This window comes from Bactrocera neohumeralis, chromosome 6 (genome assembly GCF_024586455.1).
Source record: "Bactrocera neohumeralis isolate Rockhampton chromosome 6, APGP_CSIRO_Bneo_wtdbg2-racon-allhic-juicebox.fasta_v2, whole genome shotgun sequence".
In the NCBI taxonomy this organism is placed as follows: domain Eukaryota; kingdom Metazoa; phylum Arthropoda; class Insecta; order Diptera; family Tephritidae; genus Bactrocera; species Bactrocera neohumeralis.
In genome coordinates, this window is record NC_065923.1 from 1,197,869 (window position 1) to 1,268,393 (window position 70,525).

General features: G+C 34.4%; 9 protein-coding genes and 1 non-coding gene across 21 annotated transcripts; 5 read left to right on the forward strand and 5 right to left on the reverse strand.

Annotated features, from left to right (window-relative positions):
* Positions 1–2,561: 2,561 nt before the first annotated feature.
* Positions 2,562–4,227, forward strand: LOC126761570 (PR domain zinc finger protein 13). The gene is made up of 2 exons (XM_050477873.1): positions 2,562–3,237; positions 3,329–4,227. Exons 1-2 carry the CDS (start codon positions 2,562–2,564, stop codon positions 4,225–4,227), a joined length of 1,575 nt encoding a protein of 524 aa, XP_050333830.1.
* A 15,621-nt stretch (positions 4,228–19,848) lies between these two features.
* On the reverse strand, positions 19,849–30,741 carry LOC126761060 (serine/threonine-protein phosphatase 6 regulatory subunit 3). Of its 7 annotated transcripts, none has more exons than XM_050476971.1 (14): positions 30,590–30,741; positions 29,481–29,689; positions 29,202–29,281; positions 29,010–29,129; positions 28,609–28,930; positions 28,233–28,546; positions 28,028–28,166; positions 27,827–27,945; positions 27,193–27,763; positions 27,044–27,108; positions 26,664–26,972; positions 26,560–26,590; positions 24,957–25,855; positions 19,849–23,509 (listed from the first exon to the last, which is right to left on the reverse strand). In XM_050476971.1, the coding sequence occupies exons 2-14, from the start codon at positions 29,538–29,540 to the stop codon at positions 23,287–23,289; spliced, it is 3,252 nt and encodes a 1,083-aa protein (XP_050332928.1). In that variant the 5' UTR covers positions 29,541–29,689; positions 30,590–30,741; the 3' UTR covers positions 19,849–23,286. The 7 variants fall into 7 exon arrangements, with proteins under 7 accessions (XP_050332928.1, XP_050332930.1, XP_050332929.1 ...); XM_050476973.1 differs by having other exon boundaries at positions 24,957–25,765; positions 30,590–30,740; XM_050476972.1 differs by having other exon boundaries at positions 24,957–25,765; positions 26,560–26,593; positions 30,590–30,740.
* Positions 30,742–30,976: 235 nt separating this feature from the next.
* Positions 30,977–32,100, forward strand: LOC126761746 (methyltransferase-like protein 22). Its single transcript, XM_050478123.1, has one exon. It carries the CDS (start codon positions 31,218–31,220, stop codon positions 32,076–32,078), a length of 861 nt encoding a protein of 286 aa, XP_050334080.1. The 5' UTR covers positions 30,977–31,217; the 3' UTR covers positions 32,079–32,100.
* LOC126761745 (all trans-polyprenyl-diphosphate synthase PDSS2) lies at positions 32,076–34,125 on the reverse strand. 2 transcript variants are annotated; one of them, XM_050478121.1, is made up of 5 exons: positions 34,010–34,125; positions 33,441–33,955; positions 33,191–33,380; positions 32,589–33,135; positions 32,076–32,527 (listed from the first exon to the last, which is right to left on the reverse strand). In XM_050478121.1, exons 2-5 carry the CDS (start codon positions 33,761–33,763, stop codon positions 32,256–32,258), a joined length of 1,332 nt encoding a protein of 443 aa, XP_050334078.1. In that variant the 5' UTR covers positions 33,764–33,955; positions 34,010–34,125; the 3' UTR covers positions 32,076–32,255. The 2 variants fall into 2 exon arrangements, with proteins under 2 accessions (XP_050334078.1, XP_050334079.1); XM_050478122.1 differs by having other exon boundaries at positions 33,441–33,853; positions 34,010–34,120.
* A 9,269-nt stretch (positions 34,126–43,394) lies between these two features.
* On the forward strand, positions 43,395–45,440 carry LOC126762042 (uncharacterized). The gene has a single exon (XM_050478521.1). The coding sequence runs from the start codon at positions 43,500–43,502 to the stop codon at positions 45,171–45,173; it is 1,674 nt and encodes a 557-aa protein (XP_050334478.1). The 5' UTR covers positions 43,395–43,499; the 3' UTR covers positions 45,174–45,440.
* Positions 45,441–47,342: 1,902 nt separating this feature from the next.
* LOC126763523 (CLIP-associating protein) lies at positions 47,343–56,863 on the forward strand. 5 transcript variants are annotated; one of them, XM_050481087.1, is made up of 2 exons: positions 47,343–47,900; positions 50,156–56,863. In XM_050481087.1, the coding sequence occupies exon 2, from the start codon at positions 50,246–50,248 to the stop codon at positions 54,725–54,727; it is 4,482 nt and encodes a 1,493-aa protein (XP_050337044.1). In that variant the 5' UTR covers positions 47,343–47,900; positions 50,156–50,245; the 3' UTR covers positions 54,728–56,863. The 5 variants fall into 5 exon arrangements, with proteins under 5 accessions (XP_050337044.1, XP_050337046.1, XP_050337047.1 ...); XM_050481089.1 differs by having other exon boundaries at positions 47,343–47,678; XM_050481090.1 differs by lacking the exon at positions 47,343–47,900 and adding an exon at positions 47,944–48,366.
* An 872-nt stretch (positions 56,864–57,735) lies between these two features.
* Positions 57,736–59,406, reverse strand: LOC126763524 (hsp90 co-chaperone Cdc37). Its single transcript, XM_050481093.1, has 4 exons — positions 59,259–59,406; positions 58,980–59,183; positions 58,255–58,914; positions 57,736–58,195 (listed from the first exon to the last, which is right to left on the reverse strand). The coding sequence occupies exons 1-4, from the start codon at positions 59,289–59,291 to the stop codon at positions 57,908–57,910; spliced, it is 1,185 nt and encodes a 394-aa protein (XP_050337050.1). The 5' UTR covers positions 59,292–59,406; the 3' UTR covers positions 57,736–57,907.
* Positions 59,407–60,336: 930 nt separating this feature from the next.
* LOC126762175 (gustatory and odorant receptor 63a) lies at positions 60,337–63,052 on the forward strand. The gene is made up of 7 exons (XM_050478719.1): positions 60,337–60,642; positions 60,795–60,944; positions 61,008–61,190; positions 61,267–61,410; positions 62,008–62,121; positions 62,204–62,644; positions 62,704–63,052. Exons 1-7 carry the CDS (start codon positions 60,436–60,438, stop codon positions 62,920–62,922), a joined length of 1,458 nt encoding a protein of 485 aa, XP_050334676.1. The 5' UTR covers positions 60,337–60,435; the 3' UTR covers positions 62,923–63,052.
* An 81-nt stretch (positions 63,053–63,133) lies between these two features.
* Positions 63,134–63,205, reverse strand: Trnaq-cug (transfer RNA glutamine (anticodon CUG)). Its single transcript has one exon. It is a non-coding gene; the product is annotated as a tRNA-Gln (tRNA).
* A 1,168-nt stretch (positions 63,206–64,373) lies between these two features.
* On the reverse strand, positions 64,374–69,942 carry LOC126761496 (uncharacterized). The gene is made up of 4 exons (XM_050477748.1): positions 69,069–69,942; positions 66,339–66,720; positions 66,130–66,266; positions 64,374–65,432 (listed from the first exon to the last, which is right to left on the reverse strand). The coding sequence occupies exons 1-4, from the start codon at positions 69,186–69,188 to the stop codon at positions 65,343–65,345; spliced, it is 729 nt and encodes a 242-aa protein (XP_050333705.1). The 5' UTR covers positions 69,189–69,942; the 3' UTR covers positions 64,374–65,342.
* Between the last annotated feature and the right edge of the window lie 583 nt (positions 69,943–70,525).

Consider the following 70,525-nt stretch of genomic DNA (forward strand, 5'->3'; position numbering starts at 1 on the left):
ATAGATAAACTGATGCTAAATGAGTTCACCAGCGCCACCAATGATGCGCACCACACAATCTTCCACCTGCAAACCATCAAAACCCTTTAAGTACTTAATTAAAAACCTAAATAACGCAACCAGATGTACTCGTAATGCTAAAATAATTTTTAACCCAACAAAAATATTATAAAACAAGCAAACACCAAAACAATCACAACCAACCCAATCCACCACATACCAACCCTACAAGCATGCTTACGAGTATTATATCAAAGCGCGGGCTACACACAAAAGTGATAGGCATTTTTGGAAAGCGAGTGGCGCGTGCGGTGTGACCTGAAACACATGTTTTTCGGGATTTGCAGATTTACGCACAGCAACAACACAACTTGAATGACAACGAAAAGGGCACGAGCCATCGACGATACAGTGATTTGAATGGAAATGAATTTTGTTGCTGTCTCCCTGCTTGGTTGATGGCCGTTGCGTGGCCTTCAAAACGATATGTCACTTATGACTATTGCGGTCGCAGTGGTTGCAATAGCGCCGGCTCGATTGACTTCGGCTGCATGAAAAGTTTTGCGAGACTAGTAGATAGTTCGTGCGTACAACAACACAATGATAGAGGAGGCGGTTCATTATTAGATGTGTTATGAAAACGTGCTTGCAATGAGGTGAAGCCAAGGCTTGTTTACAATACAGGGGCGGTCGATATCACTGACGGGCATAGGCGGTAGAAAATAGCGCCTTCCACAACATATCGAACTTTTTTAAAGAAATATATTCCTTCAATTACAATATCCTTCCTCATAATAACTTAATTTTTTTTTGCGTACATCACATCCTCCCAAGAAAAGCTAATTTAATACAGAGTCATATAATCAATTTCGACAGGAAGAAATCGTATACTTTAAGACTTCCGTTTATCGATAGGTTTTTAGTTGTTTTGCGTTTATGGGTATTATTCAGAAATTTATTTTCCCGATGTATAACTGTTGCGGTATATAGACTTTCGGCTATCGTAAGCTGACTGTCGATTTTTAAAGTAAATCCACAGTTCGGGCATTCGAAAATATTAAGAATTTAGTTATCACAAAAATTTGCCCAGTTTCTAGTCAAAGTCTCTTCCTCACCAGACTACCACAAACTCCTTTGCGTTGCTCTTCAGTAAAAATTCTTCTCCTACAACCCAATATTATTTCGAAGATACATACCATTTTAGTCTTATAGAATAAGTCATTACTCATAGAATATAAGGAAAGTAAAAGGGAACCGAATATAAAATCGAAAATTCTAGTGAACAATTTGAGAGCCAGAGGAATACTCTTCTATCTAAAAATATGAAACTGGATGAATGTGAAGTGACTTACCCCCGGTACCGGTTATCTTGGCTCCGTTCCTGGAAATCACGACCAACCCTAAACTCAACCGCAAACAAATGCGAAAATAAAGGCATTAGATTGATTATGTATGCGGGGAGGGGTTGTAGTGTAGACTCATGTATGAAAGTATGTGCAGTGGATGCGATTTGTACAGCATAGCTAAGCATATTATGAAAACAACAAAACCCATGCATTGTACACACACACACACACGTTAAAATGAAAGCAAAACATTGCAATAACATTGACACTCGATCGTTTAATTTCAATTAAAAACCTCTTTACGCTCGAAACAAAGCGCTTCGCAAAATGATAAGCAGGGGAGGAACGGCCGGGATAACACCAATTGCGAAAAGCCAAAATGCTCAACCTTCCAAGTACGTGGCGCAAGAACAACAAGAGTGGCAAGCAAGAACAACAACAAAACTACGTGCATACATACATAAGTAGCGACAAATGATTGTGTGTTGCAGATAGTGAACGCGTGAATGAATGGGTGAGTGGACATTGTTGAGTAGAGGCGTGCAACACTTGCTCTATGGCTTAGCGCGTGGCACGACATGATGTTGCACTTGCTGCTTGCTGCCAAACAACCACCGCCGAACCATGTTTCGGTGCGGATGAAACCGTTTGACTGACTGTTGGCAGTCAGTGTTTGGTGTTGTTTGATTCTGCGGATTTTGTTGTTGTTGCGCATGTAGTTGTTGTGCGACTTGAATTCGGATGTTGGCTGTTAGGGCATGCCGTAGCAAGCAGTCAAATGTTGGGAATTCTTGCACTTGTCACCAACTGCGGAACTAAAGTGATGCGCAGACCGCTAGCCGCGGCAGAACGGAGCGCCGCAAAGCGAACACGAAACATCCTAATATCGTAATTCTAAGCAAGAAACTTTGATAGCTATGGTGCATAGGATAAGGGCAATTGCCGGGCATTTAGTGATTCTGCAAGCTGCCAAGGGTCGCGCAAATGTGTTGTCGAACACGTGGTCGGCAGGAGAAATGAGCAGCTAGCAGCGCAGCGGAAACGCATTGATATAAAAGCCAAGGACATTCCCAATTGGAACGCAGAATCAAATCAGAACGCAAACAGCATGCACGATAGTCCTTCTCGGATCTCTTATAAAGTTTAGAAATTTTTGATTTCATTTATTTTCGCGTTTCGAAAAAAATATTCTTAACTAAAATTTTCGTGAGAAAAATGTTGCCAGCGTTATCGAGCAATAGTGCACATCAACTACATTTGGATAACAACAACAGCGCATCACATCAACAGCAGCAACAACAAGCATTGGAGCACTCTCAACAGCAGCAGCAACAGCAACGCTCCAACAAACGCAGCGCCAGCATGATATTTCGCATCGAACACCTGCTGCCAAGCACCAGTCGCGGACCACCACCCAATGTACCTATTTCAAGCGAACATCTAATGAGTGATCGACAGTCACCGACATACACGATATCCACTGGCGCTACCAGCAGCACTTCCACCACAACTACCGCCAAGCGTGCCAAGCAACGAGCTACTTGTAACGGTGTGCTCCTGTCACTATTCACGCCGAAGGATACGTTATCCGAGGCCATACCAACATATGCGCTGATGAGCGCTGGTAACATGACGGGCAGTGAGCAGCCCGTTATGGCATATTGCACGCTCTCTGAAGGTGTGTTGCGCATGAGTCCGGAACTCTTGCGACGCATAAAGCTCTCGGAGGACATACATAGTTATAATGCGCTGTTCGAATTGCAACCGGGTGGTGCGGTGCATGTGCGTACCGTGCGCGATGTGGCGCGTGATGAGGAACTCGTGGCGTGGTTTGGCGAAGAGATTGCTCTGCTGATGTCCATACCATTTCTGACGCCGCTAAATATTCAAGGTAGGTGTTGCTGCAACATATTCTCTTTAGAAAAACAAAATTGAAAAAGTATCAAAAAGGCTAACTTAAACTTGTTCATAACCTCTTTAAGGCAATAAACGCTACACTTGTCATCTCTGTCAACTAACTTTTGAAACACCCAATCCGTTAAAGATTCATTTGGCTCTCGGCTGCGGTCGCCACTCCATGGACATACTCTGGATACGCTTACACTACGCGCTGAAAGCAACTAGCTATACACAACATCATCGACAGTTATTCGCAACCTCGACGACACTAAGTGCAACCCAAACGCCGCTCTTAAAGCACTCGCCAAGTGCCGCTCCTTCGAGCACTTCGTCAATCTCACCCGCGTCATCGCCACAACCCGCATCGCTGGCACAGCCAACCACAGCGCAGCCCCAGCCACAACATCAACCACAAGTACAACGTTTGTCTGCCTTTAAACCCGTCCCTCCATCCATAGCATTCACCGCCGCCGTATCGACGAGCTCCTTTAGCAACCCACACTCACACACCAGCACTGCTGTGAGCCCCAGCACAGCACTGTCGTACCTGCCACCGATCGCCTCTGTTGGTGGTACTTTGTCCCATATGCGCCTACTACAGCCGAGTAGCAGTATAGGCATGGGCCCCACAAATTCTCTAAATGCTGCTGCACAAATCGAAGCGATCGTTAGCAATATGGGCGCCTCGAAACAGGGTCATCTCTGCATCTACTGCGGCAAAGTATATTCTCGGAAGTATGGTCTGAAAATTCATATTCGCACACATACAGGCTTCAAGCCGCTCAAGTGTAAGTTCTGTCTGCGCCCCTTCGGTGATCCAAGTAACTTGAATAAACACGTTCGCTTACATCTGCAATCCAACGTAAGCAATGCGCCAGTTGAGGGGTACAAATGCACGCTGTGCAACAAAACATTGGCAAGAAGGCGCGATCTCCAGCGTCATATTGAATCGCGGCACTCCGGCGATGGGGGCAGCTCCTGATATAGCAATTCAATGCACAGTCTTTGGGGTTGGCTTAGAAAGCTTAAAAAATTTGTGATAGTAGTAATAAATTGTTTAAGAAATATTGAAATACTATACTCTTATGAAGATAATTGTTTCCGAATTTTCACTTATATGTTTTAATGTTTACTGTTTTGGTAATGGTGTCCCTTGGAAGAAGAGCCAGTTGTATTTCATCACTTAGGGTTTTCTTCTTCATACCTTCTCTCTGCCAAACCATTCTTCTGTCATTTGAAGCGTTATATTTAGCTGCTTGATTGACTGCTACGTATAACGGTGTGAGATCCAGCACCTTCCAGTGCTGCTGTCGGGGAGGAACGCATTGCGTCCGATGCGCAGATGCAGGCAAATCGTTGGAGCATCGAGTTTAAGTCCTATCAAAGTTTGCGAAGCTTTTGAGGCCCATGCTACTGGATCATAAGTAATAATCGGCATTACGATCATGGTGTACATTCAGCTGACTATCCTTGGGTTGCAGCACTACGATTTCCCGGCAAGTCGATTGACTATGATCAAGTCCGAAATGAGTCCTAGCATCCGCTAGTGAGCATGAGTAGTATTTCCTTCTTCGAGCACTAGGTTATCTATCATCAGCCGAACAAGGGGGGTCGTGTTGCAGAAGTGCTGGAAAGATGCCATCTCCACCAGGAGATTTAAATTTCGCTAACGAGGCCATAACCGACCTAGTCGAGCCCACATTAACAGTTCTATTGCGACAATCCAATCAGAGCTAGATGGCTTGTATTCGATAACCGATTGACACAAGTCTACCGGAATTGTTTCCAGGAAATACGTAAGCAAAAGTGTCATAGCTCTTTCTTCTGCACTGGTCGTATATGTCACGTCACATTTTTCTATTGCTAATGCTGTGTTAGTCTTGCCTAAGCTGCTTCCGGTGTAGAGGTGACGTTTTCGCAGCAGTTTCTAAAGCTATTCTGTTTTGCAGCCCTAATATCCTTGTTATAGAAGGTTAGGTTATATTTGTATTCCTCCCTTCCCTTTACGTTTTTTCCTTATTGAAAAACCTTCGTATCTTTTTCCTGAAATCTGAGAGTTTGCTTGACCACTAAAGACAGTTGCACCTGATGCTGATTGAGGGGGCAGCTGTAGTATTACGCCTCTATGAAGAACTGGTTCAACGCAGACAGCCCTGAAGATGTAACACTTCTATCTGGCTGACCATTCTATTCCTAATCCACTTGTTCTACATTTAATTTACCGTTGCTAATGAATGAGATCATTCACTTCAACAGCACAGCGGCAATACTCGCGTTGACCTCACTAACTGTGCGCTCAACGTAAGTCAAGTAGTGTCTGTCCTCACTATAAATAGCATCAAGCTAATTCATTATCAAACTTCTTTGGGTCACTGATCAAAGCGGAATCGCTGGAATCTAAAAAGCCGATGAGCTATCAGTAGGATCTTGGTTGTCATCTTGCGTTCTAACACTGACCCTTAAGACCTCTGGTGCGCTTAGCAGGCGGTGGTCCACGACCAGTGCCGGATTAAGCTAGAGCGGGTCCTGTAGCAAATTCTGTCAAGGGGCCCTTGGTTCTCAAGTTTAGGGTATTAACTAAATAAAACAAAATTGTTACAAATAAAGTTTTCTGGATTTATTATGCGCAAATTTAGATATAATATTTTCAATATCGACTTCTTTAAGCAAGTCATACTCTTTATTCAACAAAGTGATGTGATTCAGACGTTCTTTGCCTATCGTGTTCCTCAATTCATTTTCAATACGTTGTAATGTTGAAAAAGAACGTTCGCCACTGCAGTTAGTGATCACGAGAGGTAAGTAAATTCGCAAATCAATTTCTAAGTTTCGGAAACACGATAATAAAGAATTATTTAATAAAAGTGTATAATACTGCTGTTCCAGAGGCCCCTGTTTCTTGCTGTCAATAACAGTAGCCACATCTCTTTTCAGCAGCTCTGCGAACTGCACTAATTCGCCGCTTAGCTGTTGTCCAAATCATCTTCGTAAGCATTGACCATACTAGAGGATTTTTCCAAAATACCTTCTGTTGTAAGAGATTTCAGCTGTCGAAATGTCGAAAAACACTAGTACTTTTATGATATGCTTTCATACGTTTAGTTAAACAAGACAGACGTTAGCAATAATGACAATAAACAGCTCAAATTCGAAACGTTGTTCAGGTGTTTGATTTTCAACAAAGTCGTCGAGTGTAGTAGAGCCGATGAAATGGTCGTACTTTGCATTTCGCTTGATTCGTCGTGATGTCTGTTGCTTATATTCTTCACAGTAGGTCAGATCTTTGTCTCTTGCCTCAATATCTGAAAAAGTAGATCGCATTGCTTGGACGTAGCCATATAATGATTCATAAAGGGCGTATCCTGAATTAACTCTTGATCAGACGACTGCAGCGAAGCACTAGGATCCCGTTCCACGTAATTGTCATTATTCCCGTTTCTAACTTATTCATCGTTGAAAGTAGTCCGTAAACTTTATTACGGCACTCCGCTTTTTGATCCACGTTATTGAAAATGTCTTCCAATACTTGCTTAATAGTGATAAAACCACATAAAAGTGCCTTCGTAACATCAGCTCGAACTGACGACCTAGTGTCCGATAACCGTTTCAAAATCGGAATTTTTGAATTAGAATCTTTAAGTGCATTCGTAAGACGACCCCATCGATAAGTAGAAAAATGTATAGGCTGGGCTGAACTAAAAATTTTTGCGCTGTTAAGAGGTCAGCGTCGGCGTGGAAAAAGAAATAACTACATAGAACATTTTAGTTACCGTGTTTTATGATACAAAATAATGTTTTTTTTATAATATGGAAGTTCACAAGAATATCGCTAAACAATTATTTTCAATAAAAATATTGTAAAGATATTGTAAAAATTTAATAACTATACTTATTTTCTTTTGACGGCTATGAAGCATAAAAAATCTAGTGATATTAAGATATAGCATTTGCTACTCTTGCTATGTGGCTAATCCGGCACTGTTCACGACCAACTTCTCTGAGACTGCGAGATCCTTTTGACATAAAGTAGAGCGCAGGAAATCTACTGAACTACTTACTATTAGCATGGTTCAACTTGCCGCAATCGAATCAGTTATTACTGGAGATTGTCCCATTCATGCGGTAAGGCTGAAGATCTTGTTGAACACAAATTGTATAGAAGATGATGAAATGGAAAGAGAAAATTTGTATGGTTAAAGAACAAAAAACAGGATTCACATAATTTGGTGTAATAAAGCTATTCTCTTTTGACTTCATGACCATATTGGTAAGAAATATGTTTGACAACGTACTACAATATTAAAGCTCCTTCAACAATACTTGATGGCTTTAGAAATAGATCATAAAGCAAATAATAAGCGCTATATAACCGCCGCCTAATTTAGTCAATTAACACATCACATAATTTAATCATTAGTACGGAATTAGTACGTCATTTAATTTACTAAACTTAGAGTATCTCTAAAACAACTTCAAGTGATTTTTATTAATTGAATTCATGTTTATTAATAGTAATATGTATGAAGGTATGTAATTTACATTAGATTATAATAATTTCTAATACAAATTCCACATTCATTTTATAAGTAATAATATCTCATTTTATATTGTTGTTCTGTTTTTGTTTTTTTCTTGAACATATGTATCTAAGTAATTATGGGTGTATAATTTATTTTTATTTTTTTTAGTTTAAACCACCATTCGTTTCGAGCATCGCCGCCTTTTCTTGTAACAATGATTTCATGAAAATTAAACACAGACAATAAGTTTGTTGAAGAAAAACACTGTAAATAATCACATTTATTTTTTTTTAATTTTAATTTTTAATATTTATTAGCTTTATGGAATCATGTGTAGGTGTGTTTTTCACTTTTATTACTAGTAGCCACTGCCCGCTACAGAAAAATGGACAACTTGTCTGTTTCGTTTTCAATTGCTTCAAGTATATACATATACATATGTGCATATATATTATGAATATTAATGTGAGTATGTTTGTGTGTATTTGAGACCGTCTTGGCATGTTCATCTGCATATGGTATTTAGTCATATTTATATAATTATAGTACGTACTCATACCTATCTATTTTGCTGGCTGCAGAATGTGTAATGTCTCAGCAATATATGGCACAACTATGTGTAGATATATAATTACACTTTCATTGACAATTTATTTTGCGTTGTACGGTTTTAACTACTTAGTCAAGTAAGTTTTAGGTAGTTAAGGTGTTCTTTTCACTTATTACTTGCTTATGTAGTTAGTTTGATATATCTTTATATTTGTATACTATTCTGTTTTTAATAAATAGTAGGAGAGTTTCAATAGAGATTGAGCAAAAATATTTGAAACACTGACATTTAGAAGTAAGTTAAGTATGTACAAATAGTATATGTTGCTTGTAATTGTATCCGCTTGCTGGCTTTAAGTTGTGCCTACCAGCTATTAAAAAGGAAACGTTTCTTAAAATATTAAACTCAATGTAGTCTGTGTATGTATGTAAAGTAATCTAGATTGTAAAATAATTCATCAGATCAAATTTGACTCGGACTGTCATAAAAACATTTTCACATATTTTATTAAAAATGCCTAAAGTATGCAAAGGATCAATCAATTTTTCTATATCCTTGCTATTAGCTTCGGCAGAAATGACCTAGAGTGTCTTCAGCGTTTTTTGGTTTTATCCGTTTCGTTTAATTTTTGAAGCGCCATTCGCTAGATTGTTGAACAGTTTCGATGTCATATTCAGAAATCTAAGTCTCATCACCTGATTTCTTAAGCATCTGTTTTGCGACCTCTACTCGATGTCGTTTTTGCAAAAGATTCAGGTCTTTTGGAACAAGTCCAGTATCACCACACTTTTACCCAAAACATTAATCAAAATGTGTAAAACAAAAGTTGTAACAATTTGGGAAAAAATTTATCGGTTTCCGGGGGCAGTTTAGATGGGCCTGTCCGGTTCAGATTTGCTCAAATGATATAACAAAAACCTTTTGAAAAAATACTCAATAAAATAGTTAATTTTTCTGATTAAATATTATTACTACACAAATATTTAAAAAAATATACTCAGTTCAAAATTCGAAATTTGAGCAGATTTAAACATATTTTAAGCAATGTACATATATCGGTATGTATAATTATTATCATATTTATAAAATTGTTAATAAGTGTTTGCAAAATTAATAATAAAAGTTTTTTGTATTAAATATTATATTATATCTTTTTTAAATATTATAACGTTGTTTTATCATAATTTGATTTTATATTCTTTGTATCTTTGCTCTCATTGCTCAGTACATTATAAAAATGTACTTCATGTTATTTAGTATATTTTTCATTAAAATGAATTCATCATTTGCTTGTGACTTATTCTGAATTTCTGTCCGCTTCACAAAAATGTATATATATGTATGTATATTTAAGCATATAAAACTTTTTTCGATATTACTTCAATTATTTTATTGAATTTATTTTTTAACGAAGAACTTTAGTAGACGGTAGTTTAGTTTGTTTCAGCTTCAAGGCTGAGTAACTGTTGTATCAAGTAGCTATGTGTTTGATTTGTTTGAATGAGCATATTGTTTGTGTGTATTTGCATATTTACACATACATGAACATGTGCATGTAGATGTGTCTCTGTATGTGTAGTAGTATGTATTATTTATAGGAAATTGAAATTTAGATTGCGGTTTTTTGTATTGCAGAATAAGGCACTTCATCCAGAAAATTTGTTTCACATACATCTTAATATGAATTTTATGACTACATATGCTTATAATTATGTACTTAAATATGTGTGCTTGTACCAAAATAAATATGTAACTGCAGAAAACCAGGTTACTCAAGTACCAATATGACTTCACTTAAGGGGCTATACCAGTGTGACACTTTCAAAAAAAATTCTTTTTTTGCTTTTTCGATAGTTTATATATTCAAAAATATCCTGTGAAATCGGCAAGGTCGTATCTTGAATAGTTTTTGAATGGCAGCGTTCTAAACAGCGACCGCTCAGAGGTGCAAACATATATAAGTGAAACTTTAAACGCGTTTTTCTCGAAACGACATAGTTGAATACATTTGCTATACAATGTGCTACGATCTTTTTGATTGGTTGAAAATTGCCAATTTGGCATTAAAAAAACTACCATTTTTTCGTTAAACGATTTTTTTTTTTCAAAATTACGCCATTTTCTTAATTTTTGATATTTTTCAAAGATTGTAGTTCACTGTATGTTAAGTTTAATAAACATTTTGAATTTTTTTTGTTTCAGCTACTCATTCGACCGGAATCATGCCAGCAGATGAGGGACTTTTTTTCGGCACTTCCGCAGACAGCACATAACTCCGTTATTTTTCAATTGTTCAATTCACAACCTGTCGTATAGCATCGTAAAATCGTAAAATTATAAATTTTTACACTTGTTTTTTTTTTTTAAATTTTACGATTTTACGATGCTTTACGACAGGTTGTGAATTGCTCAAATATTTTTGTAAAAAAAAATTTTAAATATAGCTAAAAATATACTTTAGTACGTCCGTAGAACGTCGAAACATTCAATCTAGTACTTTCTTTTAAAAAAATTCACGAAAATCGCCTAATTTTTCATGCGTCACACTGGTATAGCCCCTTAAGGCCGTGATTTTCAATACGAAATGAAGATTTCATGATAATTTTCAAAACTACCGAAATAAATTAATGACAATGAGATATCAACCACAATCAAAGAACTAATATAGAAATCAATTTATAGTACCCTCAAGTTCGCCCACAAGCTCGAGATTTATATTAATCGCTACTTACACAACACAACTTTTTAGATATACGAGTATGAAGAAGAATAATAGTTGATCATAAACTTGAATATATTCTTCATTTAATGTTAAACACTACTTACAAACACTGAGCTTGTCGATCGGATACAAACGAAAAAATTTGACTGATGTAGAAGTTTGTTGTACTACAATACTGTTATAACTTCCAAATATAGAAAAAATATTATTTCATTTATATAACGGGTATAATAAAAAATTGAGAATTATTATCTTCACTCGCACAGATACATAAGCACATAATTATTTGCACATTTGCAGAACTCATAGTTATATTATATATTTTACGAAAATATTCCCTAAAAGCTTAACACACACAGTTCTTTAATCTTAGTGTTACAGTACGTATATATGTTTGTGTATGAATATGTATGTATGTAGGTAATTGATTTATGTGACTGCGTATGATGATGGTGATGCTCAAGATTCTGTCTAAAAAAAGGCGGCTAAATATGCATTCGTTTAAAGCTAATTCTCACTTGACACTCCCGATAATGCTAAACAACTTTTATATTCCCATTAAATACTTGTATTAATTGCAGGTAATATTTAGACTTAAGTATATGCTTACAAATTTTCAGATCTGTCTATAGTTGCGTGAATTAAAATAATTATTACAGTTTTATATTTAACATTACTTTTTTTTGTTTTATTCGAAGAAAATATGTATTCGTGGATATTAGTGTTTTCTTTGCGAAAGTCTTTCAAATTTGTTACCAAGTTGTCTGTATGTATGTAAGTAATTACTACATTTAGGCGTTTAATCAAGTATACGTTTGAGCTGCAACTATGTATGTATGTGTGACCTCTATTACATTTGATCGGGTCTTCAAGTAACACATTGGTTGTACATACATATGTATGAATAAGTATGTATGTTTGTACGCAATTATGCTTATATATGTATATTCTGTATGTATGTATATTATCTAAAAATTGGTACACATATAAATTGTTTAAAGGTAGTTATTAGGGAAAAATTTTAGATTTTCTAATTTTTGTTTATTTTTTGTTTTTTTCTTTGTTTCATTCACGTAGATGTTTAAATAGACACCAATAATAAAGTTAACATTGTTGATTGTTGTTCAAATTTTCATTTTAACATTTATACTCATATGTTGATCTGTGAAAAGCTTAAATCTAGTTTAGTTCATTTCATAACTTCTGTGACTGCTTAATATTTTTATTTCGATTTTCATATGTAATATGCACGCACATGCGTATCTTATTTTTTTTTTATATTTTATATAACATAAATTCCACTTGAAGCACACTTGGGTTGGTTTACTACTACATTTATTTAATAGTTTTCAGGATTTATTAACTTTCATTTTTATTTTTTTCATTTTGGTCTTATATCCTTTGCTTAGAACAAAATATGTATGTATGTCTCTTTTTTTTTGTTTTTTAGCAATGGTTTTTAATTAGGATTTTATACTTTTATACTATTTTACGTTTTTATTTTTCAAAAAGTGTACATCTCATATTACAGTTTTAATTATTACAATCGTTGTTTCTCCCAATAAGGTAGTTTTCAGTTTCTTTTCAATGGTTTTGAAGTACTTTTTTACATATTAGCACTTTGCACAGATATGCGCAGTTTTTAACAAATAATTAAAAAAAAACACCAATATGCCATGTTTAAGTTGATTTTTATTAGAAAATTTATTAAAGTAAAAGCAATTAAACCTTTTTAGACAGTAATATATGTATGCTTGAAATAATATTTTTAACTCACGAAACTCTTACGATACCTCTCAGGGTACCGAGCTACTAAAATATCTATCAAATATGATTATTTTGGTGGATAATCTATATAAGTATGACAATGCCTCTGATTTGTTGAGTTCAGCACCGCCCCGAATAGCAGAATAACTATTAAAATATCGAATCCAGTGAATAGCGTCGCTGTAATGTAATTGTTCTCCTTAGAATTTTACCAATGTCTCAACCAGTTTTTCGCCAGTTCAGTCCTAACATCAGTCAATATTCTAAATTTTCCCTCGAATAAGCCTATGATTGTACATACGAAAAAATGATACTTAAATGCCTAGAAAGCTTGGTGCAACCTAGTGGCTAATGGAAAAATTTAAGACTTATGTATATAACTGGAAAAAATGGCGTAGAAGAATTTATAAGCGAAAAATTGGAGATTTGATTTTTCATTAAATTTATAATCATTATTTCTGAATTTAAATAACTTAAGCGCAGAAATACCCAAAAATAAAAATAAATCATTTTTATTATTTTCCTAATCATTTCGAACCCCGATCTTAAAAATAGTGGAAGATATAACACTTGAATATTATTGGCGCCAAGCCGACCGACTTTTAAAATCAATCGAATTTTTTGTAAAAAGTCAAATTTTTTTTGAAAAATCAATTTCAATGAAAATGTTTGATCGTTAATAATATCTTTAACCGCTGGACTTTTTTTTGCCGACCCAACCGGTTTTCGTAGGCGAGGGAACGACGAGGAAAGTCGAAGAGACTATGCCGCTGGTTCTCGGTTGGCACGCTTTGTATTCTTTTCCATAACAACTCGCTGCTACGTGATGCGGCATTCCTTTCCATTTTGAAATTCTTTCATGGTTGCATAGGCAGAATTTAGAATTTGGCCCTTAAAGTCAAAATAAATTATTTTCTTATTTTCCACAATGTAATTTTATTTATTAAAATTAAATTTTAATTTTATTTATTAAAAATAAATATTTGATATCAATCACAATTGATTACACCTTTTTCATTTTCCCAAAAATAAATCCCAAAAAATATATTCGAATTTTACTATTTCTTTGTCACGTCGAAGAAAAACGAAATATAGCCAACGACGAATTTTAAATAGAGACTGCAACGTCTAGTCCTTATAAGAATAAAAAATTATTAAATAATTGTAGACCCTTGATATTAAAAACATAAGTTGAGCAGAGCTTATACGGATACTTCATTAATTTAAGCGGTTTAGAAAACTTTACACTTTTAACACATCTGTTGGTATTTGCTACTGGTGTGGTTGTAAGCGCACTAAAGATTTTATTAAATTTTGAAGCGTCTCTGCTTGTTGCAATTAAGTGTTTTTGACAATTTGAAGATTTCCACTCATTTTAGCGTTTAATATATGTATATATATTTTTAATTTTTGGCTTCATTGGAATACTGTAATTGAACACTGTCTGTTTTGAACTCATGTATAATAATTGTACATACATTGACAAACATTCTAACAAATAGTTTCTGATGTGCTTGTGTTTATTATGTTTACTGAACTTAATTTATAATTTTAGACTTTTTGTATTTTTCTTTTTTATTTTTAAGAAATTAAACGCGCAAATCTTTCTGCTTCTACATAAGTATGTATGTATACAACCTCCAAGAAAAATATATTTGTTATTACCTTACTACATACATAAAGCACTTATGCTAAAATCATTGTTATTTAAGTTTAATTCAATTTGTACAGCGCGCTTTAAAGCAGAATTTTCTCTCAAATTTTATTATCAACTCCAAAACAAAGTAAAACAATAACAACAAATACAACATACACTTATATTTGCTCATTTTTATTTAAATTTTATTTAATTTTTGTAATTACATACAGACGTTTTACTGCTTTAAATTACGATGTAAAAAATATCTTGAATTTATTATACTAAATCTCACTTATGATTTTCAATGTAATGCAAACAAATTGGACGTTTCAGGTTTTACATTATTTCATGCTTATTATAAGTATTATTAATGGTTTTTGTTCTCTTTTTTTCATGGTAGTATTACACTTGTCAATTGAACAATAATTCAATTCAACTAAACTGTATTTTACTTTCGCTTAGAAATAAAGTTTAAAGCTTAAACATCTTTCATTTTTCTCTTAATATTCTCTTTTTATAATATTTAAATTTAATTTTATTTATTTATTTTAATTCAATGCTAGTAAACTGCGAACAAGGTATTATGCCGAACGTGTTTTCACTGTTTTTGATTAACACATACGCTTTTAATTACACTTTAATACATCCTTTCGTTTGCGTTAACAGTTCGCCAAACAATATTGTGGCGAATGAATTTTCATTAATGCAAATTTGATTATAGGTATTCTTTTTCAATTTTTCATTTTTCATTTATCAGTTATTCGTTTTTTTTTTATTGAATATGCTGAATTTCTCTTATGATTACTACAGCCGAATGTACAGGAGCACACATGTGCATTGACTGTGCCAAGGAAGGTTATGTTGTAGGGAGGGAGCACTGTATTCGTGTACTTAGGAGCTTATTAATTACAAGACACACGTGTAATCATACTTATTTAATTACCACTATAACAGTAAGACTCCGATTGTTTATTTATGGGCGCTTAAATTAAAGCTGTATCTTTGCTTAAACTCATGTACTTTTCTCTGTTTTTGTTCTTAACTTATATAACATTTTATGCCGTAATTATAACTACTTTTCACATATTTTCAATTTATATACTATATAATATATAATATGTTTGTGTTAAGTGTAGAGTTTTCACATAATAGTAAATTGGCTAGGAGTTGATGAGCATTAGAATTGAAAATCCGCTAAACCGAAACTCAGTAGGGAAGACTTTTTTGGGGGGTTGGTGTTTGAAAGTTTCATAAGACGCCTATAAATGTGTCCCTATGTAAATTGTGATATGGTGAGGTGTGTGTTTATTGTAAGAAAAACATTTTTATATATAAATTGATATAAATTTATATGTAAGAAGCAGAACGGATATATTGTGCGCTTTTATGCCATGTGAGTTGCCAATGGTTTTGAAAACGGATCTGTCTTTTGCTTATTATGCAGAAATTCAGTTTCAAACATTGCACCTTAATTTGTATAAACGCAAGGTTACGAAGTTGTTAAATAATAATAATGTGCAATAATTGAAAATTTAATTTTTAATTAAAAATTTTCGGATATAAAAAAAGAAATACGGAATTGCAAAAAATTTAAGTTCTAAAACCTTTTTTTTTTTAATTTTTAATTATAAACAGAAGTAATATTTTTTTTAATTTTGAAATGTGGTATTTGGAATTAAAAATTAATTAATTAAGATTTTCGATAAAACAAAATATTTAAATTTTAGATTATTTTTTAAGTGGGTATTCTAGTCCATAAACATGTTTTCTACCCATTTTATTATTAATTATTTATTAATATTGCAAAAATTCGGTAAAACATTAAAAATTTCAAAAATTAGCAGCTGATGAAGCGTGGAATCCAAAAAAATTAGCACGTGACCATATCCACGATTTCAGCCCTTCTAGTAATCTGAACCCCAAAAACAAAAAAATTATTAATCTAGAATAATATCGAAATGTCTAGAACAATGGTAAAATTAGAAAAAAAATTTTAACGAAATGGCGACTGCCTGAAAAAAAAATAAATTTCGTAATATCTCTAGTTCCGAACATTGACAAGTCTATAAAGAAGACTCACTTAAAATGTCGGCTAAGTCGGTCAAGTTGAATCTGAGAAATCGTAGTTATCGTTTTGGAAAGACAGTTTGGCGAAAATCGTAAGAAAAATTTTAGATTTTTAAAATTTATCCCACGTGATGGCCTCAAAAAATTTATTTCTTATTTTTATAAATTGCTTTCTTAACATGTCTCCTTGCATGTCTGGAATTTTTAAAAATTCGAAGTCGGCTAATAGATACAGCAATTAGAAGAAGGAGCTGTTAAGCTGTTGTTTAAGCGGACTGGAAACTTTAAATGCGATTTTTATAAATCAGTGTTTTTCAAACTTTGTTCCATGGTATCTCAAAAACGGCTTGAACGAATGAACTCAAATGGGTGGGGTACACTCAGCACATGTAAACGCATTAAATTTCGATTTTTTATCGCGAAAAAAAAGTAAAACACCACTAATTTTTTTGCTTCAAATAAGCCAAACAGCCGGAATCGTGGAGGAAGTGCGTGACCATTTTTTTTTAAGTTGTAAAACGTTACAATACAATAATTACAGCGCATTTCAAAGCTACGCAAATAAATATTTGAATGATTTTGAAATTAATTAAGTTCTATTTTTGAGACCGAAATCATTTGGCTTGAATATGTGTGATTTGAAGTCTGCAAAAAGTACGCAGGCAATAATTTAGGGAAACCTTTGTTAGAGAACTGTTTGATTTGAAACTGGAGACCTGCTTACATTGTGTCAGCTTTAATTGAGTTTCGAACTATGTACAAGCTAATTACATCCTATTTTTAAATGTGTGGGTACATAATTATTTTGGTTTAAAACTTGTGCATGTTTTACTATTTAGAGCTTATAAGTTGCATATTGTAAAGTTTTAAGACAATTATGTAAGTATGTAAGTGCTTTTTTTCGAAAAATCGTTCGATTTTCAGCTTTCGTTAGTTTCTTCATTGCATTGCATTTATATTGCTTCTGATTATTATTCATATTACTAATTGCACATATGTAAGAACGCTTGGTAAACATATCTACGTATATGCTCATATACGTAAGTACGTATGTATGAATGTGTGAATATTTACAAATGTACTCTGTATACATTAAGTGTATTTTAAAATTGTAACCTGTTTTCTATGCGATGTTTGCGTTTATGTGCCATATACATATGTATGTATGTATACTAATGATTTTTAAAATTTTTCTGTTTTTGTTGTTTTTAGTTGTCACATTAGTAACTCGGCGTTGGTTCCCCATTGGAAGTGCCATCTGCATTGGTTGCTTGGCTACGTATCGGTAGATATTTCAAATGCTCTTCTGTGCAAATCGGTTTTTTGCCCATCTGGTATGTAAGACTGTAGTTTATGCCTTTCATTACAAGCTTCAATTGAAGGCAGAAAGGTAGAATAGCGTGTGACACATACTATACATATGTATGTGTGTATGTATGTCTTGCCGCATTGTTCTTTTTGCTGTTTTGGGTGGGTATCCAGTGAGCTCATGCTTTTCCTTGGCAAAATTACTTCCCAGTTCAATTCATATAACGGTATGTGTGTTTCATACTTATGCAAGTATCTACATATATGAGATGTAATGTAATTCAAACTTTTGTGTTTTTGCTGTTGTAATGCACTTGTTTATATTGAAAAAATATTTATCTCGCAATTTCATTAATTTTTTTGCTTTTGTTTTCATCACCTTATTTTGGTTTACTTTAATTTATTTATGAAATACCCTGCAACTTCAGTTAATATCACAGATTTAATAGATAATTTTTTTTTAATTTGAATGAGGCAAAAATCGAAAATTATTATATTTTTCATATGTACATACATACATACACACATAGTGAACTAAAATATTATTGCTGATTTATACTTAGTTGTATGTAATTGTGTCAGCATTTTTGTTTAATACATTTTTAGAAAAAACTTTCCTTTTGTATTTTTAATTAATTTTTAATAAAAAATGTAACTGTGTAAAAGCATTTCCATAAGTAGTAAAATGAAATAATAAAAAAAATGTTAAATATTAACACAAAATAAAAATAAAAAAATAAGAAAGTTACGAGTTAAAAAATTTAAAGCAAAAAATAAAAGATTAAAGCAATAACAAAAAATTAAAAATTACATAATAAGAAAATTTAAAATCATAAATAACAAATTTTAGAAACGAAATAAAAGAGATAAGAAATAGACATACAAAACTAAATAAAAATATTTATTGTCGAAAGTATTTATAAAGAAAAGTGCAAATTATTATTTTTTTTTTTATTTATTTATTAACTTTAATTTTGATTATTTAAAGTTTCAGTATTTTTGTGCTTAGTAAATATTTAATAACAACATATTTGGAATTAAAAGTCAGAGTTATTTAATTAATTTTTTGAAGAAGAATTTTCAATCGGCACTTTTTCCAATACACTGTTGAATTGTTACTAATTATTTTTTGAAACGCTTAGGAAACCTCAGAACTTTAGTTTAAGTCACTTTAACAATTTAATAAAATAAAAATAAAATCTGTATAAAAAGTTGTATCGTTAACTAGAAATATTTATTTAATTTACAAAAACAATAAATCATAAAAATTTGCAAGACAAAGTTTTGAAGCTTCAAGTATAAAATTTAACATCGGTTATTCTTAAAAAAAAATTGCCATTCATTTAAATTTTGTTCATAACATTAAATTCATATTCTACCGTTAATAATACCGGAATACAACAGCAAAATCCTTATTGATCAAAATTTTTATTTAAACAAAATCTGCACATAAAAAACTAAGAAGTAAAAAATTTAATTAATAATCAAAGCTTCTGCACCTGTAAACTAAGAGTGGAATGAAAATAAAACAATTTTTTTTTAATTTTTTTGTTTATGTTATAAAATTTTTTGATTGAACATCTTTACAAACTCATTAGATTGTGTTTCACAAGTTCATACAATTCTTTAGAATTGATTTGGAGGCTAAAATTTACAGTTTATTATTTTTTTGTTTTTTTGCTTTGAGTCGCTAATACTAAAGCTAACAATTGAATGAAATAATCGTCATTTAACACGCTTATAAGTAGAAACTATTGCCAAAAACCATTTTTGAAAATCGAAAAACATGTATTCACAAACCATTGTAATTATAATCTGACTGTGTTAATAAAGTTTTAACATGTTTTCATATTATTTATGTATTTATATTTATATTTTTATTTTCATTTTATTTCCTTTTATATTTACTTGTTATGTGATGTTCTACGCTTCAGTATTACTTGAGGGGAAGAAATTTTCAAATAGTTATACCGTTTTACATTTATTTCAATGCGTACAAGCAATTCTTGAATATTCAACGCATAAATATATAAACATAGTTTAATTTATTTTTATTTCTTTTTTTTTTGTCTAGAGTACAAACAAATAATACATAGTTATATATTGAGTATAAGAGTATAACACATTGCATATAGGGCATCATGGCATTTCATGCATGTATGTATGTATGTATGTATTTACATAAGTATGTATCTATTTATAATTACGAAAAATACATACGTATTTATTTGGAACACTTTGCGTTTACAGCAGGAATTAGCGAAGAGAATGATGAGTAAGAAGGAAAAAACTACACATAATTACACGCACCTCCATAAAACACATTTATAAATATATATAAATTTAACTTAAAAAAAAGTTAGTTGCCAGTGAAAAATATACGCTAGCATTAGCACTTAAGGGCAAGTAAATAACGAAAGAAAATGTCTTCTGCGGAAGGTCTTTCAGTGAGCCTTTATGATTACTTTAAATTTAATATTATACATTTTTGCATTTAATATTATTTTAATCTTTTGTGTTAAATAAATTCTAAAATAGTATTAACTGATTTGTATTATTACTTAAATTGCATTTGAATGTGGTGATTTTGTACTTTTTGACAAACTTTATTTCGTTTCATATAAACATTCTCGTAATTCATAAGCATATACATAAATGATTACAAATTCGTTTAGAAAAGTCAATGCTTCCATTTGGCGATAGGGAAAATGCACGCAGATTTGGTTTGGCTGTCACTAAGGGTAAATATTAGGTAAATATATACAAAAAATTGTGCAAAGAATCCAAGCCATGAAATAAAATTATTTAGACTCGCTTGCAAGCGATAGCGGCTGTTGGAAACAAAAATCACCGATTAAAAATTACACATACATATGTAAACTATATGTGCACTTGTATGTGCTTGAATATGATTGGTAAGATATTGTTTTGATTGACTGTAAATAATTTTTTAAAGTTATACATTTTTGATTTACAAATTTGATATGGCTTACAAATCGACGAATCGCACTTTCTTGTAGTCAGTGTGCGATATGTATGCGTTTATATAAGGTTGCTTCTCTGTCACAGACAGTTCATATTCCCTACACAGCACTCGTTATATAAATGAATCAAACAATATTAAGTGAATTGCCAAATAAGTTATGTGCACACTTTAGAGCTGGCTGCTTAAAAAGAATTGCGTCAACTCTCCAATTTTTTTTTTTTATGTAAACTATTATAACTTTTAATCTCAATGTGAATTTTACTTTGCGATTTGAGGCAAAAACAGCTTACCGCAAAGACATATGTCATAATTTTCAAGCAAATTGGAATACATTATTTGGCATTTAAGTATTTTCGTGACCCTTATATTTGTTTCAATGCCTTAGTTTTCGTTTTCGATTTTCATATTTTTATATTTTTTAAGTTTTTTTTTTATATATGTATATAATTGTTTTTTTTTTTTTGTTTGTATTTGAAAAACTAATTTAACATTGTTTTTTATTTTTTGTTCTATAAAATAGCTTTTGTTTTTCTTTACTTAATTTTTGCACTTGGTTCATTTGCTTTAAAGTATAGAAATAGTGAATAGCATGTATGCATGTACTATGTATGATAAAAGCATAAGATATATAAGATTTAGTAAAATAGCACATTTGAAAGAATACAATTCTTGTTAAAATAGTGGTAGTGTAGATAATAAAATGTAAGAACATAACTATATAATTGGCATAACGAGCGAGGGTGTTTGGTCTCAGCATGTGTGTGTGTTTGTATGTTTTGTATAAGTGTGCTAGGCGTGAGTTGCTCAGATAATTTTTTTTTAAATTTTCTTATATTCATAGGCTTTTCTTAAGCACTTTTCATATGTGTTTCTTTGAAGTTTATTTCATAAATTGTATTATAAATATGTATGCATTTATCATATGGTAGTCTGTACGTTTTGAGCAGTCCGTTCGTTGTTTGTCCTTTATTGTTTTATATTTCTTAAGTAACTAGATTTTGCTGCAGTAATAGTACATACATACATTGATTTATTTGGGCGGGTAAGTTTTTTTGTGTTTTTTTTTCTTCTTTCTTTTAATTTGGTGTTAATTCTACTATACTAATAATAGTAACGACACAACAACATTATTCAAGTGCACTGAAGGTGTATGCAGTAGTCATAAAGCGCGACCATACTAAATTCTCTTAGCATATATGAGCTAGCTATTAGTTGTGACGAAAAATTAAAACAAAAATAAAAAATAAAAACAAAATTTGGTACAACTTTACTCAAGTCAGTTTCCCATTACAATTTGGCCTAAAGCTCTTTTTTTTTTTAAGAAAATACAAACCAGTCTATATATCTTATTATTTTTATGGCCAATTTTTATCATTGTTACTTTTTAATGCTTTTAATATACTTAATTTTGTACGCCTAATCATTATTTATTGCATCATGCAACCAATATTATTTGCACATATAGCTGTTAGTAACATTGTTTGTGTCATTTACCGTTTGCGCATTACTACGTAGCTCGTTATTTAGTTAACTAGTTTTTAGGTTATGTTTTGAGCTATTTTGCCAGCACAATGTTTAGAAAAATTATTATTGATTTACAATGCTTATTAATATTTATTACTACTGCACACAACCTCAACTTTTACTTGAATGTGCATACATACTATCGTTAGTCTGATCTTATGCAGAAAAAAATTAAGTAATATTTAGGTAAACAATACCATTACTAACCATAATTGCACTAATGTACATATAATCGTTTATGTTTAGGTAAAAGTTTGTAAGTTCGTTATGATTTTTCGTTTTCATTACTGCTCTTTTTCATAATTATGTACATTACAATATTTTTTTTTTTTGTTTTTGTAAATATTATAAAGTTTTTAGATCACCACAGTGGATAATTTCAGACGAACTCGATGCGAAATGTACTGTGTTCAGTTTTTTTTTGATGAAACTTGGTTCATCTCCGCATAGTCGTTGCACAAGCGCTCTACCATGGACTTTGACAGTGTTGCTGTTTTTCTTCGATTTTACTTTCACTACTACATATTTCAGTTTACAGGTGTTTGGGTTAGTGTTTTTTTTTTTTTTTTGTTTCTTACATATGACTATTTGTTTTTACTATTTTAAGAATACCTTTGTGCAGCGTCAATGTAGACATATGCACATTTGCGTGCATGGTTTTTGAGTATGTTTATTTGTATGTATGTATGTACGTTGATATAATTAGTAAGTTTTAAGTTTATACATGGGCGGTACCTCAACCTTTGGCGTGAAGCGTCATTGGACGCATCAAAAGTTTATCAATTTGCTGCAGTGTATTTGCATGTCTTTGAGCGATTTTTGTTATTTTTTATAATATATATAGTATATCTGCATATGTATAAGTTCATATATGTAAGTGGCTGCGTATGCCACACACACATATATACGCATGTACATTTTTCTCTTTATATATGTTTGCGTGCCAGCACAATTTCATTTATGTTGTTGTTGGAGCAATTTCAACAGCATTACTAGTCGATGATGCCTTAGCCACGGCAGTGGCATTGCAACCCACATCTGCGATGGTGTCTAGAGATATGGAACTGCTTGTGCGTTTCGCATCGCTAATTGTAGCGGCAACTTGAACGTTTTCACTGCCTGCATTCTCATTTATGTGCGCCGCTGCAATTGTGCTGGAGTCATCATCATCAGTTTTGTTTCTGAAAACAGCGAATGCAAATAGTTTATGTTAGACACCTTTGAAAACCAGCCGAGAGACAAAGCAGTAGTTCCAATTATCTTTCTCAAATTAATTTTAGCTCTAGCGACAGACAAAAAAATATATGGTAAAGTACTAATTATAACCATAGCAATTTCTAAATGCAGGGGTAGGCCACATTTTTTCTTTCGCATATTTTGGAATTTCTTCATTTTATATTCAATGGCAGCTCGATATCCCTGAGCTCCTAAAGCTTAATTTATGAAGTAATTAAGAGGGACGTATCTGCCAAATTTTTACTTTACAGCTAAATATTTGCATTTATGTACATATGTATGTTATTAAAAGCTTAAAATATATAAAACAAAATTAGAAACCAAAAATAAAACATAAAAAGAAATTTAAAAAATAAAAATATATAATAAAATTTAACAAAAATATTAAAAAAGAAATAAAAATAAGTATATATAAAATAAACAATAATAAACAAGAAATAAAAAAATTAAATAAAAAAAGTTGATATAAAAATAATTTAAAAATTTAAAAAAAAACTGAAAAGTATTAAATTAAATTGAAAGCAAAACAATTGATTGAAAAGATATATAAAAAAAATATTTTAAAAAAAAGGAAAAAAATATATATAAACAAATATAATAGAGTAAAAAATAATATAAAAATAAAAAATTTAAACAATGTATGTAAGTGTAAAATAAAGTAATAAAAAAATAAATATGTAGGTCACAAAATGAAAAAAATTAAAAAACAAAAACAAATATTAAACAAAAATAAAATTTAGAGAGAAAACCAAACATTAGCTATTATAACAAATATTTTTACAAAGGGAAATAAATATAATAAACTCAAAATAAAACCACGTAAATGAAATTAAACGAAGAAAAATAATAGAATGGCTAACTTTGACTTTCCAAGTCCAAATCTTAAAAACCAAATGGCATCACTAAGTATATACAACAGCCCAAATTATTAACACACAAAAGAATAAAAATTTACGAAATATTATCTAGCGTTAATTATTTATAATAAAAATTTAATATGAACTTTAGCTTTAAATATTAGAATACAAATTTTTTTTTTCGGAAACGAGGATTCCCTTTTCCCCTCTATGTTGATGTTATTTAAAATTTCAAAAATTGCCGCAAAAAAGATTTCTAAAGCATTTTAAAAATAAAAATACACACTTAAAACTTTTTTGAATTCCCATAGCATACAATTTTTGCCATATAGTTAAACTAGAATAGTTATTTGGAACTACGCTTTACCTCTGCGATAGATAAGCGCCTAAATACACTCAATGATCTAATCTTGTAAGGCAACGAGTGCATGTGTTATTGAATATACTTGTATAGTTGGAGTTGGCACAGGCATTGTTGCGTTCAATGATAGAGCATTCGAAGAAAGTGAAATTAGGAGACGAAAGAAGCGCTTACAATTTATGTGTATTATCATTTGCGTGAACTTCTTGGCTGCTCGGGCCGTTGGTGAAACTCAGCTCATTGGACTTCTGATCGCTGTCATCACTTTCATCATCGTGCGCATCCACTGCTCTGCCGCCCAGCGGTTTTGTCCACATGCCCTCATCATCCTCATAGTCATCTTCAGAATCCTGCATCACCGACTGTAGTGTACGCACCAACGAAGTGGCCAAAGCCTTCTCACTCGACACATCCAAATCATCTGCGACGTCGGTGCCATCCGCAAACTCACCAATCTCTTGCGTTACCAGCGTTATACTCTTCTCAACATTTGCATTATTATCATAACCAGTTTCGGCCTTGCTACTGGTGAAAGCTGGCGCGATAGTACGGCTGATGTCACTCAAAATTGCACCGTTATCGGTGGTGTTTCGTTGCACTTGGTTGCTAACAGTAGCAGCGGTACTGCCATCACCGTTATTGCTGTTCTCTTTACCGGCAGCATTTTCAGGTGTTGTAGATGCCGCACTCACTAAACTCTCGCCCAAATCGTTGGCGAACGAACTGAAATGCGAATCGAAATCAGCAAAATTATCCGAATTGAAATCAGCTGTCCACGGTGTTGCATTGCTATTCGCAGTTAGATCGCTGAACGGATCCATATCATCCCATGGATTGTTGGTTACGCCGAACGCTTGTAGAGCTGATGTGGAAACAGCATTTTTGCCGAAGAGAGAAGAGCCGGTTCCGCCACCGCCACTGCCAGCACCGCCAGCGTTGTTTTCATCGTCCTCGTCATCGTCGTCGTCAATATTGCGACCGAACTGAAACAAATTAAGGTCGTTTTCGGCGTTATCATCGTTTTCGAGCAGATTATTGCGATAGATGTCATGTTCAAGCGCAAAAACTATGTCCTGTCGATTTGGTGATGGTGGTTGGCATACATTTTCGCATTGCGTTCAGGACACAACAAATAGACAAAGATAGCAGATAGTGAAATGATAGTGAGATGTATACAAAGGACTACATACATAAATAGAACTACAGTGATTGCGAATGGTATAAAATACTTTTTCTCCTACTCGACACCCTTGCGTGTGAGTTTTGAGAATAAGTAGCTTTTTAAATGGTAACAAGCGGATTTTTTCGTAAGTATTTAAATGTGTTTATTGTCTATTTGCAAAGCGTGTGGTGAAAAGTGTTTAGGGTGATATTACAAAATGAAATGAAAATGAAACGAAATGTTAATAAGTGTTATCTGTGCCTGTGCATAATTACAAAACTAACTTCACTAAAAATATTACAAATTTACAAAAATTGAATGCATTGCATACATTATGTGGCAAATAGTATTGTTTATGGCAAAATAACAATACCCACACATGTGATTTGTGTTACGTTACTCTCCAAGATAATTTAAATTTATTTGTGAATTAGGCAGCACTGTTCAGAAATGCATATAAAGCAGTAATTTGCGACATACATAAATATGCAATGCAGTTACAAAATTATTTTTATACAATTTCAATGACTATTTTTTTTCTTTTAAGTTACATTAAAAAATTATCTTTTGCAGTGTTTGTCTACATGACATTTGCATCAATTAGATAAAACTTACGTTTGAACCGGAATCATTGAAGCCAAGATTACTGCTAAAAATTGAATTTTACAAATTATTAAATTGGTAGTGGTAATATAGGACATTCTTCGCAGCTAACTTACATCATATTCGATGACATAATATAATCCCAAGTGCTGTTATCAAAATCTTTTGATAAATGTGGACTGTAGTCACCCGCCTCATGGGCATTACAATTCGCTAACATTTTATTTTGTGTGGCTAAGGCCTTTGTTAGATCACCATCGGTTGGATTTATTATTGATTGCCACAATTTTAACTCAAACTCATCACTTAAACTACTCTCAATTAAGGCACCGATATGTTCAGATTCTGATATACTATTCGTAATATGTTTGAATATTTTTATTAAATGTCCCATATAACCGAGACGACGACCTTTTTCGGCTGACCTATTTAGTAAATAAAGCAAAATTAAAACCAACTAGAGATTTTACGCAACAAAAGCAAGAAATTTACTTACTCCATCTCTGTGTTATATTTCCAACAGTCAATTAATTTCGAAATCAGCTTACACTTTTCAATTACCTAAAATGCAAACATATTTTTCATTTATTATTTTTTCCTAAACTTCTTCAAAATTAATCAAAATTAATGAAAATCAATACGTACGTGTATTTGCAATGCGGACGGAACACTGTCGGTTTGCGCTTTGGTTTTGTTCTGCTCGTTAATCTCATCTTCCTTACGTTCCTCATCAACATCTGAAGTAGTTGGCGCTTCTGCGTTTTCTGTCACCTTTTCTACAGTACCTTCATCTGTTTCCATGGCGTTAGCATTTGCAGCGGTTTCATTACTTTCAGATTTTTCTTCCGTTGCTATTTCGCCTTTGCCTTCGCCAATTTGTTCATCCGTTTTCATTTCGACGTCTTCTTTTTCGACGGATGATTTTTCTTCTTTTTCAACATTTTTGTTTGCCTCATTAACTTCAAAATTTTCATCTTTACTATTATCAGACTTGAAAATGAAATCGAAAAACGATGTATTTTCCACATTGTTTCCCGTTTTATTGAATGACCCATCATTCACAATTGTACTGCCTTGCATTGAATTATTGTTATTTGATAGTTTTGTATAAAATACTAATTGAAGACACTTTTCAACTTCGCTATGCAAAAAATTATTCCAACAATATTGCTTGAAGAGGATTAATAAGGTTTCGAAGAAATCCGTTTCACAGACACTACGACAAACAAAATGTGAATAGTATTAGTATGTCTTTAGTATAATAAGTTATTATGCTTACGCTTTTGAAATTGTTTCGTTTTTAGTCTGCAATAATACTGTAAAAATACGGCAGATTTGCAAACGAGTCATGCCAAACGGCTGTGATAACTTAGCTGCTGTAGTCACTAATTCTGGTTTCTAAAAAAAAATAAAAAAAAATAAAACAATTTAATGATTTTTATATGTACATACATACATATGTATATATTTATGCACTTACATTAGGCGGGTTTCTAAGTAACTCATTGAAATCTTTAAGACGCGGTGCAATGACACTAATCACAGTAGAGAGTATTTGTTCACGAATCTCTTTTTCACGATTTTGTATAAATTTCATACGATCGGAATTAGGTTCATCACTGTAAAGGTAAAACATCAATAAGAGTTCGTCTTTTTATGATGTAACTACTACTATTAGAACTTACGTAAAAACAACTGGTTTTAAAAGCATAAGTACAACCGATATTCCTGATACGACTGCGCTTTCTTGCGCGTTTGGTTCTAAAATCACATTCAACAAGGCTTCAACATTGCGCTCACTTTCGATACATTTCAAGATTGGATTTGAACCGTCGAATGTGGGCTCAAACGTGTCATTCTCCTGCTCGGTATAACGCATAGAACGACCTTGTTGTATTAAATCACAGAGGAATTCCGCCACATTTGCATGCTTGTCAATTTCTTGAGGATTGCCAATTAATTCAATCAGTCTCTCTACAAGTTTATCTTCAGTGAGCCACTAAAATATAAATTGTTAGTAAAATTATGTACATAGTAATTACAACTGATACTACAACTTACTTCATATAAATTCCGTTTCATTTGACCTTCTACCTCCCGCATCATTTGCATTATCAAATCGGGTATAACGGGTGTGGAAAAATGCTTACAAATTAAATCCAAAAAATTATTTTGCGACTTAATGTATTCCAAAAGTTTTAGGCACATTTGTTGATTCAAAAACCAATCTTGTTCAGCCTTTTTTGTGAAGAGCATACTAAACGTTTTGCTAAAAAATGACGATAGCAAAGGATTTAACGGTGGTTCATTTTCCAGATATGAATATAGGGTTTCTAATATATGTTCATCAGACAAAAGCTTTTCATCTAAGGACGGCAAACCGCTGGAATTTAAAAAACAAACAAAATACAATATATGTAAGTATAAAAATAAAATTGGCAAAGTTATTTTTTGATGCTTACAGTGTTAAAATCTCACAAGCCATATGCGCATGGCGATATCTTTGGGCCAAGGGTAGATCCTCAGAAGGTTCTGTCGTAATGAGTTCAACAAGGCGTCTGATTACATCAGTGCGAGTGAAACTATAATGAATTTATTTGGCTTAATTATAATTGTTCACACAAGAAATTCAAGCTCACTCAAAATTAACTTACTAAATAACAATAGATTTTTTTTGTGATCGACACTCCAATAGGATATCATCATCGTCCAGAAATTCCTCAACAGTAGCATTCTACAAAAGTTATATACAAAAGGTATACAGAATTATATATTTATATTTGAGTAGTAGATGCCGCAAAACTGAAGCATTATTTTAGCACAGGTAATGAAGATATATTTGTTGCAATGTTGCCGTAGTATGCAACAGCACGGAAACAATATCTTTAACTCTCTTCTAAGCCCATAAAACGTATATACGTATATACACTCACCTCTTTCTCCAATAGCGCCTCTATATTCTGTGACGGTGTGTAGCTTTTGTCCCAAAACATTTTTTATTCACCTTTATGCACGTACTTTAAATTTTCTACGTCGTTTGTTAAATTGTTGATACTCCAACTCTATTTTTTTGTTTCTTCCAAAATGATTCTGTTCTATTCTGTTTTAATAATTGTTATTGTTTCACACGTCTGGCACAATTCTAAAAGATATTATCAATTTTATAATTCAATTATAAAATATGTGTATATAAATATAACATATTAAAGGCGTTTTATTTCTAAAATTTGTGCTTCGACTTTTCACCTGCCCTTCTCTTCTGTATATCTTTTACATACATTTGGTGCATCATCACTCGCGTATTTAAGTTCCCATTATTTTGCAATTCACTCTGCTTAAATTTCTTATCAATTTCCTAGTAGGTTGTTAAATAAAAATAGAAGTTCTCAATGATTTATATTGCGATTTATTTGTCCGTTCAACTGATGAAAAATTTTCCACTTTTCATTTGACAGCTCAGGTTAAAAGCAAAAAAAAAAAGAAGGAATGACAACAGCGCTATAAATCCCGTTCTCCTTCATACACATTAAAACGCTTTTCTCTATTACTTCAGCTATAAAATCAGCGAAATTTAGTGACGTATAAATAGGCTTACTTGTTGCTCATATTTATATTGTATGTCAGCTACCGGGTTTCATATTTTCCGCGTTTATTTACAAAATTATACAATAATGCAGATACCTATGGAAAAACACAATATCATAACACAGCTAACCGCACATATCACAATAAATTGAAAAACTTGAATTTTTAACCCAAAGTACGAGTAACCACATATTTATCACTGGCCAAATACACATCTCTAGTTGATTCCATTATGCCAACAAAATGTTCGAATATTTTAACTTCAACAAAAATGTCTGCTTTTTTAACTAACAATTACCAAATATGCATTATTCTTATCCCTTGATGATATCTAATTAATCCAGGTTTTAATTAAGAGCGAAAAACTGCTACACATTTATTTCTGTGAGGTCATGTCCACGCGACAAACTATGAAAGTATCCTCACAGATTCGACGATCATTAACTCAGTAACTCACCCAACAGTTTGGTCAACGATGTTAATTATGACTTTCGAGTGATTGCCTAATGTTCTTTTTAGAGTTTTTAACTATTTTATTTCGGCTTCATTAGGAAATTTGCAACTAAATGTCGCCACGGCGAAATATTTCGTTTCTCTGCAAAGTTTTCACGTTTGACAGTTCACTATTTCATCTCTTCCTACATTCCCATTCGCTATGGCATTTTTGTGTTCTTTCCACACACTTTAAAAAGAACTGTCAATTTCCTATAAAATTGCGATTGCAGTGATTCGATTTTATCCTTTTAAAGGTATACAAATTTTACAAAAGAATACAACTTAGCTTATTGTTATTTTGACAATTTGTGTATATTTCAAATTTTTTTAGTTTATATTACTTTGAGTTTGTTCTAAGAGAAATATATAGGAAATATTGAAATAGTGTATCTCGATTATTATCGATATATTTTGAACTTAGTTAATAAAACTAAGTAGGGTTGTTTGATGGTCAAGTTCAGAGTTTGTCTATTTTTAACGATATCATAACAAATCACTGGGCACTTAAAACTATGTGCAAAATATAGATGTTGGCCGTTTAATAAGGGTTTGCTGTGGGTGAAACAGAATATTATATAAGCAGAGAAAATATGTATAAAGTGACCAGTGAAATCTATGGTGAAACTAACTATAACTCAGTCAAAGGTGACAATGGAAGGGTACTTTCCAAATTCAAATTCAAATATCCACAAGATGAGAATATAGTAGCCCAAAACGGTATGCTTGTTGATAAAGACGGTGACCTAACAGTGCAAAGAAAAAGAGGGTCGACACTAGATGGTGTGATTGCCATTGAACACTCCGAAGCCACAGAATTACGTCTGGTAGGACTGCAAGTCTGGAGAGGTGCGCTGCTATTAGCTGACTATATCTTTTATAAACGTACCGAATTTTGTGATAAATTTATTTTGGAGTTGGGTGCAGGCGTTGGGTTGACAAGTATTGCTGCAGCTTTCTATACGCAGCAGGTCGTATGTACGGACGTGAATGTCGGTGGAATATTAGACTTAATACGTGAAAATGTAAAACATAACTTCAAATTGCTTCAAAATCGCAATAAAATTGATGTATTGGAGCTAGATTTTCTAAAGCCTGTTGAAGAGTATGCTCCTGATCTCTTAAAAGCTATTGATAATTGTGATATTGTAGTGGCAGCTGATGTGATTTATGATGATGACTTAACTAATGCATTTATACATGTTATAGATGTGCTTTTTGAACGTGGAAGATTATCTGGTAAAAATAAAACGGTTTTAATAGCATTGGAGAAACGTTACGTTTTCACACTTTCGGATTTGGACACAACAGCACCAATGTTTGAATATTTTTTAAAACAAACTATCCATAAACCATGGCTATTTGAGTATATCGACACAAACAGTTTTCCACAATATTTTGAATATGATCGCTCCAGACATTTAGTTTTGTTAAAAGTAACTTATGGCAAATAAATTTTATTTATAAGATTAAGTATTTATTAGCTTTACTTAATATAAAAAGTCATTATGAAACAGCAAACCCGACTATTATAAATAAATATAAAACTATACACAAAAGTACTAAAAGAAAATCCTTAAAAATTTGATTGTAATTAATGAACTATAACTACTACATATATTAACCCTTAATTACAAATCCTGCATTGCGAGAATAATATTCTCAAGAGCTGTGCGGGCATCAGTAGCAGGGAACTTTTCAAGCACTCCTATTGCTGCGGTAGTATGTTTACGTTGCAATTCTTTGGTCTTTTCCAAGCCTGGCCCACCGAGAATTGCTTTGTGAATTTTCACGTAGTCAATTTTCTCTACAGAGACTTTACCCTTTTCAATTTCATCGTATAATGAAGGATCGTATTCTAGATGATAGAGAACTGGCGCACTTACCAAACTAAATGTTGTATCTGTAAATCAAATATGTATATAACATGAAGTGAGCAATATATTTTGAAGACACTTATTTACCTAAAGGGAGTGTAGTGATTTGAAATGGCTCGGCATCCAAGCAAGCCTGCCATGCCAATGACAAATGTTTACCAAAAAGATATGCTTGCCGCTGCATGTCCTCATCTTGCCCTGCTAATTTTAACGCGCCCTGACACGCTTTCCCGAGCAGAGATCCTGCATTTAAAATATTGCGACATTCCCATTCTTTTTCAGGATTACCCATAGCTTTCAAGACATTCATAGGTATCATCACGTCGTTGACATCGAAATCGATGCTTTCTGTTGTTGCTGTACCGTTTGTTTCGGGAGGTTCAGATCCGGGTTTTGTGGGTAGTGGATTATTTTGTTCATCACGGTCACCAATAAATTGCGATTCAGAAAAATCGCGAACAGCTGATGAAATTAATTCGACGACTTCTTGATTACGTAAATTAGCTAATTCAGCGCTGGAGTGACCAAGAAGGTAATCACCAGTTAATAATCCAATTTTGTTTCCAAAAGCCATATCCTCATAAGAAGCTGTGTCCTTTCCAGCCTCGGATGTTGGTTGTAGATTTACTATACTCTGTAATTTTAAGGATTCTAAAGGCACAAATTATAACATTACAAAATAAACATACATTGTGTACTAAATGAGATATTCTAATCATTTCGGTAACTTCTGCCAATGCACGTTGAGAGTGCAATACACCGGCGCTTTTATCTTGTTCCATATCCGGTACTGAAGGTGCATGTCCAGCGGCTTTTGAAATCAGCAATACAATTAGACCCCAAGCTTGCATTGTATTTTTGCCATTATAAAGCAAATGTCTACAAATTAACATATTAATATTATTTTTTTAAATCTAGCAAAAGAAACTATCTTATTACTTTGCCGTTTTGAGTAAAGGATGATTGCTTCCAACTAATTTTCGTAGATGCAAAGCGACATTAGCAATCTCATCACTAAGTAGCCACCGTAGACTGAGGAATGAAGTGGGATAGCCAACAATCCGTTCTGCCTCACTGACAGCGCGATTCCAGTCGTGCTTCGGAGGTGTTGGCTTTGCTGCTGACGTTGACGTCAGCTTGCGAGCAGTTGGTTGTTGTGCAAAAGTGAAAGTTGCTGCAGGTGCAAAAGGCCATAAACGCGTCTGATATTTACCTAATGAAGCCCATTGCCTGTTGGTTTCTGTTACTATTTGCTTCCACATTGCGTATTGTATTTATAATTTATGTTATGTTTTCCAAAAAAAAACGTATTTGATTATAGTAGAATATTGCACTACAAAATAAAACACCACCTGTACGGAATGGACCAACGTCTGATTATAAGCTTTACCCGTTGAGAAATGAAACTCAAGTCGTCGTTGTGGTTAATTTAGTGGAAAGCTCACGCAGGTAAGCTGTTGTATGTGATTTTTTTAATACCAATTTCTGTTTGTTTACTATTTACTTACTTCTCTCTTTTCCACTAATTCTCTCTCTAAATCATTACACAAATTCAAGTTACATAGCTTTGGTACATTCTTTAACAGCAAAACCGGTTTAGTGGAATTTATAATTAATACATATGTAAAAAAACATAACAAATAGATATCAGCTGATCGATGGATTGCCATTAGTCTAAATTTTATTCCAAAGTTTTTTAGGGGTATAATTTTTAAAAATATGTGTAAGTATATGTCACACACAACTTTGTTATGGAAGGCATACACACAACAATTAGTTGGTTGATTGAGTTGGGCTAGAAATTGCCCTTGTCGCTACATACGACACAACTTTTAATACAAATTTGAATATTCCCTTCGTTGCTTAAACATGATTTCGGAAGTTGTTGCTTTACTTATTATATAAGACGCGCTCTCTTCGACAGCCGAAATAAAATGGCAAAATCGTTTGAAATCGCACGACCAATCCAAACACGATCCAACTAACACAACCAACTTGACAAAATATCAAAAAAATTTGATTTTCATCCAATCAGTTGGTACAACTCATACATGTACTTATATGTATGTATATTAAGTATTATGTACTTATATGTATATTAGGTATATTGCTGTGATAAATTTAATTTCTATTAGTAAGAAAAATATTTATTAGTATAGTATACGAGGTTAAAATGCAAAAATTAAAGACTAAGTCCGTCGAGATTCGAACCTGCGTTCACATTGTGACTTCTCATGTGCTTACCACCAACACCACCATTGACACTTTCGTGGCGTTGTCTTAAGTATGGTTTGGTTATGCATGTAAGAAATATACGATGGTTCAAATAATTTTGATTAAGTATAGAAATATGCTTTTGTAGAACATTTGCTTTCGCAAACATACAGACAAATGTGCAAACGACAAAATATATGTATGATTGTTTCGCATTTTGCTTCTACGCCGGTCAAATTTCTATACAAAAATCGTCTGAAATGCATGAGAAAATAAAATGGACAATTAGGGCAAATAATTTTAAAAAACATACACCGTCGAACTGTCATCGTAACCGGTTGCTTTTCGCTCTGTGCTTATTGAGTTTGTTAAAACGGTATAACGGTTTGTTCTGCGTTTATATTACGCTCGTGCTTTGTTTGTGAATTAATTTTTTATCGTTTTATATCTTTTCAATCACTTAATTTCTTAATTTGTTAAACTAAAATTCGCGTTTACTATGGCCCCTGGGGCCACCAAATTAGGGGATAATAGGTTTTCCCTATTATCTCCAATAATGAAAAAGAAAAGAAAAAAACCAAATCCGATCCCGTTAGACCAATTTCCAGAATTACCAGTCTCAAACACGGATGATCCAAAATTTTTGGTCATGTCATCGCTGGACGACAACAAGCCACTTAATTCGTTATCATGCTTCGCTACGTATAAAGGTATTCAAGCAATCAGTAAGGAAGTAAGTAAAGTTACTGAGCTACGTGATGGTAGCCTACTGCTCTTTGTAAATAACAACAAAACAGCTAGCAAATTTCTTTCTGCAAAAATTTTACCTGGCGGAGGTCATATCAATGTCAAGCTTCATAATACTTTGAATACGGTTAAAGGCACCATATACGCCCCATTCCTGAATAACTTATCAGAAGAAGATATTGTTGATGGTCTTAAGGAGCAGGGTGTTTCTGCTGTACATAAGTTTTCACGAATTGCTGACGGCTCCCGTAATCCTACGGGTGTAGTTTTATTAACTTTTGATAAATACAAACTTCCTGAAAGAATTGATGTTGCCTGGAGGAACCTCACTGTCCGTCCGTATTACCCTAATCCTATGCGTTGTAAGCAATGTCAATTAATTGGCCACACAGCAAAATACTGCCGTAATTCACCTTCTTGTGTCTCATGCAACCTCCCTTCCGATCATACCCCACCTACTGAATGTAAGAGAATAATGTGTGCAAATTGCTCGGGCGACCACCCGGCATCATCTAATACTTGCCCTAAATATCAACAATCCAAAGAAATATTAAAAATTAAAACTATTTATAAATGTAGTATGCGTGAAGCTGTTACCAAGTATAAAATTCAATTTTCTCATACAACTTCTAATGCAAACTCTTTTGTCTCTATAGCTAAAATTTCTAACAATACTAATCAAATCAATAATGAAACAACACCTAATAACAAATCCAACAATCCTACCAAAACTAATCTAACAACAACTACAGACATCAATTCATCTAAACAATCCCTTCCAACCCATCCTACCTCCTCTTCTGTCACTTCTCCTTCCCCTCTCTTTTCCCCTTTATCCATCTCTGACTCTCCTCTCAATATCCTTTCCTCCTGTCCTATCACACCCTCCCCCACCCTCTCCTGCTCGCAAGATCCTCTTGCATTACCCAATTTTCCTTCTTACAATGAAGACATTTAGTTTAAATAAAATATTCGTAGCTTAACTTTTTTCTTTTATAAGTTTACATATGATATGATTACACTTCTTCAATGGAACATTAACGGTTATGTTAATAATTATATTAACTTAGAGTTACTTATGGGATCGTACAATCCATCTATTATCCTGTTGAATGAAACTCACCTATCTTATAATGCCTCAGCTTTTACCCCTAGGGCTTATGTGGGATATTTTATTAATCTCCCACATAGCACCACCAACAAGCAGGGAGTTGCCATCCTAGTTAAAAGAAATCTACCTCACGTATTACTTCCCATACCCCTTTCAATTTTTTCTTCTGTAGCTATTGAGATCCTCGCCCCCTATAAAATTTCAATCATCTGTGCTTATTCCCCTCCTGATCAATCATTTTCTACTACTGAATTTTTAAATCTTATTCCTTCCGGTTCAAATCCTTTTATCTTGTGTGGTGACTTCAATGCTTGGAGTCCCCTTTGGGGCTCTGCTTCGGCTAACTCCAAGGGACGTAGCATTGAGGATGCCTTACTAAGATCCAACTGCATTGTTTTAAATGATGGTTCCCCCACCCATTTTTCCACTCACTCTACCTTCACTAATATTGATCTTTCCATATGTTCTGCCTCCCTCTCCTCAAAAATATCCTGGTGTTGTATTGATGATCTCCATGGCAGTGATCATTTTCCCATCCTTTCCAAAATATCTACTTCTCGCCCTCATTCATTTTTTAAGCCCAGGATTCGGTTTAAAACTGATTCGGCTGATTGGGATAGGTTTGAAGAAGCCTGTTTTTCGCATTCACGTTATTTCCCCTTTTCTTCCAATATAAATCAAGAGGCTTCTAGAATCCAAAAAATTATACGTTCTGCTTCTAACTATTCTTTTCCCCTTTCTTCTTCTAAACCAGTCAAGCTTGCTCCTCTTTGGTGGAATAATGAGCTTTCTGCACTAAGAAATCTGAAACAGATCGCATGGCATCAATTTAAACGTTTACGTTCTAGTGCAAACTTAATAGCTTACAAAAAATCCAATGCACTTTTTCGCCATAAAGCTAAGGCTGCTAAGGTTCATTGTTTCCAAGAATTTACGAATAATATCACTTCTTCTTCGGATTCTAGAAAAATCTGGACTGATATGAAAAGACTGGCTGGTTTATCACCTTCTTCTCCTATCACTTATTTAAATACTCCTCGGGGCACTCTACTATATCCCAAAGATATAGCCTTAGAGTTTGCCACCCACTTTTCCAATATTTCTTTGGACTCCAATTTCTCTTCTGATTTTTCCTCTAGTAAACTTTCTTCTCTTTGCTCTCCTTACCTTCCTCCTTCCACCTTATCTCAATCAGCTGAATATTTAGATGCCGATATATCTGAACTTGATTTTAATTTAGCCCTCTCGTCAGTCAAGGGCAAAACTCCTGGCATTGATAAAATCTCTTACCTTATCATCAAGCACCTTCCTCCATTCCTTATATCCCGTCTAGTCAAACTTTACAATAGTATTTTTCTCAGTGGCAACTACCCTGTCCTCTGGAAGACTAGCGCGATTATTCCTATTTTAAAACCTGGTAAACCTCCTGGTGTGGTCAGCAGTTATCGTCCCATTTCCCTTCTTCCTTGCCTTGGTAAATTGATTGAAAAGATTATTGCTACTAGACTCGCCTGGTATGCTCAATCTAATAATCTCATTTCGCACAACCAAGTTGCGTTCAAGAGGGGGCAGGGTACGTTGGATGCTCTCCTGCACCTTGATCACTTTATCTCTGATACTCTGTCCCACAAAAATCATGTTTCTATTCTTTCTTTAGATTTCCTAAAAGCATTTGACAGGATTGGGATTCATGTAGTGTTAAGACAGCTTAGTAGGTGGAGAGTGGGTTCTCGTATTTTTAACTTTGTCAAATCTTTCCTATCCAACCGTAAATTAAGTGTTATCATATCCAATGTTTCATCCTCTGTTCTACCATTAGATAATGGTACCCCACAAGGGTCACCGCTCTCGGTGATCCTATTTACTATTGCATTTGATGAAATCAGTACCATTCTATCAGATTTTGTTACTATCCGGCATCAGATTTATGCTGATGATTTAATTTTATTCTCAAAAACTTCAAATTTGACTTCAGTAACAATTACTTTCTCTGAAATTTTATTGCGTCTTTCTCGTTGGTCCTCTACTTCAGGCACATCAATATCTTTTCCTAAATCGAAACTTTTTCATATTTGTAAAAAACATCAATGTACTATCCCAACGCTCACATTTGATAATACAAACATTTTGTGTACAGATAGTATTAAGTTCCTTGGTATTGTATTAGACTCTAAGTATACATTTAAGAAACATTGTCAGTATATAAGAAAAAGACTTTTTGTTAATTTAAATATTATTAAATACCTCTCATGTAAGCGCTCACTCATCGGCTCGGCTTTACTGGTCAACGTCACTAAAGCCCTCATCTCATCTGTAATTAATTATGGCTTGGAAATTTATGGACATCATTCTAAGAATCATCTAAAGATGCTTGCTGCGCCCTATCATTCTTCAGTTCGTTGTTCTCTTCGAGTGTTTCCAACATCGCCAATTAAAAACATACTGACGGAAGCTGGCCTACCTTCTCTAAAAGATGCAGTGGAAGATAGCTTAAATAAGCTTTATTCAAAACTCATACTCAGCACGAACTTTACTATAAAAAAGGACTTTCAATCATCACTTTGCAGAAAGAGGTCTCCTAAAATACCGTCTTCTATTTTTAAAAGTGCTTTGTTTGCTAAAACCAATGAGTTGCCGCTTAAAATATTGCTGCCTTGCAGTAAATATATTCCACCGTGGAAAGTAAATGAATCTTCTTTCATTAGTGATCTTACTTTTCTTCGCAAATCCATCACTCCAAGCACTGTGTATAAATCTCGATTTTTGGAATTATCTGCGCACTTCAAATCTTTTGGTTGGCAGTTTATATATACTGATGGCTCCAAATCGTCGCATACATCTTTTGCTGTAGTTGATGATAACCAACAAAGAATATCGTATGGTTTATTATTTCCATTTTGTTCAATTTTTACCGCTGAAGCTACGGGTATTCTCAAAGCTGTCCAGTATGCCCAACAAAACCTTGGTAAATTCATCATCTGTACAGATAGTCTATCGTGTTTTCAAGCTTTAAAAAACCGCAGTAACTACAATGACGTCATTATTGGCATTAGATCGCTGTTGTTTTCGTTAGCACATAGACTAAAAATAATGTGGATACCCGGTCACTCTGGAATCATTGGAAATACTTTTGCGGACTCGGTGGCTAAGGAGGTGTGCATCACTCCAACAACTACATCTGCCTTGTTTGTTAAGAGTGATATAAAACGGCTTATTATTCAACAAAGATCCACTAAATTGGCGCTTGATTGGATGAATTACAGACACCACTACTCTAGAATAAATTCAAATCGTATCAAACCATCCTTTCCGTCATCGCTTTCATCTAATTATATCATTCCATATATCAGACTTCGCATTGGCCACTCCATTATCACACACGCTCACATACTAAATGGCACTCAGATCAACCAATGCCCATTTTGTGATTCAGATTTAAATCTATTGCATCTTCTGCAACATTGTCCAGCACTTCAAACTCATAGACTGTCAAACTTCAATAATACTGATCCAATAATTTTATTGATGGATCCCTCAAGCAACAACATTTCGAAAATCTACAACTTTTTGAAAGACAGCGACCTTCTTCGACGCATATAACATAACCAGTCGGCCGATAGCCGTTTGTATAATAATTGTATTATTATGTAAGCTTTTATAAAATAAAAAATAAATAAAATAAATTTTAAAAAAATTTATTGATAATTGAATATAAATGAAAATACATGTAAATTTCCTTAAATTTATTTAAATTTATTAAAAAACTTATTTAAATTTATTAAGAAACTTATTTAAATTTATTGAAAAACTGCAAAGAAAAATATAAAGAAAATTCATTTTACTTTGGCCCAGTTTTGTGCGCAATACAAATGCAACGCCAATAATGAACACAAGAAATTGACTAAACACCATGATATAAGATATACAAATTATAATATGACAACCCAATTCGAAGAGTACAAAAGGGAGATGGTTACGCTGCATATTCCCTTCCGCAACGAAGAGACAGAACTACTTTCCGAGTCAAAATTCCTTCATTTACGCACCTTTTTTTCGTTTTTTTGTTAAATACATTTTATTTGCAATCTATTTTAGTAAATAATAAGCAAATTTTATAACAAAACCATATTTTGACTTATATTTTTGGTCTCCCATGAGATCAAAAATAATATACAATATAACAATATGTTCTAAATACAAATGTTTATATAAAAATTTTAATTATACATTTAATATCGTAGTAACACATATAATTAAAGATTTACTTATTTCCTAAATGCTAGATCTAGAACATTTGGTCTTTTGAGTCTAATAGTTTCATTACTATCATCTAATAACATGACTGCCAAAGGATATAAATAATTTCATCTTTAACAAAAGGTATATTCAGATCTGAATGAATGGCTTTATTTGTTATGAACCAAGGCGCGTTTGTAATTAATCTTAGAGTTTTCCATTGGTATCTTTGTAGAAAAAAAAATTTCGCATTTTTTCTGAAAGCAAGCAAGAGTGGAACTATACAAGTTTAGTGATAATTTTCGCAATTACGATTATTGAGTTCTGTCCTCTTCAAATAAACATATTTGAATATACATATGTATTTTACTGTTATAGTAAATATCATACGAAAGTGGTTCTAAGCAAAGTTGGGAAAGATCGGAATGACAATCTATTTTAACAACAATAAATTGATAACGATAAATTTATTTAATATCAGGTTTTTATATCAGTAAGGTTCTTAAGTTTAATAAGATTACTTTGGAGAGAGTTCACCGAACTTAATACTGGCATAATATGTATGTATGTATATTCTGGCAAACAGAAATGCGCCAGACATTTAACCATTTACCTGTAAAATCTGATACTAATATCTGTAATATTGTTCGCGTGTAGACTATAATTAAAAACTTTAGATTGCAGACGAATTTTAATCACATCTAAGTACCTGGTTAATAGCTCCTTATAAATTATTGATGGTCACATTTTGCATAGGGTGAATTTATGATAACTGTTCTTGAAGTAACGTAACCTTCAACTCAAATTTTCACCATAAATAAAGCAATAGAAATGTAATCATTTATGAAATTATGTCTTATTAACTACTATCTTAAATTGATAGCTTATTTATAATATGCATTAAAAAGAATAATTTCTGGAATTTTTTTATATAGAAATAATACATAAAAATTATTAATTTAAAGAAATAATGATGTATTTTTCAAAGCTATTTTTGAACTTTTTTTAATTTACTACATAATGCCCCTTGGCCATTACCAATTTTATGTGTTTGAAAGTTCTTAATACGATAATACATACATATGTACATATGTAATTATAAGAGTGGCCAATAAGTTTTAACTGTACAGAGTTCGAATTGCATTGTATGTCAATATATTGAAGTCAAACCCTTGCTTTTTCAATGAATATATGTATAACTTACAATAGGTGAAATAGATTAATTATCACACATTTTCATTTAGTTATTTCTTAAAATGTGCTCAACTAAGTGCCAAAAATTCAGTTCTTTATAGATATACATATGTACATATGTTCAAAGTATTAGTATTTCACTGTATCAATATATGTACATTCTGCTCAGCAGGCCCTCTTGAAGAGAGGTACTCGTGAGTACCTGCACTGATAGCGTTGCCGCCACAACATAATTTTTCCTACCAAATCCAACAATAAGTACCTTATCAAACTCCTTTAATTAATGCATCAGAACATCTTACTTTAAATTAGATTTACCTGACCTTTAATTGATAAGAAGAACCTGTTCCGATCTCTTTTTCAGGTACATTTTTGCAAACGAAAATAAGAATATTATAATGTTTCCGAACCCATACACCTATTCTAATTAATAGTACAAAAAATCAACCCAATTTGTTTCAATTGAATTAAAGTGGCATCGCCACTTGCTTCATCAATGTGCTATTAACATACATAAATAAATGTCTTGTTCGTAATAGGCAATAGGCGGCGATAAAGAAGAAAAATCTAAAATCTACTTGATTTCTCTCAGCTTTCTAATATGCGATTTTGTGAGCGCCAAATCAAAAGGGAAATAGCGCTCGATGGTAAAGTGCTGAACACAATGACGGCGACAGACTGCAAACGACAGCTGTCAAATATTAAAATACACACGTTCTTACGGGCACAGTTATTTTGACAGTTGCACGACTACACGACCGCAGGACGACAGTTGTCGTTCTCGCTAACTTCAATATCCTCCTATATTTGTCAAGGACAGTAGGACGACAGTAAAGTTGACAGTAGAATGGAAGATAGAAAGAGGGGGTAGAGTGGTGATGCCACTAATATGTAAAATGTAAAATCATTCACAGCTCTAACAAACTTGACGCTATTTTACAAATAAAAGCATTAAATAGCTCTATTATAGCTCTATTATGTCATTTGTAATAACAATTGATAATTTAAAGCACAAATATTTACCTATTTACTTATTTTTTGCATAAAAAATTTCACTTTGAACAAAATATTAAAATTTCATTGAAGTGCAAGGTATTAGTATGGCCACAACGAAATTATGTATGTACATACAAAATGGACAACTGCGATGTTTTGTGTACATGGCGGCCATTGTTATGTCGCTGCCTTCTCCCAAATGCACAACACCATTTTCAGTTCATTTTCGTGCTGCTGCAGTCTGTCGCCGTCATTGTGTGCAGCACTTAAAGTGTTAGCAGCGTATGATGCAATATGTGAGAATTATCAATCACTAATACAACCCCGTATATGCAATGCAAAGCACAGCTGGCATAAGAGCGTCTTTATAAACATTATAAAAGGGGCATACAAACATCATATGTATTTCATTCGCATTTAAAGCTTACCGCACCAAACATATGTGGGCATTCAAAAAGTTTATATTGAAGAAACCATAAAGAAATTAAATTTCATTAAAAATGTGTGGCATATTCGCAATATTTTCAAAAAATGGCGAGCCCATAGCACCAAGAGTCTTCCATGGTAGTATGCATACTTTGCGAGAAATTGGTTATCGTCAAAGTGGTAAACAACGGCATCGAGGTCCAGATGACACGGGCGTAAAGGTGCTGCCGGATCATGGTGTAGTATTGATACATGAGCGTCTATCGGTTATTTGCGTAAAATCAGGGCATCAGCCTTTGGTTTCGGAAAACGGTGATGTGTTGTTAGTGGCAAACGGTGAAATTTACAACTACCTTGAACAGTCGGCGGAAATCGCAAAGAAGCGTGGACATTACAAACCCAAAAGTGATTGCAATGTCATTGTTGAGCTTTACGAAGAGTATGGCGAGCAACTCTTGAAATATATCACTGGTATGTTTGCCTTTGTGCTCTATGACAAACGCTCGAAGAATATTTTGATTGCTCGTGACCCTTTTGGGATAATACCGTTATATATTGGTGAAGATTCAGATGGCAATGTATGGGTTTCTTCAGAAATGAAGTGCCTTGTTGAATTTTGTCCCAATTTGGAGCTTTTTAAGCCCGGCGAGCTACGAGTAGGTCCGGCCAATAATTTACAGCGTAAGAAATATTTCAAAGAGGAGTGGATTGAACATATACCCACCCAAGAGGTGGATTTGACAATTCTGCGCTCGAAATTAGAATCAGCTGTACGTTCCCATCTGCAGTGTGATGTTCCCTTTGGTGCGCTGCTCTCAGGCGGTGTTGATTCTAGTCTAGTAGCTTCAATTGCGACAAAATTGCGCCGTGAATGTGTTCCTACATTCCGATTAAAAACGTTTTCAGTGGGCCTGCGGAATGCACCTGATTTCAAAGCGGCGAAACTAGTTTCTGACTATATAAACAGTGATCACACCGAAATAGTTTTTGAAATAGACGATGCTTTGGATGGCATACGTGATATTATCTACCACTTGGAAACATACGATGTAACAACGGTACGTTGTAGTCTGCCAATGTTGTTATTGGCTCGTTATATTAAAAGCACAGGTATTAAGATGATTTTGTCTGGCGAAGGTGCCGATGAAATATTTGGTGGTTACTTATACTTTTTCAAAGCGCCAAGTCCAGTAGAGTTCCACAAAGAATTAGTAAAGCGAGTCGAACTAATTAATGTATCCGATTGCCTGCGAGCCAATAAAGTCACAATGGCCAAAGGTCTGGAGTTGCGAGTGCCTTTCCTAGACACAGCCTTTGTTAACTATGTGATGTCAGTCAGACCGGAGGATAAGATACCTGGCAATCTTAACTGCTTAGATAATATGCAAAAATACCGTATTGAAAAGCACATCCTACGCGCTGCATTTGCCAATAATTACCTACCCAACGAAGTACTTTGGCGGCAAAAGGAACAATTTTCTGATGGTGTCGGCTACGACTGGATTGATAGCATACGTCGCGTGGCGACCTCACATATAACTGATGAACAGTTTGCTACAGCTACCTTACGTTTCCCTATTAACACACCAACTACTAAGGAAGCCTATTATTATCGTACAATTTTCGAAGAGTTGTTCCCAGGTACAGCAGCAGCAGAAACTGTGACGCGTTGGGTGCCACGTTTGGATTGGGGATGTCCCGAAGACCCATCTGGCCGTGCTCAAGCTGTTCATCAAGTTCATCAGTGAGTGTGAGTGAAGAGGCTTGAAGACTGTTATCTGTAGTCGTCTCGACGACTGCAAAACTTTTTAGTTGTTTTGAATAATTTCATTCATTATTATATTTACAACAAGAAAATACATAAATCTGTACTTCCAGATGTAGTATGTACATACATATGTATGTATATAAGGTTTATTTGAACTTATGCTTAAGTACCCACTAAGTAATTTTTTGCTATATATAAAAAGTAATACGACATAATAACAGGCAAATAAAATCAAAATTTAAAATGATTAAGTGTTTAAGTATAGGTCTTAAAAAATAAGAAGATAAGGAATATTTTCTGGCTTAGTAAGTGGAAATATGTTCATATGCACAGGACGTTCGAGTTTAATGGCTCTTGCTAAAAGTAAAAGTAGGAAAAAACAAAAGTGAAGCATGTTTTGGAATTTTCTCTAATGTCTACGTCTTTTTGAGAACAGCCTCGCTTCAACAATATTAATCCATTTTTCCGTGTGCAGTGCTGAATTATTACCGGGGATTCACGCCTATGCATATATGTATAATATTAAGGTAAGATAATAAATAATATTATAAATCGCAGTAGATTTTTCCAGTCATTAGAAAAGAAAGTTCTTGTGTGCATATGTGTACATGTGTGCATACACATATATATGTATGTATGTATATTCCTTTCCTTTCTCTAGAATAATAACTCAATTTAATTCAATTTAATCTTTTATGATTGTACATTAAGTGTTCATATATGTATTACCATTCTCATGAGAGTTTTTTCACTGCTTTTTTCTAAATTAATTAGAAATTAATTTAACTATTTGCAAAGAACTGAATATCGTGGTTACTTCTGGTGATCAGACTGTGCATGACTATGTTATTGATGCGACTTAAAGCGTGCCCCAAACGTTTTTAAATAATCCTGCAGAGTTGTTTGGCATTCAGTGGAGCCGGTTCGTCGGTTATAAGAATATTTATCAATATTAAAACTTAAGTTTAAGTTGTTGCAGTGGTAGCAAATATGCTACCAAGCTGACAGTCCTTGGCCGGATATAAGTTTTGTTTAGTTTTTAGCAGTTCCGGCTACGTAGGATCGTAGGTTATAAGAATATTTATCAATATTAAAATTTAAGTTTAAGTTGTTGTAGTGGTAGGAATTATGCCGGCAAGCTGACAGTCCTTGGCCGGATATAAGTTTTGTTTAGCTTTTAGCAGTTCCGGCTACGTAGGCTCGACTATTATTGGAATGGATTTAAACATACATATACACACAAATATAATGCCAAAGTTAAGACACTAAAATTGGATTCATAGTATTTTTCATCTTATTATCAATTGATATTAATAAAAATTCAGGAATTATTAAATTTTTTTATTGATGCTAGCTCTAATTTGCTTTTAAATACATGTATCCTTACCCATGAACACAGGGTGACCTCCATATCCTTAATTGACGCAAAGCAGTTAATTTCTAAAACCTTTTCCCAAATTTATCAAAAATTAAGTTCGTGCCAGATATGAATATACGTCTATGCTTGGAATAATATTAATTCTTTTTCATTTTTCAGTTATCAAATAAATTATTGAAGTCAATAGGGTTATTCTCTTGCTCTTGCAAAACCCTTGCACGGTGCAAGAATTGCATATATTTCGTCTTGGTGCACCGGCACAACAACAAATACACGCAGAAAATTATTTGCAATGGCTGTAAAATATGTCAGACAAAACCTATTTATATTTTCATGCAATGTCACGTAAAAATATAATTGCAACCCTGTTTTAGCTGTCATTTTACATAAAGACATATTACGTCGTTAAATTGTTGAGGAAGGTAAGTTTTAAATAGATTTTATTATTTCTATTTAAAATATAAAGATTTGTTACAGTTTTTTTTCTTAAAAATGTATGCAGAAGGTGCGCCAATTCACAATAGCCATGCTTAATAGTCATTCACAACAATTTACTAGATTTTGGAATGGGTGCACTCGTGCCCTTGTATATTTTGGTATAGTATTTTTGCAATCTGCAATCTTGCAAGAGCAAGCGAATACCCCTAATATATTTTCACCCTTTAAAAACAGCCAAAAAAGAAAAGTATATTTTACTTATCTTACTCATGACATTTATCAAATCTCTGGTTCGTCTTCAAGCATTTTGACGGACGAAACTGAAAATGACATAATTTTACGAAGAGCTAGCAAATATCCAACAATTATATGTGTGGCTGCGAAAACTGCGAAAACTGCGATTTTAAAATAAAAAATAAAACATAAACGAATCGAAAATATGTGAAAAAGTTATGGCAAGTTGTGAGGAATTAGATAAAAATTATTTATTCCCAATTGTAAAGTGAAGAAATAATAATTGTATCAAAAGAGTGTATCGTTGAAGATAAAGGTAGAAATTTGGAAAAGGTGAAGCCGCCGCAACTGCGTCACTTATTGGAAAACGGGAGTGAAGCAGAAACGAAAAACGCGAATAGAGTAATAGAATAAATAAACATATATTGTGTAAATGTAAGTGCGTGTTTTTTGTTTAGTGAGCATTTTAAAGTTACCGTAAAAAAGTCAAGAGAATTGTTGAAAAGGCTATAAACTGAATATTTATTAAGTATAGTAAAAAAAAACAGGAAGCAGCAGAATTTACAGCGCATAGCAGAAGTTTAAAAGAGTAGAAGGCGAAGGAAAGAAACGTAGCGCTTAAAAAAAGAGAAGAAGAGACATTGGAATTTGTTAAATGTGAGTACATACCGTAAAAGCAACAGCGGATGTCTTGAACATAGGGCACGTCAAATAATGATACATAAAATCATAAAAATAATAGAGAAATTTCTTTATCTAATTAAACAATATGTTTAAAATCGTCCTTTATTTGTCGGCTAAATTTCTATATATTTAGAAGTGAGAAGTTAGAGAGTAAACAAAAATAAATGTTAGGCATTCCTTTCCGAAACTAAAAAGGCGACGAATTGGCAAAGTATCAATCAAGGAGAGAGCAAACGCCCTGCAAGTTCCTGATTGCGCGAAAGTCACAAGCAGAGGCCCTGCTGGAAAATCAATTTCACCTACTTCTTGTTTGTGTTAAAGGATCAAAAAGTATCATTGGGTTGTTGCAAAAACAGCGGTAACAAATACACAAATCAACTAAAGGGGCACAGCTGTTAATTCGTTATCATTAATAATACTAGATATTTTTTATTGTTCGGTGAGTTTTATTTTTATTAGAATGTTGTGATATGAGATCATATGTATAGAAAGTGACGCAAAGTGTCAGCTTCCACATAATTTAATAATATGGAAAATATGATTTAGAAACCGAAAAAACATGTGGTAAGACTTCGATACCTCGTAGCAATGATGGGACTTGGCATAAATAAAGGAGTGAATATGAACATTACTCTATCTTTAGGCGCTAAAAAGCATACAATTGCTTTTCTCAGTGGCGGCTACAACACTTTTCGCTATTCATTTCTCGTTCAATTGAAGCCAATTTACAATTACTTTGACATTTCTTTGACCAATTGTCAATACAGCGCGTGCGGTGTCAACACTACCGTTGGTGGAATACATTACCGGCAACGATTGCCATTTTTTTTCAATTAAAGTACACAACATTCAAAAAAATTGGATTATAAATAGAACATTGCGTATGCAATAAATTCGACGTTGCGGTGTTGATCGCAGTCAACGTCGATGACGACGGCAAATGTTTCTTGAGGCCTTACCTCATTTATTTTTCTTATACTTTTTTTTAAAGACTTATGAAACTAAGTTCCATTAAATATGACATCAAATAAATGTATATACAATTTTCTATTAAACCAGCATATTATAAAATTATGGTACCAAAGATCTAAAAAATGTGTAATATAATTAATTTTTGTAATGTAGATTTGTATACGTATGTATATATGTATACGCAATAATTCGTTGCTTGGTAATGTAAGAATTTGTTGATTAGGAAGAAAATATATATAACATTTGAAGATACATATGTATATATGTAATGTTCATATGATTCTCAGTCTTTTGATTCTCGATAAAGAAGCTCACATAATTTTCCATAAAATTAAAGAAGAAGAAATATTGAAACACACGAAAGTACATGTTGTTGGAAAGTAACGCCATACCCACATTTTTTAAATAATTATAAACTCACCAAATAAGGGATTTGATAAACAATAAAGTATAGTGAAGTGCGCGAGCAGCAGAAGATGTAGAAAAGAAAAGATTTTAATTTTCATATATGTAGTTAATGGAAATAATCAAAGCTGGTTAGACCGTACACACCTTGTAACTATTTCTATAATAGTGACGTACATACATATATTAACTAAGGGAAACAACCGGTGCTCACAGCCGGTGGTTCTCTTTTTATTCTGTTTTCTTTACTTTTCGCTATAAGGCGATAAAAGATGATTCACTCGGCGAAATCATCCGCTCCCACACTCCTATCATAAGGTGCACAATTTGGTGGGTCGATGTCAGCTACGGTAATTATTATCTGTGCTGTGAAAAATAAAATAAAAACGTATAACAATTTATTTGGCTCCAAGTGCTTCAGGTTGTACATAGAAGCAGTTGCGCATATTCAGTGCAATAATCATAAATACTGTTTTTCAACTGCTTGAATTATAAATCGTTCTGATTGGAAATTGTGATTAACAGCATCTTTAGTTTTATTTTTAACATAAAATAAATAATAATGGCGCCCGGTCAGTGGTTTGAATACTCATTGAGTACATATTTAAAACATAAGGTTTTTAAAAATTTCGAGTGTAAAAATGTTAAGATAATAAAGAAAACCTTGCTGCTTCAACTAAAATTACAAGTTAACTGAATTAAAAAAATGACGGCATAGGAAATAAAGTTTTGTTTCTATTACAGAAAATACATTAACATAGTTTTTTGTTTTTTTGTTAAATATTACATATACATACATACATATTTGATCGCGTCACTCTAATATGAATTTTCACCTATATTATTTTCAGCACCGATACAGATTGAACAACGCGGCAATTTGCCGTGGCCGTGCACTACTGATTAGTCTATAGAATTTCAACACTCCAAAAATCGGCATTATGGCGTATCGCAAACCAAACGATTTGGATGGCTTCATTCAAATGATGCCCAAGGCGGATATGAGAGTTAAAGCTCTTCTGGCCGAAGACTTGGTCACATTCCTAAGTGATGAGACGAATTCAATTGTTTGCATGGACATGGGAATGCTTGTCGATGGCCTCATGCCTTGGCTTACCGGTAGTCATTTCAAAATTGCACAAAAATCGCTGGAAGCATTTTCCGAACTGATAAAAAGGCTTGGACCTGATTTTAATGCTTACAGTGCAACTGTGCTCCCACATGTTATAGACCGTCTTGGCGACAGCAAGGATACTGTGCGTGAGAAAGCCCAATTGTTATTACAAGTTGTTATGGAGTACAAAGTGTTGACCCCACAAGCGACAATCGACAAATTAGCGACATCTTGCTTTAAACATAAGAATTCTAAAGTTCGTGAGGAGTTTTTGCAAACTATTGTAAATACATTGAACGAATATGGCACCTCACAGTTGAGTGTTCGCACTTACATACAACCTATTAGTGCACTGCTTGGCGATCCTACAGCAACCGTACGCGATGCAGCTATACAAACACTTGTAGAAATATACAAGCATGTAGGTGACCGTTTGCGGGCAGATCTACGAAAGATGGATGATGTTCCTGCGTCAAAGTTAGCTTCGCTTGAGCAGAAATTCGATCAAATTAAAGCGGAGGGGCTTTTACTGAAGTCGGCATTGCAAACCACAGCGTCGGCGAACAATGGCCACGATGAATCGGATAACGTCAGTGTGCGAGATCGGCCAACAAAAATTGTTAAACGTACTGTGTCTGCGTCGATGCGAGCAAAACCAAATTCTTCAGATTCTAGTGCTGGTGGGGATGCTGGCGCCGTAACTATGGATATATTTGAGTCTACATTCGAAGTTGTGCCACAATTAACTATTTTTCACCCAAAAGACATGGATGATATTTATCGAAATATTATTGTTGTGATTAGCGATAAAAATGCTGATTGGGAGAAACGCATAGATTCGTTAAAGAAAGTTCGTTCATTACTAATGCTGAATATACAATCACAACCACAGTTTGTTGCGCAGCTGAAAGATCTTTCAATACCATTCCTTGACATACTCAAGGAGGAGCTACGCTCGCAAGTCATACGGGAGGCATGTATTACAATAGCCTACATGTCGAAAACACTACGTAACAAACTCGAACCATTCTGCTTGGCTATCCTAGAGGCGCTTATTAATTTGATTCAGAATTCGGCTAAAGTTATTGCATCTTCATCGATTATTGCACTCAAATATATTATAAAGTATTCCCATTCGCCGAAAATGATTAAACTCATTACTGAAACATTGCAACAATCCAAATCCAAGGACATTCGTGCCACTTTGTGCGAAATGCTTTGCCTGATGTTCGATGAGTGGCAAACAAAAACGATGGAGCGCTGTTCTCAACAACTACGTGATGTGCTCAAACGCTCAATAAGTGACGCAGATAATGAAGCACGACGTCATTCTCGTCGTGCTTATTGGAAATTTCGACGGCACTTTCCTGATCTTGCTGATCAAATCTACACCACACTAGATATTGCAGCACAACGTGCACTAGAACGGGAGCGTGATGGTGGCAATGGTACTATGGAAGTGGAACGTCGCTCTGCAGCGGCAACCACTCGATTTCAACGTTCGCCAGGTTCACTACAAAAGCCTGCGGCAGGAATGCGTAGCGTGTCGGCTGTGGATACTGCAGCTGCTCAACGTGCCAAAGCTCGCGCCCAATACTCGTTCTATCCGCGAAAAAAGTTAAGTACAGTTAACACTGCTGCTGCGTCAGCCAATTCTGGAACAACAACTTCAGCTGCCACCGGTTCTTTACCGCGTCCAAGGTATATGGGAGGTGGAGCAACGTCAACGTCGAACACTGGAGGACAGCTAGCTGCCGGCGTTTCTCCACGAACACGAGGTCGAGCTGGAGTTTCACAGTCACAACCTGGTTCTCGTTCCACTTCACCAAGTTCCAAGCTGCGAGAACAATACGGCTATAGGCCAATAACTGGAACCATACCGAAGAAAGCTTCGGGCATACCTCGTTCATTGACCAGTTCACGCGAAACGAGTCCCACCCGTGTCGCCATGAAACGGAGTATTTATGCCACAAATAGTTCGGCCAGCTCCGCAAGAAGAACACCTGATCGTAGCAATTCGCGTTCCCTAGCGGCAGCACGTATTTTACAACAAAGTCGTGAGGCGGAAACGGCGTTAGCCGATGCTCTTTCCCCAGAAGCAGAGAGAGTTATTGATTATGGCGAGTATTCGCGCGGGTATACAGCTGGCTTACGAATGGGTCGTAAATTGTTGTCGCGCGACGAGTCCGACGACTCCGAGGCATCGTCGGTGTGTTCGGAGCGGTCGTTTGATTCGTCAATGACGCGAGGCAACAATTCGAATTATTCGTTGTCAGGCTCACGAAATAGATTAGATTGGAGTTGCACGCGCGCACCGTTCGATGACATCGACACTATCATACAGTACTGCGCCTCGACGCATTGGTCGGATCGCAAGGATGGAGTTATCAGCTTAACTCAATACCTTGCCGATGGTAATCAGCTAACATCACAACAACTACAGGCTGTCTTGGACATGTTCCGTAAATTATTTATGGATCCACACACAAAGGTGTATTCTCTGTTTCTTGATGCAGTTACTGAATTGATTCTTGCGCATGCCAACGATTTGCAGGACTGGCTTTTCGTATTGCTGACGCGACTATTTAATAAACTTGGCACAGAACTGCTCAATTCAATGCACATCAAAATCGGTAAGACATTACAAGTTGTACACGAATATTTTCCAACCGACCAACAGCTTAAGGATGTCTTCCGTATACTCGCCGACACGGCACAAACACCCTGCACCAAAACAAAGATAGCCATATTGAAATTCCTCACAGACTTGGCAACCAGTTATTGCAAGTCCACCGACTTTCCATCTGACGATGGACCATTAGCAGTTGATAAGGCTGTGCTGAAAATTGTTCAACAAGCTGGTGATCCAAAAAGCAAAGATCTACGTGATCAAGCGCGTAAGTGTCTCATTGCACTCTACAATCGCAACACACCACAGATGACTAAGTTGCTGTCTAGCCTTCCAAAGGGCTATCAAGACACCGCCAAAGCCATTATACAGTCGCATTTGCGACGCAACAGCACTTCTGGCACAAATTCGCCATCTTCACCTCATTCAAGTGCCAGTCCCAAACCATTGCAAAGTCCATCGCTTGGACCCTTCTCTTCGCTACAGCCACAATACAATACCACCAGTCCACGCTCAAGGCAATCCTCCGTGGACCATGAACTCTATTCGGAGGCAGATGTGCAGCATAATATACACAAAACATCGGAAGAAATCCGAAATTGCTTTGGTGTTGGTGTCGGCATGGAGGCAACATCCAACAATACCAGGCAATACCATTCGCTCTCCAATGCCAATGGCTACAATGGCTATCTGCATGATCAGCAAGATTCGTGCGCTTCTTCCAATTCAAAGACACAGTCCGCCACTACAACCGAATCGAACACACCTGAAAGCACCACAATGCGATTAGATGCCAACTTGTTGGAGCAACATCAACGCATGACCACTAATATTGTGCTAACAACAGCAACACCCAATGCCAACACAGCAGTCGTAGGTGGCACTGCAAACCACGCTTCGCGTTGTAATTACACCGTCGCATCGAACGGTGAGCTTTTGCTCGAAAACGGCTTAACTGAAAGCGAAATTATACGAGTGGCATGTGCATTGAAAGCCGATATGTCGGTAGAGCAGATTCAACAGGCTCTCGCTAATTTGGAAATTTGCATTAAAGGAGGAAATTGCGAACTCCCCAACAAACATTTTCGTGCTATAATGAAAATGCTGCTGGGACTGCTGGACTCGCAAACCGCCGATGTAATGATCGCCGTTATAAGCGTGCTCGGAAAGATTGTGCGTAGCACCAAAATGAAGGAAACCTGGATCAATTTCCTCGAGCTGATATTGCTGCGAATAATAAACTGTTACCAGCATAGTAAGGAAACGGCTCGCGAAATCGATTTGATTATACCACGCATCGTATCATCATTGCCGCTGAACGCCACCATCAATATTGTAAATCCTGTTATTGCGACTAGTTGTTATCCGTTGAACTTGTGCGCTGTGAAATTACTCACTGAGTTGGCAGATCGTCACGGCGGCGAATTGACCGAATTACACTTAGACAGTATATTCCCTAATTTGGCACGTCTCACCGACGATAGCGAATCCATGGTGCGAAAGGCCGCCGTTTTTTGTATCGTAAAACTTTATATAGTGATGGGCGAAGAAAGGGTGAAGCCGAAATTGTCGGTGTTGAATCCAAGCAAAGTGCGTTTGCTAAACGTTTACATTGATAAACAGCGCAGCAACAGCGGGGGTGGCAGTTCAACGAAAAACTCATCAGCTTCATCGTCATGATTGCGTCGCACGTAGATGGCTACTGATGAAGTTGTGGATGAAGATCGACGGCAGTTGCAGCAATAACGATACCAGCACCAATAAAAGGCAATAGATAAGACGCTACGCCACTGGGTCCGTTTGTTAAAGATTAGCCGTTGAGTGTGGACGGTGTGTATGTATGTGCGTGCGTACGTGTTGTATGTGTATTTGTTAAAAAAAAATATGTAGGTAAAAGCATTAAATGCAGTAGTATAACACAGAAGCAGCTTACAGCGTTACCAAAGTGGAGCTCCAGAAATGTATATCAAAAATCTTTTGAAGATTTCCTTACATATATTATACAAGATTCGAATTATTACACATATGTAGGCAAATTGTAAATTAGCATAACCGCGGTAACATTACAGTAAACAAACAATCAGAGCAAAGTTAGCTTCCCAACAAATTCGCAGATACAAATCTTTGTTGGATATTGGCTAAAAAATAATAAATATGTACCACGCTTTGCATTTATTCTAAACTTAGTTCGACTCCACTTTGGTGTAAGCGTGACAGCTTATGAAAGAACCAACTGCTTGGTGAGTTTGCAATAGAAATCTAAACATGCATTTGCATACTTTTGCTTATAAAAAAATTAAAACAAAAAATGACATGTAAATTGGTAAAGAAAATACATTAATTACTAGAGAGCTGCATAATTGTAATTTGTTAGTTATAACCAATAATTAATACGAATGGAAAAAAGGAACTCATACTCATTTCCTGCACATTCTTTTCTTAACTATAATTTTTGTAAACATTGCAACACTTTCCAGTACATGAGATATTGTCTAGCACCCTTTGTTGCATTTAAATTTGAACGCATAAAACAAATACTTATATTTGAATTTTGTATTGTTCCCCTTAAATAATATCTGTTTATCTATTTAATTTTCTCACCTACTTACCCAGCCGTGTAACTCTGTTTTTTTTAATGTGTATTCTAAAGATTTTAGTTTAATGTATTTACGTTCTCAGTATAATTCTTTTGTATATTTTGCGTGTATTTTTTTTCTTAAGACTTTTTAATTACTTGTCTTTCATGTAATTATAAGCCTAATGATTTTCTCACAAACGATATTTCGAAATTTTACACAAACGAAAATATTGATGTTAAATACATAAAATATATAAAAAAAGAACGATAAAAATACTTTTAATTTTTAATTCGATAATCCTACAGCTAAGTTATGCGTACATATATACTATAATAATAAATTTTCCCAAAGTTCATGGGTGGAACACGGGGCCTCAAAATATACTATGATAAAATATGCACTAATTCATTAAAACTGGAAATTTCGCAATAGATGTATATATGTATATGTTTTTTTACTTGACGTTTTCTTGGCAGTAATACCTGTGTTTCAGATTTCCCTAGCTGCAGTTGGCAATGTAGACAAGCATGAAGTGGATTGCTATGTGGATTTGCATATAAAATTATTCACTTCAATCTGTTTCTCCTTTGCTGTATTCGATATAATATTTTTTGTAACTAATTAAATATAAAAGTACATTTTTAAAACTAATGACAGAGGCGTTTGTAAACACATAATTTCCGAAAAAATTATAATAATACCGTGTAACAGAAATGTAACCAAAAAACTTTATGAAAAATAGCAGAAAATTGAGCAGTAATAGATAATACAAGTTATTATTAATATACTTATAAAATTATAAATATAAAAACTACATATACACATACATATTTAAATTTCGTTACACACTTTATATTGATATTTGTGAAATTTAATCGAAAGATGGAAGAATTAAAGCTAAATAGTATGTTAATACATTTATTAAATAATAACAAAATTTACATACATATACATATGTATGTATGTATGAAAAATACAAAGCTGTAGTAGAAGTGGTAGAACCTATAACCAAATTAACTATACGCCAACGCTCCATGCGTTGAAGGAGAAAAGCGCGCATTTTAATGTAATTCAAAAATATTTATAACAATCTAATAGAGTTGCAGATGTATAAGACATGGAACGAAATTCAATAAATCACTATTAACATGCGTAATAAACAAATATTTAGACTAGCTTAGTTTTTCAAAATAATTGAAATTTGAATAAACAAATAAACAAAAATATCTAAACACTATTTTGTCAACTTTTTTTTTGTTTTTGTTTTCACATTCGTCATGGTCGATAACACAATTCGAAGATGTTGATTGATTAATAGTCGCTGTGACCAAACTCTTTTTTTTGGCAAATGAAATTATACTTTTTTAGCAAAGTAATCAATACCAATCAATACCTAGAAGCATAAGATGTTACGTATCCAACACGTTGTCGTGATTGATGTACAGAAATAAGCCGCGATAGATTGTTGTTGTTGAAGCGGCAGAAATTATTTCTGAAATCATTTCGAGTTGAGAGTTCTGAGCCGGATAAAAATCTGGGTTCGTTCTGTCTAAGTAAACCCGACTGTTGTGGGAATGGATAGCTGGTAACACAATTGACTTTAACTTTTAAAACCCAATGGAAGTCTGCCTTCTGACACACTTCATATTGTTTATATTCCACTTTTTGCTATGGTAGTATAAATATCTCGCTAGTTAAGGTCAACTTTTATTTATTGAGAGCGTTTTCAAAAGGAACTTAAATATATGTACGTACAAAGATGAAGAAATGAATGGTAGTTAATGTTTTTTTTACATATAAAATAATAAAAACAAATAATGTAAGTCTACTCACATTCTGAACATTTTATATGAATTTTTACAAATAATAACTAAATGTTATCTATTGTGTATCAATACTAAAATTGAAACAATGTCTTGATTGGAGAACAAAAATTCCATCAATCGTGCTCTTGGTAAGCTATACGTTTCTGTAATGAGTTCAATGTAGCAGCATCATTGCGGTTAAGTTGATAACACACACCTATATTTGCCTTTAATATTTTGATTTTTCGAATTTCTTTTTAAGTTAATTTGAACAGCACAAGACATTTAGGAAAACCGCTGTAAATGTAATAATGTGTATGTATGCATATATTTGACATGACCAACATTTTCTCTAACATCTGTTGTTTTGTTTATTTATCTTGTACATTTTTGTATGATGTAACTCTCATCTACTTCCAATCAAAAGTGCTTCAATTTGTTCAAAAAAATTGTTAGTTTACGGCTTCAACGAACAATCAATCCAAATCATTGGTACTAACGCCCGTATAGATAGGCTCGTCCTCCGTTTTATCCAGCTTATCATCGCCGGATTCACTTTTACTTTTAACATCCCCTGCTTCTTTGTTTACTGAATCGGAATCCTTCTCTTCAGTTTCGCCAATTTCAGCATCTCCCGCATTTGGCACCCAGAGGCCAGAATCCACGCAACGTTTCATATGGTATTTGGCTTCCTCAACAGGCATTTCGGTTATTGTTTTTTGTAGCAATTCAATATCACGCGATTCAAAACATTTTTGAAGGCTCTAAACAAAAATAAATCTCAATACAATTCTGCATTTTTAAAATTTGATTGTTTACTTACTTCAGGTAGTGTTTCAAATACTTCTGCAGGATCCAGTCCACCAGGTCCAAGTCGCGCTGCTTTCTCCTCCTCCTCTGCTTCGGCTAAAGCTTCCTTGATTTTTTCTTGCGCTCTTTTTGTTATGCGATCTTTGAAACCTTTAATTTCACTTTCGAACTGTTCCTTGTACTCTGGCACACAATTTTGAATTTTGGAGAAGAATGAACTAACACAGGCACGTGGATCAACATCTAATTGCTTCGCAAGCTCTAATATGTATTGCATACAAATGCACTGATGCGCCACATGCGCCATAAGTTCGTGCTTTTCTTCCATTTCTAAATTTATGGACCAAATGACTAGGTAATTTGCAGTCTCCTCACAAACAAGGTCGAGATGTTGCTGTAGGAAACGTTTGGAATCATCGTACTTCCGTAGCATACCATATTGCTTGCATAATTTTTCGTTTTCCTTTACAAATTTTTTCATTCTCGCCTCTTTCTCCTCTTCCGAGAGATTCTCATCAGGTTTCCTTACAGCCTGTTTATTTAAAACAGTTTTTTCGAACCCAGGTTTGCTGATTGTATCCACATTCCAAGGCGCCTTCTTCTCTTTATTGATCAGTTCATCCTCCTGCCGATCGATTTCTTTGCCCTCCTTTTCAATTTTTTCCAACTCTTTCTAAAAGGTGCCAGACAAGATCAGTGACATGCTTTTGGCAAAAATTAAAAAAATAAATGTTTTACCTTAAGTTCCGCTTCGTCACCTTCCTTCTTTTGTATGCGTTCTTTGACATCCATCAAACGAGCCTGATATGACTGCTTCTTCTTTTTGAACTCGTCCTTTTCGCGTTCCATTTCAGCCATGCGTTCGACACGGGCCTGATGACGCCAACGAAACAATGAAGGAGTGTCGATGTTGGGATGTGTGTCATCCTCATCATCGGAAATCTGTTCGAAATATTTGACAAATTCATACGAAATAGTAACCAGTTTTTGTAATGATTTTTTGTGCTCTCTACTCACTTCAATATTCTTCCATTTACTGTAGTCTACCATAGTTGAACTTGAGTTATTTTTCTATCTTCTATAACTAAATTATTCGCAAACAAATACTTTGTACGAAATTCTCAATTTTTCCTCTACCGCTGAATTTACTAGAATTTTCTTTTGACATTTATGCTAAAATTTTGAATGTAAGTCAAAAGAAAATAACGAATGACAGATAGTAATATGGGTATTTTAAAGAGGGACCAGAGGAATTTTTGATGGCACATCCCAACACAGGGTGGGACATGTTTAGATTGAGATAAAAGTATAAGTTAAAAATATCACTAAATTATTAATGATACATGTTTTTTAATAAACAATTATAATCTACTTTATGTTATTTTGGTATTTTGAAAGGACAAATAACTCATTTAAGAAAGATTTTTGTAATTTACCAAATAATTGAACTAAAATGCAGATCATTGTTGTTATTTTGCAAATTAAATAGAGGGTCCTACAAACTTAAAGATAGCTAAGCAAGCGAATAGATTTTATGAAAAACGTTTTTTTTTCCTGAGGAGTGAACTGAAAGCTTTGGTATATCGATGTAGCTTCTACAACTCCGGATTTGACTCCAGTCGGTATATGAACTGACACGAATGGTTTAAGTTGCCTTTCCGAATGAGTTTTGATTCTACGTGAAATAAATAAATAACATGGGCTAATTTTGTTTAGTTGTTTACCTAATTAAACCATTTAGGAAAGCTAGTAGGTACTAACATATGTATGTGCCTACATTCAGATGCACTAACCTTAATATACATATACATACATATATTTTTATTCAACGTTAGGATATGCGTTTGTATGCAATTCTGGGTTAAGGTCAAGCGGCTGCACGCCAAGAAATTTTCAATGTCCTTTCTGCAACGTCTTCGCGTCACCGTTCGTGTCTGGCTATGAAATTTATACTGTGTTGATGTTTAACGAGCCAAATGTAAATAAAAGTATAAAATACAAATACCAACACTAATAAAAGTTATACATTTTTAATGTCCACACTTGACCGCCTCTTTCAGGGAACAAGTTTTCCTAATGTCAGACAACAATGAACAAGGACATAGTACGATTTTGGTGATTAATCGGAAAGGTTTACGTTTTTTAGTACTACTGTCGCACTTAAGTTAAAAACTAGGAATTATTTTTCAAAATAATGTTTAACAGTTATAATCGTCGGAAAAAGCATGATACCGTCTTCTTAAATGTCAAGCCCACTTTTAACAGTCAGGGTAACGGTCTACGGAAGTACTCAACTGGTTTGCTGGATAAGGAGGACAATCCGTTTTACGATGTGAATAGTAGCAGTGCTAGTCGAGCATCGGTCGGAACTATAACCACATTGAATGAAAATTTCCGGGCCGTAAGTGGAACTAAATTATTTGAAGAATAGGAAATAAAGCTAAAAAAATTTCCTGAGATACTTGAGATATCTTATCCATTTTTCAAACAGTGGTATAACCTATCACCGAACCCAACATAGCCTAACTTCAATTTCAAATTTATTTTATCTAGAATATTTTTTACAATAATATTGCGCCAATTCAATGGTTTTTGCATATGCTCGGAGTTTTACCCATAACGCGTCGGGAGCCTGGTAAGGCCAAATTTCGCATAAATTCCATTGCATTCGGCTATTCGTTTGCTTTCTTTATACTTCTATCGGTAAGTTTTAATCATAAAATTTTAGAAAAATCTGGATATTCACAATTTTTTTCAATTGCTCAGGTTTTTGTTACTTATGTTGCTAAAAATCGTATAAGTATTGTGGCGTCACTGAGTGGACCTTTTGAGGAAGCCGTAATTGCCTATTTATTTCTCGTAAATATTTTACCGCTAATATTGATTCCAATATTATGGTGGGAGGCGCGTAAAATCGCTAAGTTGTGGAATGATTGGGACGACTTTGAGGTAAATTTGATTGAACTATAAATTTAGGCTTAAAGAAAACCCCAAAAACTCGTTTGCTTCTTGTTTGAATTTTTAGATTTTGTATTATCAAATATCAGGTCACAGCATGCCCTTGAATTTGCGTCGCAAAACAACTATGATTGCGGTGGTTTTGCCGATTTTATCCATTTTATCGGTCGTCATAACGCATATAACGATGGCGGATTTTCAAATAATTCAAGTAAGTTTCATTCATTCACACTTCGAAGAAGTGTTAAAACTTATATTATCATAATTAAATGTTTTTCCTCGAAAATATATTTTCCTATGAATTCTTTTATATACTCAGAAGAATCTAAAACTGAATAATATTTCCTAGTTTAGCATCAGATACTTGTCAAGGGAGTGGAAATCGCATCATTTATTATTAGGATTTTTATTTTTTTGAAGAATCTCTACCTCAGAAACCATCGAATGAGTCTTAGAAGACAGTACTTGAACATAAGGGAGAGAAGAAATAATACTAATACTAATGTATCTTGAACGTTTCATACGTTGATGAGGTTGTGATCGTTTTCATACCCTCTGACCCCACCGAAAAAAGCTCAGTTTCTCCTCGGGGACTGTTAATTTTTTCACATAACCTTAATCTCTGCTTAATTTTGATAAATTTATTCCTGTTCTACATAATACATAAGTAGTTCCGTATCACCCATGTTGGTCAAGTAGCTTTCTGATTATTAGTCTCACCCAACTTTTAAGGTTATCCCTAATAACAACAGAATTGATTTTAATAGCTAAATAAAAATAAAAATTTTTGTTGCATCAATAATTATAGGTAATTCCATACTGCATCTTAGACAACTTGTCTGCCATGCTAGGAGCTTGGTGGTTCATAATATGCGAAAGTCTCAGCATGACGGCCAATATACTGGGCGAACGCTTTCAAAGGGTAAGTCAGAAAAAAAAGGTTTTGCAAAAGACGGCTTTTATAAATTGAGTTTCCGAAAACCCGCCTCCTTTATGTGATATAGGCACTCCGTCACATAGGTCCCGCCGCCATGGTCGCCGATTATCGCGCCTTGTGGTTACGTTTGAGCAAACTGACACGCGATACCGGCAATGCGACCTGCTACACTTTCACTTTTATCAATTTGTATCTCTTTTTCATCATCACACTCTCCGTTTACGGACTCATGTCACAGCTCTCTGAAGGCTTTGGCATTAAGGATATCGGTTTGGCTATAACGGCTATTTGGAATGTTTTTTTGCTTTTCTACATTTGCGATAAAGCTCATTACGCCTCCTTCAATGTGCGCACGAATTTCCAGAAAAAGCTGCTGATGGTCGAACTGAATTGGATGAACTCGGACGCGCAAACGGAGATAAATATGTTCATACGCGCTACGGAAATGAATCCGTCGAATATCAATTGTGGTGGATTCTTCGATGTGAACAGAAATCTTTTCAAAGGCGTGAGTGGAAACGTTTCTTTAGAATGGTATAATATGAACTAATGGAATTTATCCTGCAGCTGCTCACCACCATGGTCACTTATCTAGTTGTCTTGCTGCAGTTCCAAATCAGCATCCCCACCGACACGGGTCGGCACATGAACGTTTCGGTGGCCGAGTTAGCCACCGACATGATGCTGGAAAGTGCTGAGGTCGAATTAACTACCACCAGTACAACATCGACAACAACAACCACAACGACTAAGATGCCACCGCCGGCACGTGGCAGGAAGGGATAAAGAATTTGAAACGATATTTTTGATATTCTAACAATATTATTAGAGATTTTGATATAAGGAATACATTTTATGGGAAATATTGAATAAAGTAGGATTTGGAAAATAAAGCAACAACATATTTAGTGGTCAATGAATAATTTAATTTTGGACAATATGGTAATTTAGAAGAAAGAAAAATAAAATATACATATGTATGTAAAAATACAATCTTAGGTTCCACCGAGATTTGAACTCGGATCGCTGGATTCAGAGTCCAGAGTGCTAACCATTACACCATGGAACCGCTTATCATCTTATGTACAGTGTACGTATATGAGCTCAGTAGTTGAGCTATGCGCATGCTAGAGAGCACGCGAAGCAGAGTTTGTTTCATGTTCTCTGTTGTGAGTACTTTGCAATTGCAGCAAGAACGCTCTCCTAAAAGTAGGCTATAACTTATGGCATTGCACTGCATATTGAGGTGCTTCTGCTGAAAAGGGTGGTTCTAAAACGTTGTTGTTTCATTATCAAGTAAATAATTAATAAAAGCAAAATTATTGCTGGACTGAACAATTGAAACGCTCCCAATCTCGGCTTGAATTTCTCCAATTGTATTACAACTTTGCTTCCGCCGTTTTTTTTGTAAATTTAAGGCTTTATTGTATAAAAACGGTCCAAAAGTGTTTTCCCTTATTCCCTCAAAAAGCAATGCTTAATGTTTTTTGAACTAACATTTGATTTGTGTTATTTTGCAAAATACTGCACAGAGTGCAAGTGCTTGAAATACATTTTTTTCTTCTTCTCACACAATTTTGGAAGAGAAGTCTATTTAGTTATTTTAAAAATTTATTATTCGTTGGAAAATCTTAATACACAATATTTCTAGTTCTTCACTCTGTGTCTTCTCCACTATATGTCCAGCCTATACTTTGGTTGGTTTTGACAGAGGTGCTCTTTGTGATTAATTTTAGAATGATATTTTAAGGGGGAGACCGCCTAGACAGCATGGAGAGGAATACAATATTTTTCATTTAAATTTTATTTTTCTTAACATATAAATTCATAAAAGATACAGAAACATAAATTTAGTAGGAATGATGATGTAAAGAATATCCCAGGCATTATTTTTACTGATTTCAAAAAAAACGCTTCACTACAACGCCACTTAGAGCCTTATAAGCCAGGCTGAAACTCAAATAGGCTAACGAATTAACACATACCCTTTAAAAGGCAGCCACCGCCCCACTTTTCCAGATATCAATTTTGCATTTTTCCATTATAGAGTATAGCGCCCTTATCGATAAAAATCAAGTCCTTGTATGAAAAATTGCTTTGTTTGACAAAGTATCTTCAGGAATTTAGTCATGGATGGAGAAATTGTTCAGATCGGACTACTATAGCCTATTATACTTCCATTTCCACACTTTCTTCCGCTCTTTCATTATTCATTTAAATAATTCAAATAACACACATAAACCGACATAATTTCGTCTCCATGACTTTATTGGGTTTAATTGAATAAAATAGCGTTAACCAAGCATTTACATGCGTTTGACTTAATAACATTATTATTACAATTATTATGTGTACATATGTTTGCTGCTCCTTTATTTTAGCATAATTTTTCATTCACCAAATGAATACACATGCCACAATACATATCACTCCTCTTACCACATGTACATATGCACATACATATGTATGTATTTGCAAAAACATTCGTATTTAATCGTATTTAATTACAGTTACGTGTATCATTCCGTACAAATTTTGCACTGAGATTAAAAATATTGGTTTCATATACTTTGGTATGTATTTATGCATGTAATAGCATGTACTACTCACTCCATGTACATATAAGAATATATATGTATGTGTGTACATAGATTGTAGTTGCTTATAAAATAGCTTATCTAACATGATTACTAGGTGAGAATTTTTAAAATACAAATGGAAGTTGAAAAAGCCTTATTAAAGCAAGCATTTGAAGAAAAAACTTGAAGACACTATTCTTCTACTATTTTGCTTTAAGAAATTTCTTAAAAAATTCAAAAAAAAAAAAACAAAAAATAAATAATATACAATTAAAGCTGTTAATTTATATAAGTAATTGTACATATGGTATGTATGTATATTAAAGCTTTCTCCTAGCTCCCAGCAAAATATCACAATAACAGCAACAACAATAATAATAGTAATACGTAATAAGGCCGAGTATATTGCATGTAGTTTTTGTTTTATTATTTTTTACTTTCTATTTTCTATTAAAATTTCTCTTTTTCCACTGAGTTGCTGGTACAAATAAGCTGTGAAGCGTGTCGTAAAGAAATCGCGCATGCCGAAGGAATCACGGGATTTTATAGAGTGTCAGGTGCTGTAGATTTCGTGTTTACTTTCTTAAACCTCTTTGAGTTGCAATTGCTTTTTATTCAACATTTATTTTAATAATTTCCATCGGGGGATTCAGAGAGTATATGCTTATAGCCGTTGCTGCCAAGATACATGTTCTCGCGCCGGAAGTGGAAGGGTATCTGAAAGAGGGGGAATATTTGGAATAATAAATATTTTTAGTTATAATATTTAAATATAAAAGCAAATTGTTTGGAATTTTAAGTAATTTTTAAGGTAGTCTCCTCAAAAATTTTTCAGCTATCCGCACATGATAGATCGAATATTCAGATAACCGCAGATGATATTTCATCTAATACAATCAAACAATGGATATCCGGATATCAAAAAGTGATTTTATTGGAAAAATACCATCTGATCAAATCGGACCCGGACCTGTCGATCATCGATCATTTTTTTCCTAAATCCATATGTTTAGTTAAACCAATAGTGTGTGTTTACGACGTAAAAAGATTGTTCGCAATTTTTACCATGAAAATAAAAAATTGAACAACGTGTTTTTGTGTTTTCAATGGGATCAAGGCTACGGAATAGTTGAAAACGTTACAGAAATGTTTCAGGGAGTTTATTGAATTATGGCACACGTATTTGAACGGCACAAAGGATTCGTGAAGGTCGGGAAGTCCTCGAAAACTTGCCTCATACGAGTCGTCCATCCGCTTCTCTGGAACGGACTGCAATTATATATAGTGATGGATATAGTAACGAGATCAGCAGCGGAAAACAAATTGTGGGTCAATTTCGACATTGTCATAATGATTGGGGATCCAGTAATTATTTCATACTGAAATGTTTGTAACACGGTTTTTATGTACTCACCGATCCAGGTGGCGGGCAGGGTATTGCGACAGTGGCAATCTCACGCAATTTGTTCATGGTCCGTAGCCTTTGATAAAAAGAATGTATGATATACCACATCAAACAATCGAAAGACAGTACCGTGAAGCATATAATAACTGCAAAGTATTAGTGATTACAAATTTAATCCAATTTAATTTATTCTTAATAAAATACAATTTCTTACTCACAGTAATATATTTTGCCTCCAATGATATCGACAAACTTCTCATTCTGTAACCAAAATACCAACACCGCAGCCGATACAATGAAAATAAACTCAACCACCAACCACGGAAGTACGAATTCCGACCGATTCTTAAATATGCCTGCAAAAAGAGCAATCGTGCTGAGCAGATAAACCGAAGCCACTGCCGTCAGTATGTAGAGCAGCATTTCGGTAACGGAAACGAGCTGGGAGGCGGTGCGCAGACGCAGTTGATTGCGAAACGGTGACATGTCATAAAAGCCATTATCCTTTTGATCCTCAATATCCATTGCGAGCATAGTTTTCATTTGTTCGGCATGAGCCAGACCCAAAAGCACCAGGAAGAGTAACAAATGGGCGACAAGCTGGAAATTTTATGAAAGAACATTTTTTATAAATAACACACAAGTAACTTATATAAGTATTTTGTATTTGTTAAGAATGAAATAAGTATTATAGCAAGATGTATTTTGGTGACTCAGAAGCTTGAAACATTAGTTTACAATGCCTTTACTCTTAGTCAAAATATGGTATATTTAACAGTAAGAATGTTGTAGAGGGAAAGAAATTAGTCCTGGAGAAGAGTCGACTCAATGATATTTTATGGTGAGATTGATTTAGGGTTACAAGGTCATCCGGGCACTAAAGAGCATTATCTCAATTTATTCTTTTTTGTGAAGTGCTTGAGTTGTTGAAAATAATTCAAGGCTGATGCATTGTGATTCTTCACTCTTTTTTCTGTCCACATAACCTTTGCTTTGTCAAATGGATGAAAAATAACAACATAATGATGTCTGAGTCATCTTACCCGGTCCCTTTTAATTTGAAAAGATGGATGTTTTCTGCCACAAAGCAGAAGCATTGTTCGAAGTTATCAAGACTGTAACAAAAAGCTCTATGGCTGTTGGTGGAGGTGTACACTGCCATCCCTTCAGAGTGATGACCATCCACTCCGATAGGGCAGCGATACTAGCCTTGATTTGGATGATTGTGAAGACTAGTGAAGGGATGTTTAGACCCCTTATCTCTAGCATCGAGTTATTTTACGATTATACTGGTATGGGTGTCAGGCCGCAGTGCTATTGCAAGAAACTGTAAGGCTGACGAGCTTGCTATGAAAGGTACTTCAGTTTCAATAACTGTAGAATGGGAACGGGTAGGTGGACAACTGGAGACTGTCTGATCGGGATTTACGCGGAAAGATGAACATCTTATCGGATGCCATTTGCATAAGCTGTCTAGAAAAAGATGAGATAGAATCATGGCTTTGCCAGATCAAGGCAAAAACACCTCGGATCTCATACTTATAGATATTTAGGTGAACTAGAAAAAAAAAGCAAGAAAAAACGTTGACTTCGGCTGCACCGAAGCTAATAGGATTATATTGTTACCTTAAGCAGTAATCCATGCCAAATTTCGTGAAGATACCACGTCAAATGCGAAAGTTTCCCATGCAAGCATTTGATTCCGATCATTCAGTTTATATGGCAGCTATATGCTATAGTTAGCCGATCTGAACACTATTTTCGGAGATTACATTGTTGCTTTAGAAAATAATGCATACCAAATTTCGTGAATAGATATTGTCAAATGCAAAAGTTTTCCATATAAGAACTTGATTCCGATCGTTCGGTTTGTATGGCAGCTATATGCTATAGTAAGCCGAACTAAACAATTTCTTCGTATATTACATAATTATCTTAGAAAATAACTTGTGCCAACTTTTGTGAAGATACATTTTTAAATGTGAAAGTTTTCCATACAAGAACTTGATTCCGATCGTTCAGTTTGTATGGCAGCTATATGTTATAGTTGTCCGATATCGGCCGTTCCGACAAATGAGCAGCTTCTTGAAAAGAAAATGACGTTTACAAAATTGCAAAACAATATCTTAAAAACTGAGGGACTAGTTCGTATATATACAGACATACGGATGGACGGACGGACGGACGGACGGACAGACAGACAGACGGACATGGCTAAATCGACTCAGCTCAACATACTGATCATTTATATATATACTTTATAGGGTCTCCGACGATTCCTTCTGGGTGTTACAAACTTCGTGACAAACTTAATATATCCTGTTCAGGGTATAAAAACCCTAAGTAGATTTGTGATTCAGGGCTAAATGCAGGGGTTTTTCGTGGGGCTTCACAAATTTACTGAAGATTACGTCGAAGAGAGCATCATTAATATCAATAACTTTTTGAAAATTATTTGTTTATTCTTTGCTCAAGTGCGCTCGGGAATTAGATTCCGTTTTAGTGATGGCAGTTATAGTTTTGGCTAGTTATTAAATTATTTATATCATTAACGAATAATGGTTACATTTCATTGTCATTAATATAATAATCGATTTTCAAGCCAAACAGTTAAGTGCGTACTATCTTACACAAAAGCATAGAACTAAGTTACAATATTTGTTCGTAGTGCTTGTCCATTAATTTCACCTGCAATTAGTCCCATTTGACTGAGTCAACTTGAGTCAAAGTTTCTTGGTGGCAATTGCAGTGACAAACTCGCTATCAAATTACATGGGAGTGCCACTGTGTTGCACCGCACATACACATACACACTCATAACTACTAACTAGCTTTGGTATATGCTAGTCTGCATATTTTTAGAACTTTAACAACTACTAAATATTTTAGCTAAAGGATCATATGTCTATGTAACTTTCATTGAGTTTGTTTTTGGAAGGAACACTCACCAGTTGGTAAATGCCAATCAGTATGGCCGACAGACGAAGATTTTTCGGCGACACTGGTGCCATCATTAGGTCCACAAAGGAGCGCCAATGGGCAGCGGGCGACTTCTGGGGCAGCAACATTTTAATTGCTTCTGCGAGAGTTCTTTAAAGTCCACACCAAGCGAATAAACTAGATGAATATAATTACTTTCCGGCGTATTTTTGCAAAACCTCCAAATTGGATTACTCAATTATAATTGATTTTTGCACGATTGCTAGTGGTCGCTGCTGTATTGTTGTCGACTACCGTTGTCGCGGCGTACATTGCAGTCTTGTGTGATGTTGCGCTGCCTTAATTATGCCCCGCACAACTTCCGCACAGCCCGCGCCGCACAGCTCGTATTAAATCGATATAACGGCTCTACGTGGTAGAGTGACTGTTGACCATTCAGCCCGCCCCTGCCAGGTTGCTGCCAGCCGCTTTGACCGATGTCCGAAGACCGAAGACGGCTGCCTTTGTGGCGGTGATGCACTTAATTAATTGCTGTTGCTGCAAGGCTGCGACGACGACGTGACACTTTACTCTTTAAGCTGGTTTCTTTTGTTCAACGTCTTAAGGCTCAATGTGTGCGTTCATTTAAGGCCGCCCACGTTCAGAAACCGTTAATGCGTCGAGCTCTGTTTTCACTGGCGTTTGCTTCAACGTGAATGTTTGTCGGATACTAACGATGAGTGTACGAGCACTTTACAGTTACAACATATTCACTGCCATTAGAATTTTCAGTGTTATAAAAAACTTTTGCTTTCATTGCACGACTGTAGCTTTTCTGAATGAATCCACTGTGGCCGTCTAACCCCGCGCTGCCGTCGTGTACGTGGCACGAAGTCTGAATCAACGTGTCGTATGCGTAATATTATTTTGCTAAATTCCACCACTTGACAGTTTTTGTATTATCTGACGTTCGCTAGATTGGTTTGTTGTTGTGTTTTTCATTGTGGTTGAGGACATGCGCGTTACACTTTTTGGTTATCTCAGTAAAGCTTTCTCTGTGCTTTCACTTATGTTTGTACTCTGTCGCGTGTTTGTTTATGTTTGTTTTCGTTGTTGTGATTTCTATCTTTGTTTATCGCATTCTTCATCACTTATATTTTGTGTAAATATTCGCTTTGAAGCTTTCCTTTGAGAATGACACGAAGCGCTGGAAAGCTCTTGCGAATATTACGTCATGCGACGACTTAATAATAAAAATTAGAGGAAATATAGAGAAGTTAAGTACAGGTAGCTTTTGTAAATTTACTCTTAATAAGGGTATATTATACGTCATGCATAAAATTTGACGATTTAAAACTTAATAATAAAATAATTTCATTTAAATGTTGACCGCGGCTGCGTCTTAGGTGGTCCATTCGGAAAGTCCAATTTTGGAAATGTTGTCTTCCAAAGCTGGAATAGTTGCTGGCTTATTTCTGTAGACTTT

Coding starts and splice junctions, on each gene's coding strand:
- LOC126761570 (XM_050477873.1), top strand. CDS start 2,562: ATGTTGCCAGCGTTATCGAGCAATAGTGCACATCAACTACATTTGGAT. Junction 3,238..3,328: donor GACGCCGCTAAATATTCAAG/GTAGGTGTTGCT, acceptor AACCTCTTTAAG/GCAATAAACGCTACACTTGT.
- LOC126761060 (XM_050476967.1), bottom strand. CDS start 29,540: ATGTTTTGGGACAAAAGCTACACACCGTCACAGAATATAGAGGCGCTA. Junction 28,167..28,232: donor TTAAAACCAGTTGTTTTTAC/GTAAGTTCTAAT, acceptor TTACCTTTACAG/TGATGAACCTAATTCCGATC. Junction 26,594..26,663: donor ATTATGTCATCGAATATGAT/GTAAGTTAGCTG, acceptor TTCAATTTTTAG/CAGTAATCTTGGCTTCAATG.
- LOC126761746 (XM_050478123.1), top strand. CDS start 31,218: ATGTATAAAGTGACCAGTGAAATCTATGGTGAAACTAACTATAACTCA.
- LOC126761745 (XM_050478121.1), bottom strand. CDS start 33,763: ATGTGGAAGCAAATAGTAACAGAAACCAACAGGCAATGGGCTTCATTA. Junction 33,381..33,440: donor CCTTTACTCAAAACGGCAAA/GTAATAAGATAG, acceptor GTTAATTTGTAG/ACATTTGCTTTATAATGGCA. Junction 32,528..32,588: donor AATCACTACACTCCCTTTAG/GTAAATAAGTGT, acceptor TTTGATTTACAG/ATACAACATTTAGTTTGGTA.
- LOC126762042 (XM_050478521.1), top strand. CDS start 43,500: ATGTGTGGCATATTCGCAATATTTTCAAAAAATGGCGAGCCCATAGCA.
- LOC126763523 (XM_050481087.1), top strand. CDS start 50,246: ATGGCGTATCGCAAACCAAACGATTTGGATGGCTTCATTCAAATGATG.
- LOC126763524 (XM_050481093.1), bottom strand. CDS start 59,291: ATGGTAGACTACAGTAAATGGAAGAATATTGAA. Junction 58,915..58,979: donor GTGACGAAGCGGAACTTAAG/GTAAAACATTTA, acceptor GGCACCTTTTAG/AAAGAGTTGGAAAAAATTGA. Junction 58,196..58,254: donor TATTTGAAACACTACCTGAA/GTAAGTAAACAA, acceptor ATTTTTGTTTAG/AGCCTTCAAAAATGTTTTGA.
- LOC126762175 (XM_050478719.1), top strand. CDS start 60,436: ATGTTTAACAGTTATAATCGTCGGAAAAAGCATGATACCGTCTTCTTA. Junction 60,643..60,794: donor TGAATGAAAATTTCCGGGCC/GTAAGTGGAACT, acceptor TATTTTATCTAG/AATATTTTTTACAATAATAT. Junction 60,945..61,007: donor CTTTCTTTATACTTCTATCG/GTAAGTTTTAAT, acceptor TCAATTGCTCAG/GTTTTTGTTACTTATGTTGC.
- LOC126761496 (XM_050477748.1), bottom strand. CDS start 69,188: ATGTTGCTGCCCCAGAAGTCGCCCGCTGCCCATTGGCGCTCCTTTGTG. Junction 66,721..69,068: donor TGATTGGCATTTACCAACTG/GTGAGTGTTCCT, acceptor TAAAATTTCCAG/CTTGTCGCCCATTTGTTACT. Junction 65,433..66,129: donor CCTGCCCGCCACCTGGATCG/GTGAGTACATAA, acceptor CCCCTCTTTCAG/ATACCCTTCCACTTCCGGCG.